The sequence below is a fragment of the Anabrus simplex genome, chromosome 6 (assembly GCF_040414725.1).
Source record: "Anabrus simplex isolate iqAnaSimp1 chromosome 6, ASM4041472v1, whole genome shotgun sequence".
NCBI classification, from domain to species: Eukaryota; Metazoa; Arthropoda; class Insecta; order Orthoptera; family Tettigoniidae; genus Anabrus; species Anabrus simplex.
Window position 1 is genome coordinate 132084313 of NC_090270.1, and position 72089 is coordinate 132156401.

General features: G+C 39.2%; 1 protein-coding gene across 1 annotated transcript; it reads right to left on the bottom strand.

Annotated features, from left to right (window-relative positions):
- Positions 1 to 1458: 1458 nt before the first annotated feature.
- LOC136876191 (uncharacterized) lies at positions 1459 to 40636 on the bottom strand. The gene is made up of 3 exons (XM_067149932.2): positions 40368 to 40636; positions 39992 to 40136; positions 1459 to 1909 (listed from the first exon to the last, which is right to left on the bottom strand). Exons 1-3 carry the CDS (start codon positions 40394 to 40396, stop codon positions 1616 to 1618), a joined length of 468 nt encoding a protein of 155 aa, XP_067006033.1. The 5' UTR covers positions 40397 to 40636; the 3' UTR covers positions 1459 to 1615.
- Positions 40637 to 72089: the final 31453 nt, after the last annotated feature.

Below are 72089 nucleotides of genomic sequence, written 5' to 3' on the forward strand. Positions count from 1 at the left end.
GTACCTCTCAACTGTGACCGTAGTGCATCACGGCAGATAGTCATCCAGTAGAACACCATTACAGTCCCAAAAGACAGTAGTCATAACTTGGGCCACAGAGACTGAGGTCTTGACCTTTTTTGGTGCACGTTCCCCATGTTTCTTCCATGCTTTGGTTTTGTTTCGTTTCTGGAGTTGAATGATGCACCCAACTTTCATCTCCAGTGACAATGCAGGAAAACAGTTGTTCTCCCTTTCTTTGAAGCATTTGCAGGAAAACTCAGGCTGTCTTGATCTGTGGTTGCTTGTGAGCATCAGTAAGCAAACGTGGGATCCATCCTGCACAGACTTTTCGATATTGCAAGATATCTGACAAGATCGTCGCAATAGAGGAGCGTCCAATTTCCATACCAGAAGGCAGTCTATTCATTATCTCATCATTGCTGACGTGCTGATCTTCGTCCAGCACATTCCAAACTGCAACAGTGAATGCATTGCCTGTAGGGGTAAAGAGCCTGCTGCTGCGCTCGTCATCATGCACATTTTGCCATCCTTCCAGGAACCATGAATGCCAGTGGCAAACCATTTGGATGCTCATAAACGCACACTAAATACGGATGAATATTGATAGCCGTTTCATTTTTTGCCATGAAAAAGTGAATAACAGAACAGAGTTCACAAGCAGACACGCTTTCAAGTGGTAGCTCCATGGCAGCTGGCGCCGGACTTTCGAACGTGGAGCAAGCACATGCTGTTCACATGTGGCTTGCAGAGAAAAAAGTTAGGAAACTTATTTATTGGATGACCTTCTTATTAATAATTCTCACTCAGTCACTACACTAAACTCAACACGAAGAAAGAGTAAAGACTGATGAGAGTGGTTTGACAACCTCTCCACACCAAGCAAGGATTACACAGAACTCATTAATTCAGCAGGCTGCAGGGTGAGATTGAAGGCTGGCTTCCAGCTCGCTTCCAAGAACGGAGGCTGTCATGTTTTGTCCCCAAGTATACCCGGGTGACAGCCCTACACGGAGTGGCTCGCCTCTATTGGGGGGGGGAAGGAAGGTTGTGCCTGAAATGAGCTGTAGCACATTGAGACAAGGACACAAATTTACATTACATGAGAATAAAAGGAATTTACAAGCACCCTCTCCCCACAATTTACTCCTATTTTGTGTTTTGCCAAGGTGTATACAGTACATCTTTGAATAATTTCAATACCAATTATTTATGTTCAGAAAATATTTACACATTTTATAAGCAAATACTGGCATTAAAATACTAGCTTCAAAATTTTTAACTTGCAATGTTATTTGATGAATATTACACAGCCCAGTTAACCTTACTTTGAATTGTTTTTAAAAAGAGCCAAAGAACAAACAAAAGCAAATTTGGAAAATAATATACTTTATAAGGGAACATAAGATACCAACAGTGGAAGATGGTTTGAAAGGACAGTTGTTCATAAATGCAACATTTAATTGCCAGTACATGAGTTTTGTTACACAGCAACAATAATGTACACATAATCAAACAAGTGAAGCGAGTTTAAATTAGCAAGTTGTAATAAAATATGAGATTTACATTATCAATGAATAATTACATAAAGTATTCACAATAAATACATTTAAAATCAAAACAATTCTTGCCCACTCCGCTGCATTCGCTCCATGTAAAGAGCAAAAAGCAGCTTGTTGCTTTCATAATAATAGGGGTTATCGGAAGCATTGAGATCAGGAGAGTAGTGGGCTAAAACCTGAGAGGTCATCCATGTGTGAGAATGATTCACTATATTACAATTTGTTCCTCGGTGATGTAACTGTTCATCATTTCTCTCACTGTCTGTACAAAATCCTAGATGTAATGTTTCAGAGGTGTGTAAAGATGATCCAGCGTCATCAACAGGAATGCCTTCAAAAGGAATATCCTAAAAACAGAAGAATTTTTAAAAATAAATATCCAAAATATTTCTTTATGGAAAGGAATTTGGAAATGGAAATGCAAATGCTCTTCTGAATAGATGTAATATAGCAGTGAAAAGGAATTAGTACAGTTTTAAACTAATGGATATCTTCTTCACAACTTAATAAGTAAATAAATAAATAAATAAATAAATAAATAAATAAATAAATTTGGCGTAGGGATGTGGCGACCCCATCGCCCAGTGGGAAACCACTGCAATCAGCTACCCGAGTATTGGCGGGAAAACCATAACGTTTGTGGGGTAGGTAGGAAATGCCTACTCCCAGTCCTGAACAACTAGGATGAACTTGTAGCGTTTCATTTATCACCAATTCATACTTCAATAATCACCTTTCCAGATCACATCTGGAATTGTAAAGCCTGACTTCGGTCAGAAATGTTTCGATCGAAAGATCAGACAATCGATGATGATGAGTCTACTAATGAATAAATCCACCGGTATGGACAAACAACAACAAGGATCTGCACAAAGACATCACTCAGAATCGGTGGGGTGTCAAGTAGAAGACCTAAGCAAGTCGGAGTGCCTGGAAGCCCAACAGACAATCGACAGACAGCTGACAAACCCAACAATGTAAGAAGAGACTTAAGTTCAACAAATCAGGAAAATTTTCATATTTTGCAACATTAAACATTAATTCACTAAGTAAGGTGGGCAAGTTGAAACATTTAATTGATGTGATGGAACAACATAAAATTTTAATGATGGCTTTACAAGAACTTAGGAACACAGACCAGGACCCAATTGAATCAGGAGGTTATCGTCTCTACAAAGGACCTCCAGGACAAAAAGTAATGAAGAATGTCCTCCAATTTGGTGTAGGTTTTCTTGTTCATAGTAGCATAATAGACTCAATTGAAGATTTTTCTTCAAACTCTTCGAGGATGGCACTTCTAACAGTTAAAGTAGGGAATAAAACTTATACTTTAATAAATGTCCATGCACCAACAAATGACAAAAACAATAAAGATAGAGAAGGAGTTGAAAACTTTTGGGAAGAACTTGATTACATATTATCGAAGATCCCTGATGAGCATATAAAAATCTTACTTGGAGATTTCAATGCTAAAATAGGCAGAGAAAAGAAGCATCGCACAGTTGTAGGAAAATGGCCAGCTCATAAATTAACGAACAAAAATGGCCAAAGATTAATTGAACTTTGTGCAGATCATGGACTCATTTTGGAAATCACCAGATTCTTGAGGCGACCACATAAACTTATGACATGGAAATGCCCTAATGTAAAATTGGGAGAGTTTCAGATTGATCATGTTGTTATGGATAAAGATTATCATAAAGAAATTTATAATGTCAGAGTCCTTCGTGGGGTAGACATTGTCTCGGATCATTATATCTCAAAAAGGAAACACAAACGCAATCATCTCAAAGCAAGGAGAAATTATGATCCCAGTTACTTAATAAATAATAAAATATATAGAGAGATCTAAACACCTTTAAATGACAAATTAGAGACAATGATCAACAAACTTAAAACCATAGCTGAAGAAATCGCTCCAATTAAAAGGAGAAAGAAACATGCGTGGTGGAACGGGGAATGTGATAAAGCAATTCAAGCAAGGCACAAGGCATGGTTAAACGATCAACAGAGAAAAACAGAAAAATCTCAAGAAGAATTAATTAATGCCAGAAGACAAACAGCTAAAGAAATGAGGAAAATTAAAAGAAATTATCAAAAGGAAATGCTTAGCACTATACAGGAAACATTCAATCAGCATAAAACAAGAGACTATTACAAAACATTCAAGCAATATCAATCCAAGTTTACCCCTCCCACACTTATGTTAAGAAATAAAAATGGAAAAATGGCACACAATAATCAAGATAATGCTAACATCCTTGCAGAATACTTTAAAGAGTTACTTAATTGTGAGTATCCTGTGGAACATTTAGAATTTGACCCTAACCCAAAAAATAAAACTCCATTACAAAAGATTATACCACCAGTTTACAATGAAGTGAAAACAGCAATTAATGCACTTAAAAACTACAAAGCAGCAGGAGAGAATCAAATAGTAGCAGAAATATGGAAGAATGTTAATGATCAGACTATTCAAAACCTACATAAGTACATCCTTGATATTTGGAACACGGGGAAGCTAAGCTTCCCAAGGAATGGAATACAGTGATAATCCACCCGCTGCATAAGAAAGGTAATTGCTCCGATCCAAATAATTATCAGGGGATATCCTTACTTGATATTACATACAAGATTTTATCGAAGATTATATACACAAGAATCCAAGAACAACTCGACCAGGTAGAAGCTGTCCAGATCAAATCATTAGTTTAAAATGGATAATGAAGCACCAAAGAGTTCAAAGTAAGGGTCTAGTCATCACGTTTGTAGATTTAAAAAAAGCATATGACAGTATTCATCGTGACTCATTATTAAAAATCCTTAAAGAATTTGGATTACACCAAAAACTTGTTAACCTCATTAGTATGACTTTTAAAAATACGAAGGCAAAAGTTAAATTTAGAGGTGAATTATCAGAATCATTCACTATAAGAACTGGACTTCGACAAGGAGACGGACTTTCAGCCAACCAACTTCAAGATCGGTAGAAGTATTAAACTCAAGTGCCTTGATTTAGCGGACGATTTAGCATTACTTACAAATACAATAGAAGAGGCTAAATTTAAAAAAAAAAAAAGGATTACAAATTTCATTTGAAAAAACAGAAATGATGCCAACTTTTAAAGTTGATTTGCCAGTTATTCAACTGAACAGTAATAAAGAGATTAAAATTGTTCAGAAATTCAAATATCTTGGGGAAATAATAACATGGAACACAAATGAAAAAGAAGCAATAGAACACAGAACAACAAAATTTAAACAAGCACAAAGACTTACCTGGCCAACCTATAAAAAAAATCTCTTTCGATAAATGCTAAGCTGAAACACTATAATTCCATAGTTAAACCAGAGGCAACGTATGCTAGTGAAACTTTATTCAAATTAAATGTAAAATCTACAACAGACAAATTAAAGAAAACTGATAGAAGAATTCTTAGAACAATTATTAATAAAAAACACCAAGTTGATGGTCAGTGGAGATTGTTACCTATCAACATTGTCTATCATGAATGTGAATCAATAATATCTACAATGCGTAAACGGAGAATTTCCTTTTTCTATCACATATCAAGATTACCATACACCAGGATAATGAAACAACTATTTGATTACTTTTTGAAAAATAAAATCAATAATAATTGGTTCAAAGAAGTTCAGGATGATTTGGAAGAATTGGGTTTAACTCAGCAACAAATCAAAGACAGAAAAGAGAAGAGGATTTTGAAGAACAAAAGCATAAGTCTCAAACTATAAACAGTTGAACGGAAACAATATACTATATACTATATCGGACACACAAAGGGCTTCCAGGTCGGAGAGGATGAGAAAGTTCGGGGAGAAGAAAAAGAAGAAATTAACTCAAATGTATTGGTTTAAGTGCTCCAATGTGGGCGTAAAATATGTAAATAATAAATAAATAAATAAATAAATAAATAAATAAATAAATAAATAAATAAATAATGGCATATAGACTCCACAGAAGCCTGGTGAAGATTTCTTGAGAAAAACTCTGCAAAGAAAACAATACGTTATTACTGATGAAGTAAGGGCAGCCAGGTCGGAAAGAATGAAAGCTAAATTCCCAGTTAATTCTTTGAAGACTTGGATGTATATGGTTTGATTTAAGTGCACCTATGTGGGCATAAAATATGTAAATAAATACAATTACCATGTTAATTTACTTTTAATATCTTTCATAACTTCCATCATGTATGCAACAAACTCTAGTAAGAACAGTCATTAGCAGTCCTGAATGTGTTGCTCTTTAATAAAAGTAATAATACTATCGATTTGATGTCCTACTAACTACTTTTATAGTTTATCGTGATACCAAGGTGCCAGAATTTTGTCCTACAGGATTTCTTCTACATGTTGGTAAATCTAGTGACACAAGGCAGGCATGATTGCAGAAGTGCCATGGAGCAGGACACTACAGAGTACATAAGAGCATCAAACACTCAATTACATAATATGGCAGTTACAGCAGTTACCACCAGACTGAGCTGAGATCAATCCAGCCAACTTTCATATCATCTGACCCATCATTCAGTCAATTTTTCCTTTTTTTCTTTCTGTATCATAGGAAGATTTTAATTATGACAGAAAACTTCAGAATAGCTAAATTTAATAGCTATCTTGCCTTTCCAACATCATAAATTTTAGCTACAGACAATTTACTTGCACCTTTTGGAAGTCTATTTAAAATTTCCATCTTTATTTTCATAGTTAGATGTATGTTTTCCTGACATAAAGGACACTGTAGAATAATTGCATTTCACTATGGCTAACATGGTGCAGCCCTTGTGAAGTAGACCTTCCAATAAGGGTAGATGGCACCGGCCATATAGAGGAAGTGTTGTGCGTGAGTTGCAGGACTGTTGGGGTCAGCACAAATACCCAGTCCCAGAGCGAAGAAATTAACCCAGCCAGAAATCGAACTCAGGATTCTGAGAACCAAAGATCAAGATGCTGACAGCTCAGCCATGGAGCATAAAAAAGTCAGGTGACATTTAAGAAGTAGCACTCACTTTTGAAGTGAAATATAATAACCTTATGCCTCTGTTTTTAAAGACCGAGGTCCCACGCTATGAACAAAGAGATTAATTTCAGACCACAGTTAGTAGCCATAAACAAGATCCCAGCCAAGAATTTTTCGAACTATGCAGAACTCCTGTACATGGTGTAGCTGACCTTTGTTGGTGCGAATATTTCCTTTACTATTTGCTTATTTTTCCTTCCCACTTCCTCTCACTGTACTCACTTACTTTGATAGTGCTGAGCTTGAGTGCAGGCACAACTGTACTACTGAATCAAGACAATGATGGTGTTTAATACTATTTTATGAACATCATTGGTCTCAAATGAATTAAATGTTACACTGATATTCCTGTCTTTCTTGATGTGATGAACAATTCCAAAAAAGACAACAGTGAATTCACCAGAAGTTAATATATGTCCCAGGCTCTGAAACTGCTGTGTGGCTCAGCAAAGTTTATATCTTTTAAAACACCAAACAGGAGCATTAGTCACTGTGATGCTTTATAGCGAGTGGGGGCAGATGTAAGGAGAACATTGAATTGTGCTCCCCATGTAGTTAACTATGACTTTACGAATTCCTCAAAACATATCTTCTGCTTAGTGTCCTGACAATGGTTTGTATAAGCTAGGGAACAGTGTATAACGGAAATGAATATTTTAAACATGTATGTAGAAACTAATCATACACATAAAATCTGTACTCCTCCGTCTTGTTCTCTCGCACTCTCCCCACCACTTCAAAAAATTGATCTGAGCACCTTTGCATACTGCAGCATTTGGCCGGTCCTACTGTGGACAAATTCTCAAAGATGCCCACATTACTTCTTTTTCTCAGTGCCATGGCAAGTCTCTCAACTTCAGCAATCACTTTGTTGAATGATGCATGGTTTCTTGCAATAAGGAAATATATACAGTAGATAGAGAGAGAGTGAATGTGTGTATGTGTGGTGGAGGGGGTTTATTTTCCTGATACAGGGTTGGAGATGAGACGAGATGAAATTATATGGCATGTTTTCACAGCCGAATCCCCTTGCTAATGCCAACCCTCAGTCGAGGCGTTAATGAAGATTAAATGAATGATGGTAAATGGAATTGGGTAAGGTGGTGGAAGGAAACAGCTGTCTCTTGTGAACAGGAACTGCCCCTGCATTTGCCTGGAAGTGAAAATGGGAAACCACAGAAAATCATTCTCAGGACAGTCAACAGTGGGATGCGAACCCTCTCATCTCCCGAATGCAGAGCTTGGCTCCATAACCGTAGCGCATTAACATGTACGGTCACTTAGCTAGGTCCTTGAGTGTCTGTGGATTTTTTCCCAAGTTACTTTACGTGAAATATACACAGATAGGTCTTATGGCGACGATGAGATAGGAAAGGGCTAGGAGTGGGAAGAAAGCAGTCGTGGCCTTAATTACAGCACAGCCCAAGCATTTTCCAGATGTGAAAATGGGAAACCATGGGAAAATCTTCAGGACTGCTGAAAATGGGGTTCAAAACCCACTATCTCCCGAATGCAAGCTCACAACTGCACGCCCCTAACTGCACGGCCAACTCGCTCAGTGTATATGTTTTAAATAGGTTTTCCACACCATTGCTTCACTGCTGTTTCTGGTTCATATGAAGCTGTTGACTCATTCAATCTATCAGTCATAAGACTTTTTTATTGTTAGTGGTTCAACATCACTCTAACACATCAAAGGTTATAAGGATGGGAAGGTAGTGGTCGTGGCCTTATTTACAGAAAAACCATCTTCAGGACTGCATGATCCAAACCGCAGTCAACTTGCTCGTTGAAACAAAAGATTGCTTTAGGATTTGTAATTATACACACACTAAAGTCTATGAAGTATATTTTGTTTAAATGTTAAATTTCTGTCCCATATTCAAGTGTGAAAATAGAGTAAAAGTATACAAAATTATGAGGCAAAGCCTGTACTATCATCACATGCATCATCAACTGGCTTCTGTATTCTACATCACGACTGGCAACTCCCAGCTGGCAAAAAATTGTGAATCGGTAGGACTGCACAGAACAGGAGTGAGAGCAAGAGGAGTGAAGCTGGCCGAAGTAAACCATTTGCCTGTGTATTTTTTGGAACATCCTTCCATTCATACAATTTTCTTGCTTAAGAGGGTTTTTACATGTTTGGCATCAGTCCGTTAACCAAAATGCATAACACACAGTAGCAACCGTAGCTTCTTAATGAAATCAACAATGCTCTATGGATATGGTTCAATATGACCCCCAATATTATTTATGTATTTGTAACAGCATGTCACAGTATGCTAGACTAAGTAGCTCAGATATTAAGAGCAATGGCTGGCCTTCTGACCTCAAGTTGGCAGGTTCAATCGCAGCTTAGTCCAGTGGTATTTGAAGGCACTCAAATATGCCAGCCTCATGTCCATAGAGCTACTGGCAAGCAAAAGAACTCCTGCGGGACAAAAATTTGGCACATCGGCATTCCCCAAACTGGAGAAGTAGTTAATGGGACATCTATATATATAAAATAAGAGTTTTGTCTGTACATTGCTCAGAATTTGAAAAGAATGGTATTTCTGTATCGGTCATGTCCACAGTAACAAGAAAATGCATTTTTTACTTTTCTGTAATTTCTGTCTGTCTGTATGTATGTACACGCATCACGAGAAAACGGCTGAAGAGAATTTAATGAAAATCGGAATGTAAAGTCGGGTGATGAACCGCTACAATCTAGGCTATAAATTATTTTAATCACGCTGAGTGAAATGGTAGTTTAGGGAAAGGCCTGAAATTTTATTCTCAAATATTTATGTTATTAGTGGCCGTGTCTTAATGAAAATCGCTAGACAAAGATGGCAAATAATTCGCTACAATACAGGCTATACTCGCTGAAAAAAATGGTAGTTTAGGGGAAGGCCTAGAATTTAATTGTCAAATATTTATTTTATTAGTGGTCGTATCTTCACGAAAATTGGTATGCAAAGTCGGGGAATAGGTCGCTATAATCTAGGCTATCAATAATGTTATTCGCACTGAGTGAAATGGTAGTTTTGGGGAAGGCCTTAAATGTAATCTATATATATAATAAGTGTTTTGCCTGTGCATAGCTCAGAATTTGAAATGAATGATATTTCTGTATCTGTCATGTCCACAGTAACAAGGAAATTCATTTTTTATTTTCCGTAATGTCTGTCTGTCTGTCTGTCTGTACACGCATCAATAGAAAACGGCTGAAGAGAATTTAATGAAAATCGGTATGTAATGTCGGGTGATGAACCACTGCAATCTAGGCTACAAATTATTTTATTCACGTTGAATGAAATGGTAGTTTAGGGGAAGGCCTGAAATGTAATTCTCAAATAAGTTATTTATGTTATTAGTGGTCGTATCGATAAATACTACATAACTAACATAACTTTAGTTATGTCGTAAGTTAGTAGTAGTTTTGTAGGAAGTTATTAAATTTCCGATCACTTATGTCTTATACTTCGTTACCGTACCGCATATAATCAGAGATATTCATGAATTTCGATTTTTGTTACCAAGTCCATATCAGCGCCGAGTCACGAGAAAATGGGTAAACAGAATTTAGTGAAAATCGGTATGTAAAGTCTGAGAATAAGGAACTACAGTCTACGATATAAATAATTTTGTAAGACATCCTAATATCACAGAGTCGAAAGAAAACTAATGTGAAGGCCTGCAATATAGAAAGCTCATAAACTTTATCAACAATAACATTACATTGACCATTGTTTGTTGTGATGTGCTTTTTGTCTTCTGTTTCCTTTCATCCCCGAAACACACAGCGACGCGCCCCTAATCGCACGGGCAGCTCGCCTGGTCGTACCGACTGTAACAGCCTGCCTGTATATTGGCGGGAAGTAGCTGGGGAGTAAGATAACTTTCTTCTTTAGCATGCCATTCCTCTGGTTCATACATTTTCTGATATATCTGGTACGTAACACACTGGTTCATCATAGTATTCGAGCTATTCAATCCCTACTCTGAGGCACTGATTGGAATGAGTAGCCTGCATATTTAACGGAATAATGACAGAGGAGTGTTCACGGCAGTCTGCAACCTGGTTATTCCAGCTCTGGAACTTTGGACTCTTAGATCGGCACCGTAGTACTGTTCGTTGAAGGTGAGAAAGTGTGCGGTTTTTCATTTGATCGAGTATTTTATATGATAACATTGCTTTCAATCACTACATCCCTACTGACGTTTTTGTAATGACCTATGTTGAATTCAGTTAGGAAAACCACCAAGTCAGTCTTTCTGAGAATCCCGTAGCGAAGCACGGGTACATCAGCTAGTATAACCAATAAGAAAAGAGACACACCTTGGTGGAACGACAAAGTCAAAACAGCCATTACAGGGAGAAACCAGGCAAAATGGATGCTAGATAAAGAAAAGCAAAAACTATCCAAGACAAAGTAAGCCAAGAAGTTAATAAACTACAGGAACTTTTATAGAACAAAGAAACTAATAGTTAAGAGGGTAGTAAGAGAAGAGAAAGAAAAAGCATGTAGCCTAATGGGTTTGTGGATAAATTGGAATTAGACAACAGAGGAAACTAGCTGATGTACCCGTGCTTCGCTATGGAATTCTACACTGTATACAGAATTCTAGGTTAGGTAGTGTACACGTTGTGAGCAAGGTTATGTTAAATTTCATAGCTCTTAACATTACCCTAGAAATGCGATGGGGAAGTCACCAAACATCTTTTTTCATATGAAGGCTGGGTTAGGGAATTTTCATTGTAATGGTAGGCCCGCTTGCCTACCATCAGTCGCAGTCAGGTTGGGAAGTTTTCATTATAATGGCAGACACTCACTCTCCACCTGCCTTTTCACTTCCTCAAAAAGACTGTCTTAGTGGTTTTCCCAACGGAAATGAACAAAGGTCATTACAATGACGTCAGTAGGAATGGCGTGGTTAAAAGCAATGCATTCATATGAAATACTCGATCAAATGAAAAACCACACATTTTCTCACTTTTAATGAACAGTACTATGGTACTATTGGTATTTTCTGTATTGCGTACTATGGTATAAGGAATGTAGGTAGAATGTTTTTATTTGTTCCAGTTCCCGAGCTGGAATGACCAAGTCGCAGACAGCCGTGGTCCGTGAACACTCTCCCCCTCCCTCGTTCACCACCACACGTTTGCCCTCTCCCCACACCTGCCCATCTGCTTAGCTGTTGAATGGGACTGGCACTATACTTTGCTTCTTTTCGTACTATAATTATTGAAATCTGTTAAATAACATTCCTTTCACACATAACGATAATAAATAACCTAAACTAATATTCCTATATTTTATTCAAACTTTATACTTTCATTCTTGTTAATTCCGGCGAGTTGTCACTTTCATGGGTACAACGAATGTGACACCATTGGGCGTGATCAAACGAGGGATGGGGTACCTCGTCCGACCTACGCTTAAATAATTATTTACTTCTACAAAAGTCTTAAAGTTGTCGGTAGTGTCTTTTAGAGTGGACATACATATGAAATTAATTAAATGAAATCACTCACCATTAAATAAATCACCCACCTTTAAACAACGTTAAATCTATATTTATTTAAAGAAATTACGTCCCCAGGTAGAGGATCTCAATGAATATAATGAGATTTGGTACCTCAGGATACCAACACCTGATTACAGGTCCAGACCTTCTATTTATGCCCCACCACTTTGTGTATGCTATCAGTTGTGTCATAACAAAATCTCGGACAACAATTATAAACTCCGAGTTTGAAACTACTGGTATTTTCTACATTGCGTACTATGGTATAAGGAATATAGGTAGAATGTTTTTATTTGTGCTTGTACTGAATGATTTATTTATGTTTTGCAGTGACAGACACAGCACATTTCAATTGCAGCAATGGTTGCTGAATATAAATCAATTTAATGCACTTTGATATGAGTATGACATGGAATGTAGTAAACTTTGACGTAATAAGAAAAGCCTTGAAAAATAAAAACGATGTGCATGTATATATGCAGTTGATATACAGTAATCACAGGCAGACCTGTAGTCTTACTTTACCGGTACTTTAGCGTTTTTGTTGACGAAGGTCATGTATTCAACAAGTACTGATATTAAACTATCACACTACAGTCTTCTGGGTACAATGGCAGTTACATACATAACAATTAAAATGGCTATTGTACGAACTGGTAAAACAACAGGAATGAAAATATACAATTTGAATAAAATATGAAAATATTAGTTTAGGTTATTCATTATCATTATGAATGAAAAGGAATGTTATTTAAGGGATTTCAATAATAATTATAGTACGCAAAGAAGCAAAGTATAGCGCTGGTCGTGTTCAACAGCTAAGCAGGCAGGCAGGCGCGGAGAGAAGGGAAACATGCCGGCAAACCAATAGGAGGGGGAGGAGGAGGAGGTGCAGAGGTGTGGCAGGAGTCAGGCAATGTGCTGGCTTAACATTGGCCAGCAGGTATTCATCGCTGTTCACGCAGAACTTGAAATGTCTCAACTTTTAAGCCACTTAGCTAAAGCCCTAATGAATGTCGGCACCCAAAATTGATGCTGACATCATAAATACGTGTACCTCAATGTGTTTCCCAGGTTTCATCGCGATTGGAGACTTAACCATTGCCAATGTTCCCTCATCAGTGTGACTAAAAATTATTTATGGCCTAGATTGTAGCAACTTATTCCTCGACCTTACATACCGATTTTTATTCAATTCTCTTCAGCCATTTTCTCGTGATGCATGTACATACAGACAGACGGAAATTACGGAAAAGTAAATTGTGCATTACCTTGTTTTTTTTTTTTTGCTAGTGGCTTTATGTCGCACCGACACAGATAGGCAGGGGTCGAAAAGTACCGGGCGCCCAGTCGCCATGGCGCCTGAAAATGTTTACCTGGCGCCCGAATTTTCAAATTCGGTTTTGAAAATTTATTTTTAGAAATCCAAGTTCCCTTACATGTACTTTCCCATTACTTTACAAAGTAACAAATCGTGTGGTGTTTCACGTTTTTTTCTGTAGCTTCTAATATGTGCAATAAACATTTTCTGTGCTTTTGGCAGAGTCTTGAATTCTGCAATTGCTCTTCGTACCTTGGAACTGGACGTTTCAGTTCTGCGCGGGAGCTGCCTAGCGGTCATGGAAGATATCGGTGTAACCCGTCAAACAAGTATCCTTTCATGCGGACATATCGTAACACATCGAGTTCTATTACAGATGATCAGCTATCGGTAGCCGAATACAAAGATCAGACCAGAGTTGTGGAGAAATGCAGAGAACTACTACGTTAAATAATTACCGCCATCCTTCCCGTGACTAGCCGTTCCTCAACTATTGCCGCCAAAGCAGTGCTGATAAATTCCCGTGGAATTCATTCTTTGCATTTAGAACATACGGAATGACGTGTTTATCAATTCTTATATTTTCACCGGGCAATATTTATACTTTTAATTTAATTACAGCATTTTGGTATTGAACAGTTTGCACTTTATAAATACGGTTGTTTTTATTCCCGTGCGTTTATGGAAAATTAGCAACGTGGCATCAGACATCGAAGCCCGCGAACTCGGAAGCCATTTAACGCTGGTGTATTTTACGTTTCTGTACTATACTTGAGAAAATCGGCAAAATGAAACGAACAAAACCTCATAAATTGACTGATGCGAGTAACAAACAGTGTACTCTTTCAGATTTCTTCGTAAGTAGGGCCCGTAAATGTAACACAAAGTGATATAGAAGCGAGTGAATGAGAGAAAACACTTGATGGAAGGCCGACTGTAGGAGTTCAGGACGACAATGACCAGCGTGAAATTTATGGTGTTCAAGCCAATGATAGGTCAAACATAAAAAATACGTCGAAATTTCATATTTCAGGCAAACGGAAATTTCAGCACTTTCAGCGAAGTGTGTAAAGAAAATGAATGCTAATATGTCAGAGCATATGAATGCATTGTTCATGGCATCTTATCATATTGCAAAAAATAACAGACCCTACACTGATTTTGAAGGTTTGGTTACATTGTTAAGCAAGCTGAATGTTACTGATTCAGAGAAATATGTGAATGATACACAATGCAGAGAATCGTAGCTTGAATGACTACCGTGGCTGTGCTATGAAGAAGGAATTGCGAAGTGTAAATTATGCAGTAACTTTCCTAGTATTGCCGACAAACATTCTAAAGGTGTATCCGGATTTTCAGGACCATTTAAACTGGAAACGTTTAAAAACGAAAACTCCTATCCTCACTCGAAGTATCAGGAGGCTGAAAAAATGGCGTAACAACCCCAAAGGGCCTTGGTCTACCAAGCGATCGCTTCTCAGCCCGGAGGCTTGCAGATTATGAGGCGTCGTGCGGTTAGCACGACGAATCCTCTCACCGTTATCCGGGGCTTCCTTGACCGGGGCCGCCATCTCACCGTCAGATAGCTTCTCAATTGTAATCATGTTGGCTGAGTGGACCTCGAACCAGCCCTCAGATCCAGGTCAAAATCCGTAACCTAGCCGGGAATCGAATCCGCGGCCTCTGGGTAAGAGGCAGGCACGCTACCACGACATCGCGGGACTGGCAGGAGGCTGAAAGTTTAATGAAAAATCCCGAATGTGCACTTTTAGCGAGGTGCGTCAAGAAAATGAATGCTAATATGTTACAGCATATGAATGCATTGTTCATGGCATCTTATCATACTGCAAAAAAAAAAACCGGACCCTACACTGATTTTGAAGGTTTGTTTGCATTGTTAAGCAAGTTGAATGTTACTGGTGGGAAATCAAACAGGCATATGTAGTGTAATTTTAAAAGACGCTGACCTTGAAGGTGACTGGTGGTTATTTGGGTTAGTATCTCTTAAAATATAAATTTCCATTCTTATATGAACTGAGACTATACTACTTAAGGCCACATTTCAAAAATAATACGTAGCTTGATCCTAGTCTAACCTGTGGTGTTCATAATGTATATTTGTGAAAAATGTGCTGGCTCCTGATAAAAAGGGGCTGGCTGCTGAATTATTTCTATTTTCTTCTACCCCTGCAGATAGGTCTTATGGCAACGATGGGATAGGAAAGGGCTAGGAGTGGGAAGGAAGCGGCCGTGGTCTTAAGTAAAGTACAGCCCCAGCATTTGCCTGGAGTGAAAACAGGAAACCATGGAAAACCATCTTCAGGGCCGACAGTGGGATTCGAACCCACTATTTCCCGGATGCAAGCTCACAGCTGCGCACTCCTAACCGCACGGCCAACTCGCCCGGTGATTTCCTTGTTACTGTGGACATGACCGATATTGAAATACCATTCTTTTTAAATTCTGAGCAGTATACAGACAAAACTCTATTTTTATATATATAGATAAATTATTGTAAAGGGTAGTCAAGAACAGAAGGTGTGAGCAAGAGGATATAAAGGCAATAGAAGAGGACACAGAACCTTAGCGCGAGAAGGAGATGAAATCAGGGGTGAATTTAAGACCTTCTTCGATAAGCTCTTAAATGGAATAGCAAGCACTACATCAGACAGTGAGGAATCCTGTAGTAGCAATGAGGAAAATTGAAGCATAGAACCACCAATTACATGGCTGGAGATAGAAAAGTCCTTGAAAAGTATGAGGAAAGGAAAAGTAGTTGGAGTGGATGAATTATGTGCAGATACGGTGCGAGCAGCAGGAACTCCAGTAGTCCAGTGATTAGACTCCTTAACACAGTATAGCAGGAAAACACTTTACCAGAAGACTGGAAGAAGAATATAATACCTCTTTTCAAGAAGGGAAGAAGACAGAAATCAACTACTGTGAAATTACTCTGCTCTCTCACGGACTTTTGGAAAAAAAATCATTGAGAGTAGGTTAAGAGGAATTGTAGAATCTTTATTGGAAGAGGAACAATGTGGTTTTATGCCCGGAATAACAACTACAGACCTTATCTTTGCTGTCAGGATGTTAATGGAAAAGCACTGAGAAAAAGGGAAACTATAGTGTATTTAAAAATAACACAGTGAGTGCGCTAGTAACAACAGCGTAACAACACAGAGATGTATACTCTCTGGAGAGAACAGCTGTTCTTCTCATTGGAACATTCTTTGTAGTGAATAGTTATGCAATGCTGTGACAAATGCATTTTCCTAATAAAGTAATGTTAAGTACTGGATAAGTATATTTAGTAGCGTGTTCAGAACATAACAGTTGGCGACGAGGTGAAAGTATAAATAAGTATTGCTAATATCCTGCACAGTACTATCAATCGACCACCGAAAATATTTACCGCTGTTTTGACACAATTAGGTTACACTCAGAAGAATGGATTCAGAACAATTTGCTAAACTATTAGATGCTTTCAACCGACAACAACAAACCCTGCTTACTCAGTTTATAACAACATTCCAAAGAGAATCAGGAAGAGAAATCTCGCATTCAGGTAACTGTTCAAGCATACAAGCATTTGAAAATTTTGATTCTCGGAAGGAAAAATTTGCATGCTATATGGAGAGGTTTGAGAATTACGTAGCAATGAAAAATATCACAGATGATGAAAAGAAAGCACAGCTACTATGCGTCTCTATAGGTTCTGTGCATTACAATAGTCTATCTGCATTTCTAGGCCCAGAAAAATCGATCAGAACTCAGTCATTTACAGATCTGGTTAAACTGTTCAGCCAAATGCTTGTTCCCAAGAAAAGTGCCATTATTTCTCAGCATTATTTTTTAAATGTCTATCAGAAAGAGGGACAGTCTATCGCCGATTTTGTCGCAACTCTTCAACGTAATTTAGCTGAGTGCGAATTCACAGCCAAATGCCAATGTCAACGTACAGTTTCAATTTCGGATGTATTTCTAAGAGCCCAGTTCATAAGAGGTTTACGAGACAATTGGTTACGCGAACAGCTACTTCAATCTAATCTAACCACTTTTGATGAAATCCTAGCTAAGGCAACATTATTGGAAACGTCTAGAATAGAAAGTAGGGAATTTACCAGACAAGCCTTTTCATCGGCATCTGAATTCGACAACAGCGATACATATAAGGTTTCTGCTGGCTCAGATCACCGATCTCGACGGGATCACAGTTTTCGTTATCGTTCACCGAGCCCCAGTTATAGCAAGAGTAACCATTCGTTGAGCCCTGACCATTCATGCAACACACGTTCACCGAATCACAGTATCCGATATGGACAACGTTCTCTCTCTAGTAGAAGAATCAGACCTGATTTCAGAAGATTAGGAATTGATAACCTCTGTTTCCGATGTGCTAAGCCGAATCATCGTGTGTCAGAATGCCGAGTTAGAAGGTATGATATTAGATGTGATTCTTGTGGAAGAGAAGGTCATCTCGCCAAGGTGTGTATCACCAGCCTAATGCGAAATTCAAAATCAAAAGCAGATAGTTCCAGCTCAACTAAGTCAATTTCAGTTATCCCATGTGATGCCCAGGATCATTCATACGGTGTGAGTAAAGCAGAACCTACTTTCTCTCCGTCACATGTAGAATTATTTGAAGTTACTCCCGACTCTGAAAAATATATGGTTACCGTATCACTAAACAATAAGACACAGTGTTTTGAAGTAGACTCTGGTGCATGTTTTACTTTGCTTCCTGAAGATGCATTTAATGAATTGGATCTAGGTTTACCCTTACAAAGATCTGTAATTGCCTTTCGTTCATATTCAGGCAATATTATCACACCTATGGGAAAGGTTACAGTCTCAGCTGTATATAAAGACAAGGAAATCCAAGATGATATATATATTGTCCCTAAGGGCTACTCGGCATTACTTGGAAGATTGTGGATTAGGAGACTTGGTATTGAATTAAAGGAAATAGATGCTAGCAAGGAAACTCCACACATGTCATATCCAGTTAACGCTATTTTTTCAGTTGATGACATAATTAATGAATTTCCTGATGTTTTTGAAGAGAGAATTGGACGTGTTCCAAAATTTGAAGTAAAGTTACAGTTACGTGAAGGAGCTAAACCAGTATTTACACGAGAACGGGATGTTCCCTATGCACTTCGTGAACGAGTTGAAAGGGAGCTGGACTCACTAGAAGCAGCTGGTGTCATATCTCCTGTATCATCAAGTGATTGGGGGTCACCGTTGGTCGTCATTCCCAAGCCAGATGGAGGAGTTAGATTATGTGTTGATTACAAATGTGGTGTAAATGAGAAACTTGTTGCTGCAAATTACCCCATAAGGCGAATTGATAATGTGTTGAACAGCCTACGTGATTCCAAATATTTTTGTAAACTGGACTTGTTCAAAGCATTTCTACACTTGGTAGTTGATGATGAAAGTGCTACAATCCAGACTATATCTACACATCGTGGAACATATAGAATGAATCGTCTAAGTTTCGGAATTAAAACAGCGCCATCCGAATTTAACCGAATCATTTCACAAATCCTCAGGGGACTTCCAAAAACAGAAGCCTATTTTGACGACTTAATCGTACATGGATCAACTCTGGAGGAGTGCACACACAATTTGCGGTTATGTCTGAAGAGATTATCTGATTTTGATCTGCATATCAACCGAGCTAAGTGTTCTTTCTTTGAAGAGAGAATTGAATATTTGGGCCATGTTATCCAGCATAATACCATTAGTAAGTCCCCAGAAAAAGTTAGAGCTGTTAATGACATGCCTCATCCTACAAGCGTTGATGAACTACGCAGATTTTTGGGACTAATCACCTACTACTCCAGGTTTATACCAGATTTCTCCACCATGTCATATCCATTACGGCTCCTGCTCCGCAAAGGCCAACGTTACATATGGACTTCGGAATGTGAAACCGCATTCCTCAAGTTAAAAGCAGAGTTGTGTAGCGATAGGGTCTTAACGCCCTATGATCCAAAATTACCAATAGTTCTGACGTCAGATGCAAGTCCAACAGGTGTTGCCGCTGTCCTTAGCCATCTAATTGATGGAGAAGAAAGGCCGATTGCGTATGCATCAAGATCACTGACTGTATCAGAACAGAACTATAGCCAACTAGACAGGGAGGCTTTGGCAATAATGTTTGCTGTCAACCACTTTTACGCCTATGTTTTTGGCAGGCACTTTACACTAGTGACAGACAATGAACCGCTAACTCGTATTTTTCAGCAAAACAAAGCTCTACCACAGATGACATCTGCTCGTCTACTACGATATGCTTCGTTCTTGTCGGGATTCGATTACACAGTTCAATTTAAGAAGGGTGCAGAGAACCAAAATGTTGACTGTTTATCGCGGGCTTCCCTACAGCAAGTCCATTCTTCAACAGATATCTCCATTGGGGATGAAGTTAACCAGTTATTTACGCACCTAATTTTTCAAATTTCAAGCGAACGAATCACATTTCGCACCATCCAGGACGAAACACGTAAAGATCATGAACTGAGTAAACTTGTTTTTGATTTACAGAATGAACGGATGGTTTCAGAATATACTCTGAATGATGGTGTGCTGTTTAGACAAGATAGAGTTGTTATCCCTTCCAGACTAAGAGATCAGGTTTTAAATGAACTTCACGAAACTCATTTGGGCATCATGAAGATGAAACAGCTTGCCCGTCGCTACGTCTATTGGCCTGGAATTGATCGAGACATTGAACGCCTAGTAAAAGGATGTCAAACATGTGCATTGACAAGAGCAAATCCACCAAAATCACCAGTGCATCCATGGGACGAACCAAAAGAGAACTGGGAAAGAGTGCATATTGATTATGCAGGACCTTTTGAGAACTGCAACTTTCTGATTTGTGTGGACGCCAAATCGAAATGGGCAGAAGTGCAAATTTTACGAGATTCCCCAACAAGTACCTCCACAATCATGTTGTTAAACCGTATATTTGCTTCTCATGGATTTCCAGCAAGCATTGTCTCAGATAATGCAGCCATTTTTCAAAGCAATGAATTTCGCACCTATTGTTCAACAAATGGAATTTTTCAAAAATTCATTGCACCTGGTCACCCAGCCACTAACGGCTTAGCAGAACGACATGTTCAAATATTGAAGAATCGTCTCCGTACTGCCTCTGATGATAATGTTCCAATATACGAGAAAATACAAAAGATTCTGTTTCGATACCGTGCTACACCCCTTGCATGTGGAAAGTCACCAGCAGAGCTATACCTGAACCGAAAAATGAGGATTCGCCTTGATGCTTTCTTCCCTACCCGACCTCAACCTTCATTATCGGTAGCCAAACCAGGACGATCGTTTCATGTGGGGGAGAGAGTCCAGGTGCGCTTCTTTTGCAATAACAAGTACACTTGGAAATTTGGAAAGGTTGTAAAGAAGTATGGTCAGCGACACTACCTAGTTATTTTGGACGAATCAGGAAGGACACTGAAACGCCATATTGACCAAATGCGTGGGACACTCATTCAACCTAAATCAGTTACATTTGAACCAGCCCAGTCATACGACGTACCTAGAGCTCCAGAATGCCATGTCTCGGTTAATTCTGATTTAACAGTATCACCACGCCAAGATCCAGCTGTTCCAGTAGAAAATCCATCAACCCCAGATACGACAGAGACACTACGACAGAATACCGATGTTCCAACAAATGAACGTGTCCGTAGATCATCAAGACATACTCGACTGCCTGTGCGGTTCCGTGATTTTGTTTTGTGAACCAACTCAGCTCAACTGTTCTGTGAGAAGTGAAGTACCTTTTTCAAAATTCTATAGATTATCTGGTTTTCCCTTTTTTAAATTCGTCTATATTCCTTATCTGATAAGTTCACAGCTTCAAAGTGTTTATTTAAAATTCAGTGTATAACACATTTCTAAGTGGGGGAGACTATAGTGTATTTAAAAATAACACAGTGAGTGCGCTAGTAACAACAGCGTAACAACACAGAGATGTATACTCTCTGGAGAGAACAGCTGTTTTTCTCATTGGAACATTCTTTGTAGTGAATAGTTATGCAATGCTGTGACAAATGCATTTTCCTAATAAAGTAATGTTAAGTACTGGATAAGTATATTTAGTAGCGTGTTCAGAACATAACAGAAACCACTTTATCTACTATTCCTAGACATTGAAAAGGCTTATGACAGCATACCAAGGGAGCATATCTGGGAATGCCTAAAAGTGCTGGGGGTTCACGACAGTCTTAGGATACATCTGAACGTAGTTTAAACTTATTGTAGTGTACTGTACAGTAGTATACAAGTAATATCTTTTTAGAATTTAGTATGCTTATTTTATTATTGTAAAATATTTGTGTAGTACTGGTACAGTAGAGGTATCCATAGAAACTCTCTTACTAAAATTCTGTTGTTGTAATTAGGATAGACTTAATTGCGGTATTGTAGTGTAGTCGTATATTAATTACCTTATTGTAGTGTGATCTTTAGGTACTATCCCAGACAATATATCCCTCCGTTAATTTTTTTTCACAAAAGTTATTTTATTTTTCCTTTTATTGTGATTTCTTTTTCCATAAAGAATGGCTAAGGAGTGCAAGTGTAGGGACTGTGGGTGTGGAGAGGTATTGGGGGTTGGGGGGTATGAGGGAGGAGTTGGAGAGTTTGAAGGAGATAATTAGGATTCTCACAGAAGCAGGAAGGAAGACAGGCCTCCCTCAAACAATGTACAGGTTACAGTAGGTGTACAAGAGGGAGAGGAAGGAAAAGGGGAGTTGTAGAAGACAGGTGGTCTAATGTTCTAAGGGGAAGGAGATTGCAGGCTAAGGGCTCTGTGCGAAATCGGTACGAGCCACTCCAGGTAGAGCAACAAAGGGAAGATGAGGAGAAGGGAACTGTTGCTGAGATGTGTGGAAGTAGGAGGAAGGGAAAAGGTAGGAAAGGGAAATGTAGAGTAGAGGATAGAAAAAGACAGGTGGAACAGGGTCATGGGAAGGAGAAAAGGGAGGAGGAAGTAGCTTCTGCAGCTATCAGGAAAGATAGGGCTGACCAGGAGCGGAGGGGATCAAATGAGGTGGTTAGGGTTGAGGCTCTGGTCATGGGGGATTCAATTGTTAGATATGTGGGGAAAGTGTGTGGAGGAAAGGGAACCAGGGTAGAGTGTTATCCAGGAATTAGGTTGAGGCAGATGTTGAGGAAAGTAGAAGAGACGGAGGAGGGGAAGGAGAAGGTGGTAGTGTTTCACGTTGGTACCAACAACGTAAGGCAAGCTGATATAAGTACCAACATAGTTGGGGATGTGTGGGATCTGGTTAATGCAGCATGGGTGAAGTTTAAGGAAGCGGAGATTGTTATCAGTGGAATTCTGTGTAGGAGGGAGGAGGGTGATTGGGGTTTTAAATGAGACTATGGAGTGGCTACGTGGGACACTTGGAGTGAAATTTCTAGATCCTAATGGGTGGGTAGGAGATAGGGATCTGTGCTCAGCTGGCCTTCACTTAAACCGCAGTGGCACGTATAAGTTAGGAAATTTGTTTGGAAGGGTAACAAGGAGGTACATTCAGGGAAACGGGGTTGTCTAGGGAGCGGTGATAAGGGTACAGAGATCTGGAAGTCAAGTAGGAATGACATAAAAATGTTAGTGTTAAGTAATTTAATAGATATATATTTACCAGATATTGTAATAGGAGTTGAATCATGGCTGAGAAATGATAATGGATGCAGAAATTTTCTCATGGAACTGGAGAGTGTATCGTAGAGATAGGATAGGAATGGTGGGAGGGGGAATATTCATTCTGGTGAATGAAGAATTTGTAAGCTACGAAAAAGTTAAAGATGAGAAACGTGAAAATCTTGGTGTAAGGCTCATTTCTAAAGATAATAGGCAACTTGATGTCTTTGGAGTGTACAGACCGGGAAAGGGTAGCGCTGACACGGATTCAGAATTATTTGATAACATAATCAGCTATGTAGGAAACGACATGGAAAGGAATGTGATTGTAGCGGGGGATCTGAATTTACCAAATGTCAATTGGGAAGGAAATGCAAACGACAGGAAGCATGACCAACAAATGGCAAATAAGCTAATATGGGAAGGACAGCTGATTCAGAAAGTGATGGAACCAACTAGAGGGAAAAATATCCTGGATGTGGTGCTGGTAAAACCAGATGAGCTCTATAGATAAACCGAAGTAATAAATGGCATTAGTGATCATGAAGCTGTTTTTGTCGTAGTTAAAAATAAATGTGTTAGGAAGGAAGGTGCAGATTGGAAAGAAATAAGAGTTAGAAATGACTGTGGAAGTAAGGAGAAATTGAAGGAATTTACTAGGAAATTGAATCTAGCAAAGAAGGCAGCTAAGGATAACATGATGGCAAGCATAATTGGCAGTCATACAAATTTTAGTGATAAGTGGAAGGGTATGTTTAGGTATTTTAAGGCAAAAACAGGTTCCAAGAAGGACATTCCAGGAATAATTAATGAACATGGGGAGTGTTATGCGAGGATCTTCAAAAGGCAGAAGTATTCAGTCAGCAGTATGTAAAGAATGCAAGGATAATGTCCAGATAGAGGAGGAGACTAATGCTAAAGAAGTATTAAAATTTACATATGATAACAATGACATTTACAATAAGATACAAAAGTTGAAAACTAGAAAAGCGGCTGGAATTGATAAGACTTCGGGGGATATACTAAAGACAATTATTTGATTACTGTTTGCTTGAAGGAGCTATACCAAATGAATGGCGAGTTGCTATAGTAGCCCCTGTGCATAAACGAAAGGGTGATAGACATAAAGCTGAAAATTACAGGCCAGTAAGTTTGACATGCGTTGCATGTAAGCTTTGGGAAGGTATTCTTTCTGATTATATTAGACATGTTTGTAAATTTTTTTTTTTTTGCTATGGGCTTTACGTCGCACCGACACAGATAGGTCTTATGGCGACGATGGGATAGGAAAGGCCTAGGAGTTGGAAGGAAGCGGCCATGGCCTTAATTAAGGTACAGCCCCAGCATTTGCCTGGTGTGAAAATGGGAAACCACGGAAAACCATTTTCAGGGCTGCCGATAGTGGGATTCGAACCTACTGTCTCCCGGATGCAAGCTCACAGCGTTTGTAAAATTAATAACTGGTTCGATAGAAGGCAGTTCGGTTTTAGGAAAGGTTATTCCACTGAAGCTCAACTTGTAGGATTCCAGCAAGATATAGCAGATATCTTGGATTTAGGAGGTCGAATGGACTGTATCGCGATTGACCTGTCCAAAGCATTTGACAGGGTGGATCATGGAGACTACTGGCAAAAATGAGTGCAAATGGACTAGACAAAAGAGTGACTGAATGGGTTGCTATATTTCTAGAAAATAGATCTCAGAGAGTTAGAGTAGGTGAAGCTTTGTCTGACCCTGTAATAGTTGAGAGGGGAATTCCTCAGGGCAGTATTATTGGACCTTTATGTTTTCTTACACATATATGTATAAATGATATGAGTAAAGAAGTGGAATCAGAGGTAAGGCTTTTTGCAGATGACGTTATTCTGCATAGAGTAATAAATAAGTTACAAGATTGTGAGCAACTGCAAAATGACCTCTATAATGTTGTGAGATGGACAGCAGGCAATGGTTTGTTGATAAAGAGGGTTATAAGTCAGGTTGTGAGTTTTACAAATAGGAAAAGTCCTCTCAGTTTTAATTACTGCGTTGATGGGGTGAAAGTTCCTTTTGGGGATCATTGTAAGTATCTAGGTGTTAATATAAGGAAAGATCTTCATTGGGGTAATCACATAAATGGGATTGTAAATAAAGGGTACAGATCTCTGCACATGGTTATGAGGGTGTTTAGGGGTTGTAGTAAGGATGTAAAGGAGAAGCCATTTAAGTCTCTGGTAAGACCCCAACTAGAGTATGGTTCCAGTGTATGGGACCCTCACCAGGATTACCTGATTCAAGAACTGGAAAAAATCCAAAGTAAAGCAGCTCGATTTGTTCTGGGTGATTTCCGACAAAAGAGTAGCGTTACAAAAAATGTTGCAAAGTTTGGGCTGGGAAGAATTGGAAGAAAGAAGACAAGCTGCTCGACTAAGTGGTATGTTACATGCTATAAACCTCATTTTTGGTCTGTATTGAAAATTTACAGTTCAAAAGTAATGAAGGTGTTCATTAATCCACCTATTCAATACCTTATTTCCACTTATAGTGGTTACATAAACACAATAACACTTATTTGGGACATGTTTTGCCCTCAATTTAGGGCATCTTCAGCCAAAAATAATAATCGAAAGTATTGAATAGGTGGATTAATGACCACCTTCATTATTTTTTTAAGTGGTATGTTCCGACCTGTCAGCGGAGAGATAGCATGGAATGACATTAGTAGACGAATAAGTTTGAATGGCGTCTTTAAAAGTAGGAAAGATAACAATATGAAGATAAAGTTGGAATTCAAGAGGACAAATTGGGGCAAATATTCATTTATAGGAAGGGGAGTTAGGGATTGGAATAACTTACCATGGGAGATGTTCAATAAATTTCCAATTCCTTTGAAATCATTTAAGAAAAGGTTAGGAAAACAACAGATGGGGAATCTGCCATTTCTAATTTCTTTGAAATCATTTAAGAAAAGGTTAGGAAAACAAAAGATAGGGAATCTGCCACCTGGGCAACTGCCCTAAATGGAGATCAGTATTGATTGATTGATTGATTGATTGATTGATTGATTATTGCATAAAGTGAAGATGCTGTATGATAAAACCACAAGAAGCAAGACTGAAGTGGTTTGGCCATGTAAAAAGGATGAGTGCAAGCAAGACTACAAGAAGGGAATATGAAAGAGAAGTAAAAGAAAACAAGGACAGTGGGCAGACCCAAAGAAAAATGGACCAATCTAGTAAAGAAAGATGTTGAAGAGAGAGGACAAGATTGGGAGAAAGTTACGAGAGAACAATGGATTATGGACAAAGATATGGAGGAGGGGAGGCTCGTACACCACACTTGGGCAACTGGAGATAGTCAACAATTATTATTATTATTATTATTCAGTATTTTTTTAAGAACATTTTCAAACTGGTGCAAAATAATACCCCTTAATAATTAAGGTCTCTGTTTCAAGGCAAGAAGTTTATCTTTTGACATTCCTCACAATGAAAGGATATCGTTTATTCTAGTTACCTTGGGATGATATGGCCTGGAAATCTGGGCACCCAATTGATTGCTTCATACCTTCTTCTCAACTTTTCAAAATAATCATAATCCATAATGCGGTGGCGCACCATCTTGTTGACAGATAAAATTGTTTGTCATGGCTTGAAACCTAGGACTATTGCCTAATTCTGGCATTAATGCTTCTATTACCATTTGGCAGTACTACTCTGTAGTTAGAGCCCTGTCAAAAGTGTGCGGGTCTACCATCCCTGCACAGCATCTCCCCACCCAAACTGTAACACCAGGAGCATTGAAGTCCCCTTCAATTACAGCCTGGGGATTCTCTGAAGCCCATTAGATACAATTACATCTTAACTCTTCCATTCAACTTACATGTTCCCTCATCAATTCAAATTATTTTAAATAGGGAATCAATTAAATACTAATTTGCCTGATATTGTTCTTCATTGTAAGGAAAAAAATCTCATCGAAGGTTCAATGCAATATTTAACTCATTTGACAGCAATGACTACCATTAAATCACCATTAGGACTGGAGTTATACCATGCATATCTAAATGGCCCTAATTCTGCCTGCATTAAGAGACAATGCTATGGGAACAGGTGGGCACAGTAAGAGGTGGGGTGAAGTCAAAGACAATGGCACACCAAAGGAAGGGTGCAGTGGGGGCAGGCAAGAATGGTAGGGAACATACAAGAGCCAGTGGTGAACTACAGAACATTGTGAAGGAGATCTGCACGTGTGTGGAATTCCTGATCAGCTATGTTCTGGACAATGTTTCATTTACGTTCAAAACTGCCATCACCAACATTTGATCACAACCTTCAATAATCCTGATTATTATGCAAAGTTAATGAGCAAAATATTCTCGAAAGATACAGATGAGTTGACTGTGCCTAAAACTATACTGTTCCCCTCCCAAAAAAGATTCTACAATTCCTCTTAATCCACTCTCAATCATTTTTTCCAAAAGTCCATGAGAGAGCAGAGTAATTCCACAGTAGTTGATGCATTTCCATCTACTCCCCTTTTTCAACAACCATGCATAAAAATTGGGGAAATTCATCCAGATAGAATAATGTAATCAAGGCAGCATGAAGTCCTCCAAAAGTGTTTCTAAAAAGTCTTCAAACAAGAGATGGATAGGGAATATTATGTCAAGGATGGGAATTATGCCAATGACTAACAGAACAGACCCAAGATAATTGTGTAAGGATTAAGGAAATTACCATAAATCTCAGCAATGCAGAAAACGAAGTAAATAGTAATTCTGTACATTCTCGAGAACACATACAAAATGAAGGCTTCCTGGAGATTTAGATATATCAAAATTAATTGGAAGGAGAGTGAAAATGGAAATAAATTCAAGGTTGGAAGAGTGGTAAATAGAGAACAGTGTCATAAAGAAGCAGAAGTGGATGAAATTGGGCTAGAAATGATGCAGCAACAATGAGGGGGGAAAAAATGTCTAACTAGTATAATTAGCATCAGATATTCAAAAAGATGGGCCAAATCCATATCAACTGCCGGCCCCAATAAATTAGAAAACCAGAAAGAAGAAGATGAGTCGAGTTCCTATGAATTACTGGTATATAAAAGCAGTAAATGCACCAAAATACAAAGAGAACACTATTGCTGAATTAGGGGCTGCCTGGCCAAGGCGGTAAAGGTGTGCTCGGTTCACCTGAAAGGACGTGGGTTCGATTCCTGTCAAAAGTTGAAAAATTTAAGAAACAAGATTTCCACTTCTGGAGGTGCATATGGTCCTGAGATTCACTCAGCCTACACAAAAAAATGAGTATGAGGTCAATTCCTGGGGCCAAAGGCAGTCGGGCATAAAGCAAACCACTCTACCCCATTAAGTGCCGAGGTTACGGATAGTGGAAGCTTTTATCTTCCACCCCTCCAAGAGTCTTCATGGCCTGTATGGAGATGACTTTGCTTTTACCATTGCTGAACTAGAGAGGTATTCCATTCCAGGAGAAGAATTTACTTTTGTTTTTGCATGACTGGTAGAGAATTGGATAACAACTATGCTTTTAGACTGCAAAGGTAGGCAAGACCAATGTATGACCCAGGTATCTGAAAAATCTTGTGAACGTTTTCTGTGTGTATGGTTGCATATCTAGAGAACTCTGTAACAAAAATGCCCTGGGAAAAGGAAGTTGAGCCACGTTGACACATATACACACAATTTTATTTTTCTCTGTTAAGTCATCAGCCCAAAGGTTGATTGGATTCTCATATAATAGCACCAGAGGTTATGCTGTTGTAGGGAAACTGCAAAAACTGACAGCGGCCCCTAAATGAAGCATACTAGGTAAGATGAGATTGTTCGCCACTGCTTTCCTGATTGGGTCAGAAAGTGTTATTGCAGCACAACTGATCCTATGATTAGCACGTTTCGTAATATTCAGGTGCACTAGTTGTGCTCCATTACTCAGTACCACCCATACCAGAGCAGCTTCTGTATGGTCACAGCCATAGATGAGACTGGGACTTCAGCCGCGGCTACATTTTACTCTGGCTTGTGCCAAGGGACAAATGACAAAAAATACTATATCCATCATGAAACAGCAACAGGCATATTATTATTATTATTATTATTATTATTATTATTATCATCATCATCTACATATTAAAAGAGTTTATTAAAAACAGCTTTGGCAAATCCGTCCGTTCATTCTACTGGACCAATTTTATTCATTTGTGTTTCATTCTCTCCAGAAATACCTGCTGGTGAATCATGAGACATTGATAGGTCTCCAAGTTCAGCCAACTTTGAGTAATCATAAAATCAAATCATTAAATGACCACTCCAATAATTGCAGGTGAATGCTTAACCTAATCCTCACTACATTCTGTACTTAGCAGGTTGCTAAGCGACTAACACTTTCATTAATATTCTGATATATAATTTTCATCCTTAGTAATGCCACTGTGTGCAGCCATGTTTGATTACTGCCTGTGAAGCAGAGAGCATACACTTCCTCTGATCATGGAAGAATATTATTCCCTGCTAGATACACTGTGATTCTCTAACCTTTCCCAGCTTCCAAATATATTCAACAGATGGCAGAGCATTCTTAATAACTTACATGTTGCTAAGAGAAAAGTCTACATACAAACAGACCCCATCATGACATACGCCTTAGACATTATCTGGGAACACCTATTGGAGGATAACCTACTTACACTAGAAAGAGTGGAGGCCATGTATCTTAAAGTTCTCTGCTTGGCAAAAAAAACCCCACTCCTTCGAGACTAACCTATGGACTCACAAAACAACCGTTCTATATAAAAGAACTGCAATTAAAATACCACTGCCTTCTACAACACAATACCAAGGTGTACATCAAGAACTGAAGGATAAAAGCGTGAATATATGGATACATTTTTACCCAGCAAACGACATGACGACATCAGAATAGATAATGATGATCACAAACTGTGGCATACCATAACATGCTTCTTATTTATTCATGAATTGATGGTTATGAATTTCATGTTTTTGGTCCGTATTGAACAATATATAAGTAATAATAATAATAACTTAAATGTGGAAACATTTAAGTTATTATTATTATTACTTATTCATGAAACCGATGAAAAGGGCAAGCAAAACAATATGACTACGACAGGCATATCAAGAAGAATCATCTGACCTATTTATAACAAATACTGCGGAGCAGCAGGGGTCCTTTAGTTATTATTATTACTACTACTATTCACTAATTGGCCATCTGGGGACCACAGTAAGTTTTATTATACATTCTGGCATTAATTCAATTTATGTTTGATCCAGTAGGTTTTCATTATATCGCTGTGTCGAGCATGGCGTTCATTCGACCATTTTGCACCAGATGTCCATATCCCATCTGTAGGGGTGAAGTACAGTGGGGACTTCGAGGGCCCTGGGAATGCTACGGTAGCTGTGAAGGGTCTTCAAGAACTCTGAAAAGTGGTGGCAAAAAGGGCTCCGGGTAAGATGCAACAGGTCGTTAAGTAGGTTACGTAACAAAATGGTAATTTAAGAAAAAGGCAATGTAAATTTAAATTTTATAGCAGTTGTATAGTATTATTTGAAGTGATTCCACATACTGCACATGAGTTGATTATAGGTGTAAATACAGAAGATATTATAAGTATTGTAAATAATATAAATTTATTAAGTTTGAGCTGTGTGTTTAATAGAAAAATTGTTAGTGTAAATTGTATAATACAGGGTGTTTCAAAAAGAATATACGTATTACAAAGTATTATTTTTTCTAAACTATCGATCGCTGCGCCTCGGCTCGGCTATTGGAGAAACAAATACATAGTCTAGTTTATATTAATAGCCGCTAGATGTCAGTTGTCTTCTCTTTTGCTTGGTAATCGTCATATGTTTAAAACGGCTACTCCGCAGCAGAAATCATTTTGTGTTCTCGAGTTTGCGAAGTGCAATTCCGTGATTACAGTGCAAAGACGTTTCAGGTTGAGGTACCCAATTGATTCTCCGAATGGGTGGAACATTCGCAGATGATACAGACAGTTTGTAGATGTGTGTATATAAAGGAAAGAGTCCTGGCTGCCCTTGTGTTCCTGAAGAAAATACTGCACGAACTGAAACTGCTTTCCAACGTAGCCCTTCAAAATCAACTCCTCGTGCCAGTCGGGAGTTACAACTGCCTACAACAACAATTCGGCGTGTTTTGAGACAACGTCGGTTGGTTATGAAGCCGTACAAGTTACAGCTGTTACAACCTCTGCGTCCTGATAAACGCAAATGTGTGGCATTTTGTAATGAGATTCTTGATGCTATTGACAATGATAACACTTTCATACAATGCATTGTGTTCAGTGATGAAGCAACTTTCCATATTAGTGGTCAGGTGAACAAACACAATTTTCGAATTTGGGGCCTACAGAACCCACATGCAGTCATTGAACATGTATGAGATTGGCCCAAAAGTCAATGTGTTTTGTATGATATCCCGATCATCTGTTTACGGCCCATTCTTCTTTGATGGAAACATGGTTAACGGTCAGCAGTATCTCGCTATGTTACAAAACTGGTTGTTTCCGAGGATGCACAAAGACAACTTCATTTTTCACTGGAGTCGCCAAGTGCGTGAATATCTGAACGAAACTCTACCGAACCGTTGGATTGGTCGTCAAGGAGCTGGCGACTTAGCATGTCTCAGCTGGGTTCCACGGTCACCGGATTTGACACCCTGTGACTTCTTTCTGTGGGGTTTCGTTAAAGACAACGTTAATGTACCACCACTCCCACAGAACCTGGAAGAGTTGAAGAACCGGATCCGTACTGCCATAACATTAGTGACAAAGGACATGCTTGCCCAAGTATGGAAGGAATTTGGGTATTGATGTGATATTGCCCGTGTCGCTGATGGAGGACATATTGAACATCTGTAATCTGAACTTGAGAGGTTCATAAATATGTGTGTAAAGTTTCATATTCGTATGTCTTACAGCTTAATAAATATATGCATTCGAAATACGTATATTCTTTTTGAAACACCCTGTACTGTATTTTAAGAAAATGTCTTCTTTCCTTTTAATTTAAAATTTAGTGCTTAATAATAATGTATTACTTGTGCATCATTTGCCACTGAGGTAGACACCTCATTTGCAAATAAAGTGATTTTGATTTGATCTCTGAAAGTCTCAAAAGTCATAATGCTTGTTCTGAGGTCTCAAGTGCGTGTCTTCTGGTCATAGGCCCATTTCTTTGAGGTCTGATGCTAACGTACCAAGGAATTGTTATATTTGGTTTTGAGTCAAAATTGTTAAAAATGCATTTTGTCCAATAATGGACAATGGATAATTATTATTATGTCCGCTTCTGTGGTATAGTGGTTAGAGTGATCAGCTGCCATCCCCAGAGGCCTGGGTTTGATTCCTGGCTCTGCCACGAAATTTGAAAAATGATACGAGGGCTGGAACGGGGTCCACTCAGCCTTGGGGAGTCAAATGAGTAAAGGGGTGTTCGATTCTCAGCCATCCTCAAAGTGTTTTTCTGTGGTTTCCCACTTCTCCTCCAGGCAAATGCCGGGATGGTACCTAACTTAAGGCCACGGCCGCTTCCTTCCCTATCCATTTCAAACTTCCCATCCTCCAACAAGGCCCCTGTTCAGCATAGCTGGTAAGGCTGCCTGGGTGAGGTACTGGTCTTCCTGTTGTATCCCCTAACCCAAAGTCTCATGCTCCAGGACACTGCCCTTGAGGTGGTAGAGGAGGGATCCCTCGCTGAGTCCAAAGGAAAAAACCAACCCTGGAGGGTAAACAGATTAAGAAAGAAAGAAATTCTTATGATTATTGTTATTAGAGGCTTGATAAACGCTAACGGAAAGGTGATTCACACAGACAGAATGCTAACAATTGGCCTGCAGAGATTTTATGATAAAATAAATTCTTGATTCAAAGAAGTTATGGTAATCAGAGAAGTTGTAATTTTTTTTAACTTTCATAATTCATATGGATGATTTACTGAAATAGAAGGGTATTTATTTAGGTGGGTATCTTAGAAATGTTGACGACATGGTTATAATGGGAGACTGTATCATAATCTTGCAGTCAATGTTCAATCTGAAGAGAGATGCAGGAAGCAAAGAATGAAAGTCAGCATTTACTACATTACAACTTCAGAAGAGAAAAACATGAGAAGTTAGAATGCTCAGTAGAAACTACTAAAGTAGTAAGCACGGGCCATTTCAAATACAGAGGATTTTCAACCAAAAATCATCTAGACATTAAATTAAGGTGTAGGCAAGCAAACCAATTGAGTTTTGTAATATGCGATTTTCAGTATTTTGTATGAAAGCAGTGGGTTTACAGCCCAAATTATCCATAAATTGTTACCTGGGCCCAATTTCCAATATAGGGTTGAAAGTTGAGTGGACATCAGATAATTTTCAGCAGAAGAAAATGGACATGAAAACTGAAATGAAAATATATGAAGGTGTGCATATGAATCAGCTTCCATGGTGAGGCTATGAGAGGCAAATCTTAAATGGTAGCTTATCTCAGAAGTAAACAAGACTTGCCTATAGAGGGAGAAAGAATCAGTACGGAATCTTGGATATGATGTTTGGAATCTGAATAAAATAGTTTCAGTGTAAGATATATGGAAGCAAAAAGGTCATCGTAAGAGCTGCGAATACAATATTTATGGAGGAATTAGAGTTCATTCACAAAGGCTTGAAGACTAAAAGCTGTAAGGCAAAACAGTCCATGATGAAAACATTTAGGCTATATTTCTTAAAACACTAATACTCAAGGTCAATAAATACATTGATAAGAAAAAGATAAAGCATGCAACACTTCACATTTTGCAAAAAAAGTTATTTACTTAAATCAATACCTAACTTGTGTGTGTGTTTACGATTGTCATTTTAATCACAACTAATGAGATATACAGAGCAATTTTTCCTGGCAGAAATGAGAGTTTACAGCAAATGATTTACAGGGATAACATTTTTTTTTTGTTTGTGTAAAATTCACCCTTGTTTGTATCAAAATTTAACATTGTTTAAGGATAGGTCATTTCCTTTCGCTCAAATGTTATGGTTATAACTGCACTGTATTATTTGCACCATTGTGCACACTTTCAGAAACGTGTGTTGCCAAATCTGATATGAATCACAGCTTTTTTTTTTTTGCTAGTTGTTTTACGTCGCACCGACTCAGATAGGTCTTATGGCGACGATGGGATAGGGAAGGGCTAGGAGTGGGAAGGAAGTGGCCGTGGCCTTAATTAAGGTACAGCCCCAGCATTCGCCTGGTGTGAAAATGGGAAACCACGGAAAACCATCTTCAGGGCTGCCGACAGTGGGGTTCGAACCTACTATCTCCCGAATACTGGATACTGGCCGCACTTAAGCGACTGCAGCTATCGAGCTCGGTGAATCACAGCTTCAAGCCTTTGAGGCATACTCCTCATTAGTGCTGCCATGTCCTCTTGAGGAATGAGATCTCATTCTTCTTGATGGACTTCCCACAGCTCCTGCATAGTCTCTGAGCACTTTTCTTCCAAAAATGTCCCATAGATGTTCAAGTGGGTTGAGATCCAGACTGAGTGCATGCCACTGCATCAACTGGATCCCTACTTTGTTGAGATACTAAAAGACACATCTTGCCACACGAGGGTGCACACTGTTCTGCATTAGGAGAAAATCTTCACCAATGAATGGTGCAAAAGAACACATTATTCCAGGATTTCATCAATGTAGGAATGGGCCGTAAGTGACCCACCTTCCACAAAGACGAACTCTGTTCGGCTGGCAGCCAAGGAGATGCCTGCCCAAACCATTACAGGAATGCCACTGCAAGCTACACGTGAAGAAAATCTCCTCCACACCCTTTCTTGTCCATCTGGGGATCTGACGCTAAACAGAGATTCAACCATGAAGAGAACTATTTCCCCATTGTTCATCAACCCAGTCCCAATGATCTCTTGTGAAACATAAGCGACTCTGTCAATGTTGACGCATTAGATCTGGGCCAGTAGTAGGTCTTCTGGAGTAGAGTTCAGCATCACATAACCTATTCCTCACTGTCTACTCTCCGACATTCACATCTTGTACCTGTTCAAGCCGACTTGTTGCTTGAACCGCAGTATTGTGCCAGTCATGCAAAATTAGAAGGTGCAAGAATTGGTTATCCTTTGCAGAAGTTGACTTTCTCCTACCAGATCCTGGCCTGTGAGAGTATGAACCCAGTTCCCAATACCTCTGCATGGTAAATGAAATTGTTGATGGACGACAGTGTTAACAACTCAGCCACATAATGCAAGCTGCATCCATCCTCTACCAACACTACTGCCCAAGTGTCATCCTCTGAGCTCAACGGCATCTTCTGTCCCATAAGTGCTCTTTAACATCTAGTAGAAGGTCCGAGAATTCCCTTCCTCACACATGGAAGAAACAATTAGGGTATGGAAACAAAGACATGCATTCTTGTGATAGAATTAATTTTCAGCTGCATAACACCACACTTTGGGATGATGTATGCCTATTGTCGAGTTAGGAGAGCATGTAAAATGTTAAAATTCATATATCTCAGTTTCTCAAATATCTTGAGCTGATGCATTTTTTTTTTTTTTTTTCTCATCAGTGTAACATGTTACATAATATCTTCTTGGAGGTTGATGACCTCAATTTTAAGGCTCCTTAATCTGGCTCTTCAATAATCTATATATATAAAATGAGAGTTTTGTCTGTACATTGCTCAGAATTTGGAAATAATGGTATTTCTGTATTGGACATGTCCACAGTAACAAGAAAATGCACTTTTTACTTTTCCGTAATTTCTGTCTGTCTGTATTTAGACGCATCACGAGAAAAAAGGCTCAAGAAAATCGGTATGTAAAGTCGGGGGATGAGCCACTACAATCTAGGCTATAAATCATTTTATTCACGCTGAGTGAAATGGTAGTTTAGGGGAAGGCCTAAAATTCAATTCTCAAATATTTCTATTATTAGTGGTCCTATCGATAAATACTACATAACTAAAGTTATATAGAATTAAATTTCCGATAATTTGTGTCTTATACATTGTTATCCTACCGGCTATGATAGCACAGATATTCATGAATTTCAATTTTTGTTGCTAAGTCCACATCAACGCCGAACCGCGAGAAAATAGGTGAAAATAATTTAATTAAAATCGGTATATAGAGTCGGGGAAGAAGAAACTATAGTCTAAGCTATAAACAGTTTTACTGACCCTGGATGAAATGGTAGTTTAGGGGTAGGCGCCTAAAACGGAATTTTTAAATATCTATGTTATTGGTCATATAGAAAAGTACTACATAACAAAAGGTATAGAGAATACAATTTCTGATAATTTATGTTTTATTAATTTTGTATTTCAGAACCGAAAGAAAACTAAATGTGAAGGCCCACAATATGTAAAGCGCATAACATTAATCAACAATGACATGTTTGTTATGATGTTCTTTGCCTCTTATGGTGCCCTCAACTCCGATAGACGGGATTACTGTTGCGTACTGAGTATAACAGCCTGACTGAATATTGGCGGGAAATACCTGGGGAGTTAGAAAACATTTTTCATCAGCATGCCATCTCTCTGGTTCATACATTGTCTGATACTGCTGGTATGTAACACACTGGTTCATCATAGTATTCCAGCTATTCGATCCCTACTCTGACACGCTCGATCCCTACACTGACACGCTCTGTTTTGAATGAGCAGTGTGCACGTTTGGCAGAGGCTCACTTAGTAATAGTAGTATGACTGGTTTAGAATTACAATTTAGGCCTATTCCAAATTGTAGCACTACAGTTCACTAAATAGGCCTAACTCAAATTCAACCCTGAAGAGAGCCGTTTCTTAAGAAAAGCGTCTTCCTCTTTACTTTTATTAAATTCTACATTCATTTTATTCCACATTAGCAGTTAAGAGGGGTTTTCTACACTGGCTTGGAGGAAAAATTTGCCTCCAAGTCAGATAGATTTTTCCGCTGTCAGTGTAGTGAAATGAGATTTTCTGACTCATCAGGTACTCCTAGGAAACAGATTAATAAAAGGGCATAGATTTTCCTTGGGACTCTCCACTATTCAATCCCCCCCTCGCCGAAAATTGTCGAAGACTGTTCACGGATCATGACTGTCAGCGACTTGGTCATTCCAGCTCTGGAACATTGGACTGTTAGATCGGCAGTGTAGTACTGTTCGTTAAAAGTGAGAAAATGCACGATTTTTCATTTGATTGAGCATTTCATATTGCTTTTAATTGTGCTATTCCTACTGACGTCATTTTAATGACCTATGTTTATTCCACTTGGGAAAACCACTAAGACAGTCTTTCGGAGGATGTAAAAAAGCAGGTGGAGAGTGTCTGCCATTATAATGAGAACTCCCCAACCCAATCTTCATACGAGAAAAGACGTTTGGTGACTTCCCCATCGCGTTTCTAGGATAACGTTAAAAGCTATGCAATATAATACAATCTTGCTCACAAGGTGTACACTACCTAACCTAGAATTCTGTATACAATGTAGAATTCCGTAGCGAAGCATGGGTACATCAGCTAGTAGTCACCTACACTCTCCCTCAGAGGATCAGCAATAGTGCGTTGGCTTTTGTATTCCAAGATAGTGGGTTCAAACCTGGCAGAGGTAGGTGGATCTTCTCCTCCTCCTTGCCTTTTCCCAATTACCTGGAGTAGGCTCTCTGCATGGATGTAGCCCATTTTTACAGACGGATGCCTTTCTTGACACCAACCCTCTGTGGAGGGGTGAAGTAGTTGGAATTCTGAAGTGTGCAAAAAGAAAGTTCATTCAATACTACATCTCATACAATGTCTGCAAGTTAAAGATCCCTAGTGACACTGTTGACGTTTTCCCAACAAAAGTAATTAAAACTCGGCCATACATCACCATACAAAGTCCTGGTTTCTCTACCATCTGGCAGAGTAAAATGGAATGTAGAAATTGACACGCAGTTAGATCAAATGGCATCAAGTAAAAATTGTCTGGAAAATGGTAGCTGAGGTCTTACATTGATGATTATTATTATAATTTTTATAATTATTATCATGTAAACTTCAATTTATATGATGCTGGCAGTACAAAAAAACGATTAGGGCCACAAGAAAAACTACAGTAGGGTCCTGGTATGATTTTTAATTATCCTCGCACTATTGTGTCCAATGATTTTCAGGAGGTTATTGCTAACAAGGTCTTCATTAGAAGTGAATATTACCTACTAATTTTTGGAGAAGCTATCATTTACAAGAAGAAATATTAATTAGGTCTACTCAGGATACATTATGGGGCTTTTTGAAAGTACTAAAAATGGAATTTCTAGGGCACAAATTAAAGAAAGATTGAATTGGATTACAGAACTAAAGAATATGTATTGAAAGCACATTATCATCTTAACAAACCAAGAAGAGTACCGAAGTATTTCAGTCTGTTAAAGCACTGACCAGTGTGACATTTCCTTATGGACTTATGATGATTATTGTTTTAAGGAAAAATAATTCCTCAAAGACTCTGGAGACAAGTGGGTTTAGATCTGACCATCGATTATCCTCAAAATGGTGCAACACTAATTCCCTACAATAGTTATATCAAGCCACTGCTGCTCTGCCTCTAATGCTATCCCCATCAATTATGAATACGTGTACTGAAACAGTCACTACAATAACAGATTTTATCGGACAGAATACATAAAAGCAGGAACTACATGCAAACTGATGATTACAATATACTAAAATTCTGAATAGAAAAAACTAACTTTATTTTAGAGCAAATGAGATTACTTTTTGTGTGAAAAATTTATGTCAAAAGTACCTCCTGAAGGCTTTATTAGACTGATGTTCTGCCTAACATGACTCAACCACCTTACAAGGTATTTCTAGACTAACTTAATTCAGTAAATAATCTGATTTGTAAAATGAAACACCCTTCACCACATTTGGAGCTGAAACATCTTAGGATGTAGGTTCTAAAAATAACAATATAATTAGAAATCATATGTTTTGATAGTTTTTGAATTTCAAATCTTGAAGCATGACAGTTATTTAAATATTCAGGTTGTTGTTAACAGGATTGAAAGAGAAAATAGCAGTTGCAAGTAATGAATAATATTTTCATTGTAAATATTATGTGCTCATGAAAATAGACACAACCTAGAAATAGTTACACAGACCTTTTTGTTCTCATATATGGTACTTCGTGCAAAATGCAATTCTGCTTCATACAAACCCTAATTAACTACACAGACCTAAAATGCAACTTGGTAATGTGAAGCTACTTGCAGATATGATATAGTACAGTAGTTAAATGAGGTTTGCAGTCTTTAATGACTTAAACAACATACTTTCTCTTTCTATACTGAATCAACATACACAGCTAAAAACTTCTGAACTTAATTTTGATTTCTAAGGAATGAAGGTGACCCTATTCCCAGTACTACTTTGCACTTCATTGTAGTTAACTTGACAACAAATTTTAGCAACCAAATCTAAAGACCTACACTGGAAGAGGATAAATAATATGGTATCGTACCATAATAATGACATGTTTCATGAAACTGCTTGTTGGTTGGGAGAAATTAGATGTTTGCATGCAGGGGTGGGCATCATTAATATACTGTACTTTATTTCAAGGTTGTAGTTAACTTAACAACAAATTTTAGCAACCAAATCTAAAGACCTACACTGGAAGAGGATTAATAATATGGTTTTGTACCATAATGATGACATGCTTCATGAAACTGCTTGCTGGTTGGGAGAAATTAGATGTGTGCATGCAGGGGTGGGCATCATTAATATACTGTACTTTATTTCAAGGTTTATCACGCGTACAATAAAGCAACTTCCCTACATCCATAAAAAGTGGTCTTAACCTGTTCTAATGCAGAATGCTTAGGCAGCAGATGTCCTAAGCCAATGCAACAGTTTCCGTTATTTATGTGTAGATTGTTGATACGTTTGGAAAGTGGCATAAAATCACAGCATTCTTCTTCACAGTTGTTGCTACGAACACGCTTTCTAAAAGAAAAGAAAATATTATATCAGACCTTTAAGACGGACCTTTTTTTTTTTTTTTTTTTTACAATGTGTTTACAGTTTACGATATACATGAAACTGAACCCGAGTTCAACGTATGGAATCTAGAAATAAATTAGTGGTTTAAAGCATGATTAATGTAGACCTCAAGTTTAAAGGTAATATGACAATTCGATATCATAACCTTAAAGGTCTCATAAATTATAAGCTCACCTGCTACTAGGTAATGGTTGAGTCATCATATTGAATTTGAACTCGAATAATTTAAATGACGAATGAATACTCAAGTATGTATATCCTTCATCTATTACGGGAAACCTGTTCTATGTTACAGCTTTCATTGTCAGATGTCGGAAGCACGTCGTATAAATAAAGTGTGGATGAGACTGGTTCCATGCAGTTGGTAATAATCCTCAGCCACCAACTTATATCCTCTGGTTTCCGTCTTCTTTTTTTTTTTTAAGATGTTCTTTTTATTTAACTACATGTCTGTAGAGTGGTGCACCCTATTCACATAACAACGAACTCTTAACAGAAACCGAATCCTGAACGTAAAACCTGAACAGGTTTTTCAGTGTGTTTTTTTTTTTTTACTTGGTTTTTACCTATGTCTCCTTTTACAAAGAGTCAAAGATTTATCACAGGTAAATTGGATTTTCACTTTAATGGATCTTGTTTATGTGTCAACAATTTTTCGTGGTTCATTTCAGGATAATTAATAAATAATATTTATTTATTTCTCCAATATTTTAATTGAAAACTAGTTTTAAGAGAAATTTAATAACGTTTCGGGAGAACCGATAATATTTTACTCCAGTAAAATAAATCGTTGCATGTAACTACTTACGACGTAAATTACACCCGGAAGATTGGGTTTTGAACACAAATCTAGAGCTGGGAACGGTAGGAGCGGCGCGGAGCAGTTGTTTTCGCTCTTCCTCCGGAGACCTCCGGTAGTCCTCCGATTGAATTCACTGGCGGAAAATTCAAAATAAATTATAATTATAAATCCAAAATCCAGTAACCAAGAAGAGTCCTAATCTATGCATTACAAGGAAAGTGTGTATGCCTGTCATAGAGGGTGGAAAAGAAGACTTGAAAAGAGTACCACAGATGATAAATGAAGGAATGATTGACGCTGCACTGGATAGTGTTCTGAACCTCATAAAGAAAGCACAAATCAGGAAGACTCCGAGGATCGCCAAACCATGGTTCGACAAGGAGTGCTACACGGCCAGACAAGATACTCTGAACCTTTTACACAAGGCACGGAAAACAGGTGGGGAATCCACATATGCTGAGTATGCAGTGAAAAGGAAAACATATAAGGAACTACTCAAACAAAAGAAGGCGCACTACCTAGAAGAAAAGGCTAAATTGCAAGCTCAAGATGCTATGAAAGACCCTTACATTGCTCTCAAACAACGAGCTACGTGCCCTTCTCCAGAATTTCCAATAGCTACATGGGAGAAACATTTCTCGGAGATCCTTAATCAGCAAAATCTCGACATAGCCCTCCCACTTCGAGAAAATCTACATTGTACAACAAGACCTATTGATCAGGAGGAAGTCAAAACTGCTATCCAGTCCATGAAAAATAAGAAGGCAGTTGGCCCAGATGGAGTTTTCAATGAAAATCTGAAAGATACCTGTGACATTCTGCTTCATACATGGACCACTCTGTTCAACGCGTGTTTGACGACAGGGAAAATACCCGAAGGTTGGAGACAGTCGCATATCAAAATGCTCTTCAAAGGCAAAGGAGACAGGGATGACCCTGATTCGTATAGAGGCATTGCCCTCGAAAACAACATTTATAAGACCTATGTCAAGATCCTAGAGAACAGACTAATTGCAGAAACAGGAGCTATGATCCCCGAACTCCAATTTGGTTTCATGAAAGGAAGAGGGACATTACATGCAGTCAAGAATCTCTTGGACAATATACGTGAATCAATGAGGTGGTCAAAGGGGAAATTTTATGTAATCTTTGTAGACTTTAAAAAGGCTTTTGACCTCTTAAACAGAGAAATACTCCTTAGAAAACTAGCGAATATGATTGGAGCAGACAACCCACTAACCATAGCCATAAACAACATCCTTGCTTACAACAGGGTCACGATACAAGATGGCAAAGCGTCCTCAGCAGCCATTATACAAAGCAACGGGGTACTTCAAGGGGACCCCCTTAGTCCGATACTATTTAACATAGCCTTAGCAGATATCTCAAATATCATCCACAAAACATCGGTTGTGATGTACCAGTATGCAGATGACATAGCAATAGGATCGAACAACAGAGATGACCTACAAGCTGTAATGGATAAACTCGATAAGTATGCCGACATGAATAGTCTCATAATCAACAGAAATAAAACAGTGCAAATGGTTTTCCGGAAAGGAGGGAGAATAGCAGCAAATGACAAGATAACAAGCAGTGAAACAGCCCTGGAAGTTGTGAATTCATTCAAATACTTGGGAATTACGCTCCAGCCCTCTTCTACTTCTTTCAGAATTCATATAAGAGAAAGGTCATTGGCAGCCATAAGAAATATGTATGATTTGAAGGAACCCACTAAACTGTCTCTAAATACAGCCATGACGCTGTTCTATGCAAAGGTTCTACCTGCCCTGACATACGGTTTGGAGCTAATTTGGGAACATCTAACTCTATCTGACCTTAGAGTTATTGAGAATGTCAAGGCTAGATTCTTGAAAAGAATTTTGGGTATTTCCAAAATGTCACAGTCAAGACTTGCTTATGAGCTAGCCAGAGAAACCTTCCTTATGGAAGACATAAGAATGAGACTACAATTACCCTCCACACGACAAGAACAGGAACTACTTCATATTAGACTAAGAAAACGAGCGGAAATTGACTTGGAATTCTACGGGACGGACGCAATGATTAATCGAAGCTGGACTGGGCCGAACAACGAACTGAGGAGTGCTCTGAATAGACTGGCCATACATGGTTTCCATCACAAACTGTGCGTACGACCGGGTTTTCATGACCCATCTGTGCAGTGCGTGTGCGTGTTATGTAACAAACGATGTGAACGATACCATTTTAGTGTATGCAGCAAAAGAACAGCTTCCTTATTGGATTACTCTAAAATGTAATGCACATTTGTGCGCTATTTCTTCTTATTTATAAAATTCAAATGCTTTAATGTGGGCAATGTTGTAACGGTGATCTTGGGTGGAATTACTATTTAGGTTTCAGTAGGGCCTACTAATTCCACAGATGCATCCGATTCATGTGTTCTTTTTACGTTTGTCATTCAAATGCTGCTGCAGTCGTTTCAAGATTGCCGCATTATTTGTTACGCTATGAATAACAGATTTTGATCTGTTGAAATTCAGTTTGCAATAGGTGCAGGTGTATAGAATAATGTAGATTGAATATTGCCATACATTATGCCCTTGCAAATGCATTTACAATATTATTAATAGTAAAAGTAATAATTATATCTCATTGCATTTGAACATGTATTACCGGTATATACGATGCTCTTACATGAATTATACTCGTAGCTCATTTATTATTGAAGAGAAAGAAGGGATTGGAATTTTTTATATGCTGTACTGGGATGAGTAGTTCAGACGGTAGAGCGCTGGCCTTCTGAGCTCCAGTTTGCGGATTCAATTCCGACTTTGATCGGTGGTACTTGAAGGTGCTCAAATACGACAGCCTCATATCGGGAGGTTAAAAAACTCCTGTGGGACAAAATGCCGGCACCTCGACGTCGCAGGAAACCACAGAAGTGGTTAGTGAGACGTACAATAGAATAATAATAATAATAATAATAATAATAATAATAATAATGACAATAACAATAATAATCTTTATTTCCGTTTACCCTCCAGGGTTGGTTTTACCTTCGGACTCATTGATTGATCCCATCTCTACCGCCTTAAGGGCAGTGTCCTGGAGTGCAAGACTTTGGGTCGGGGATACTTTTTTTTTTTTTTTTTTTTACAATTTGTTTGACGTCGCACCGACACAGATAGGTCTTATTGCGACGCTAGGATACGAAAGGCCTGGAAGTGGGAAGGAAGCGGCCATGGCCTTAATTAAGGTGCCCAGCATTTGCCTGGTGTGAAAATGGGAAAACCACCTTAAAGGCTGCCAACAGTGGAGCTCGAACCCACTATCTTCCGGATGCAAGCTCACAGCTGTGCGCCCCTAACCGCACGGCCAACTCGCCCGTTGGTCCGGGATACAGCTGGGAAGGAGGACCAGTACCTCGCCCAGGCGACCTCACTTGCTATGCTGAACAGGGGCCTTGTGGGGGGATGGGATGATGAGAAGGGATAGACAAGGAAGAGGGAAGGAGGCGGCCATGGCTTTACATTAGGTACCATCCCAGCATTTACCTGGAGGAGAATGGGGAAACCATGGAAAATCACTTCGGGAATGACTGAGCGGGAATCGAAACCCTCCTCTACTCAGTTGACCTCTAGAGGCTGAGTGGACCCCCTTCCAGCCCTCATACCACTTTTCAAATTTCGTGGCAGAGCTGGGAATCGAACCCAGGCCTTCGGGGCTGGCAGCTAATCACACTAACCACTACACCACAGAGGTGGACAACAACAACAACAACAGTAATAATAATAATAATAATAATAATAATAATAATGAATAATTATTTTAGTATATTATTATTATTCAACAATAACGATAAATGTAAATGAAAATATCATATATTTGCCTTCTTCATACTTATAAAGCAGTATTTACTACATCGCTACCACATCCGTTGCGCTTCACTCTTGGAACTGCAAGGGAGCACACATTCAGTACTGTTCTTGCGTCCTCCGCTCGCCCACCGAAAACACTGATTGGTTTGTAAGCAACAGCTTACTACCGGATAATACCGGATGGAGCGCTGCACTCGCACTACCGATTACAATCATAGAAGCAGCTGCTCCATTCCCAGCTCTACACATTGGCGAATGCACAGATGGTGGTAGCGTACGTAGCACTTATCCTCTTTGGTACGTAGGGGAGCATGGGGTAGATCAGGCGATATGGTTACTTTTGGCTGAGAAAAATATTACTTTTGCTTCTTAGGTCTCTCGTCCACTGGAAGTGGAAACCTGTGAACTGCAAGTTCGGCCGAATGTCTGCAAAGTTTATTCGTACGAAATCAGTTATACGTTCTTTGGTTGAGAATTCGGCCGAGTTAATCAGGATAATATAATGGCACTTCCTGATTATTTGTGTGATATTTATGCATTGAATGCACCTCTGCTAGTGAGAAGAACTCGGAAATAGAGACAGGAGTGGGTAAATGATATTTGATTCAAAAGACAAATGTTTGATGAATTTTTCACATTCATGGGCTAATAGAGAAAAGGACAAGATACAGTAGGTTACTTTGGTTATTTCTGCATGAAATGTGAAGCATTTCGATACGTATTAAACAAAATACAACTTCATTTGAAAAAATACAGTAACATTCAAGAAACTATTTCACCTGAAATCTTCTGACTGTAACTTTGCGGTAAGCAATGTTCATTTAAAGTGGGTAATCGAGGGAATTTCTTCACCTCTTCTACTTACTTCATCCTAAATTTTAACATTTCTTTCATCTTTCCTAACTAGGGAAAGAAAATCTCTTATCCTGGTGAAAATTCAAATTCAAAGAGAGGTAATAACAGAAATTACTCTCTGTCATCACGATGACTTATCATATCACTGCGATAAAGTTTATCTTGAGTGGACAATGACCACTCGGCATTATGTGTGAAGTTTCATTGTCACGTCACAGAAATGTAACATTTTCTTTGATTCAAATACTGGGGCAATAATAAGTAAACTCGTATCCTCAATCCTGAGGTGGTGGAGCTCTTTTGAAACACACTCCCAATGGAGGTGAGCTGCATGTAGGCTACCATGTCAACCACATACCAGCCGTTCTGCCATTCATAAATTTCTAGCGGTACTGGGAATCAAAACCGGACCTCCGAGGACAGTAGCTAATAGTGCTAACTGTTACTCTACGGAGGCTGACAGTGGGGAAAATGATTTAAGCATACTGTTCAGAAAAAAGTTTATTTTCATTGTTATTAGGAATTAAAATCAACACATTACAATTACTAGTGATAATAATGACTAAAATATATAGCAGCACTGTCAGAACTAAAATATTATTCAGATGCAGTTGAAATATTAGACATAGACATCACTTTATGGCTGAACTCCACCTTTGTGAATTTCATACCTTCTGGTGCTGTCCTACAGCCCATAATGTAAGAGGTAGTATTCAACTTTAATTTGTAAACAACCTTTAAATGTAAAACTGAAGTAACTAGATGGGGAAACACACATATTTCTGGAATTCATGATGCAAATGGCCCTTAAAACTTGTTTTATAAGCATTCTTCAGACATAAGTATGAATCAAGACATGAATAGATAAGTTAAGTGAATTATATTTACGAAGCTCAAGTATTCCCCTCACCATGGTCATCAATTCTCCACTCCTGCAAGCCAGGTGCAAGTGTTTGCAGGTATCTTCCAGTGTGTCTTGTCCATCCGAAGCTGAAGTTATACATTTTGCTGCCAATTTACATCACGTTTTCCAAGGTCGTTGAAAATTTGCTTTTCCCAACCATCACAAGTCTCCCTTTGGGCAGCTTACCAACAACATTCCTTTCTAGGGGTCGTAATTGGAGCCATCTTTCTCATATGTCCATTCCATCTGCTTAATTCTAATGTTTCCAACAAATGCTTCTCCAATTCAAGTTGTTGATGGATATTTTCATTCCTTATTTTGTCTCTACTTGTCTTTTTGAGAGAATAATGAAGGAACTTCTTATCAATGACTTGTAGACGACTTTTTGCAGGTCTAGTCAACGTTGCTGCTTTCATTCCATATGTTAGAATTGGTACAAGATATGTTTTGTACTGTGTGAGCTTGGAAGCTTGGGGGGGGGGGAAGGAATCATCTCAAAGTGATTGACGAACGGTGTGGTAGAATTTTCATGCAGCTTGTATCCTATTCCCTATTTTTTTGGTTTATGGTATTGTCAGAAGAAACAAAGCTCCTCCTTAAGTATTTGAAGTTATTAAAAATATCTACTTCATTTTGCACTCACAGGTTACTACTCCTGGATTTCAACTCATCACTAAACCAACGGTTTTAGTTTGGCTGATGATCATCCCCATTTTTTCAAATTCTTCTTGCCAAAGATTCAGTTCAGCATGAACTACTGCTTCTGTCTCACCTCATAGTATAACACCATCGGCAAATATAAGTGCATTTGTTGTCTGATCCTTCCTTGTCACTGCTTTTATAACCTCATCCATTATAGTAATGAAGAGATGTGGTGATAGACAATTTACTTGTTGGACTCAAGCTGTTGGTTTCAAAACAAATTGACCTTCCTCCTTGAATTTGCACACAGCTCTTTGTCTCTTGATATTGTTGTTTTACTCAAGCTATAATCTCATCTGACACTTCTTTAGGTTTTGGATATTTCCATATGTGCTTATGTGGTATGTAATCATATGCCTTCTCAATATGCCTGGCTGATTGGCTCAGACGGTTGAGGCGCTGGCATTCTGACCTCAACCTGGCAGGTTCGATCCTGACTCAGTCCGGTGGTATTCGAATGTGCTCACATATGTCAGCCTCGTGACGGTAGATTTACTGGCATGTAAAAGAACTCCTGTGGGACTAAATTCTGGCACCTCAGCATCTACGAAAACTGTTAAAGTAGTTAGTGGGGCGTAAAACCAATAACATTATTATTATTATTATTATTATTATTATTATTATTATTATTATTATTATTATTATTATTATTATTATTATTATTATTATTCCTTCTCACTATCCAAGAATACAACTATAACCATTCTATTCCTATCCCAGTATTTTTCAAAAAACTATTCTTGTCAAAAAGGAATGAGATCTAGAGTTGATCTGTTCAATCTAAATCCATGGTGTTCTTCCTCAAGTTTAGGTTCAACAAATTTTCTGATTTTTTCTCTCCATGATGGACTCATATATTTCCTGATTATTTGTGTGATCTTTATGCATTGAATGCACCTCTGCTAGTGAGAAGAACTCATAAATAGAGACAGGAGTGGATAAATGAGATAGAGGATTACACCTCTATAGTTGATATACTTCCTGCGGTCACCTTTCTTAAATAGTGGAGTGATCACTCCTTGCCTCGCCATCTAACTCCATAACTACTTCTGCATATTCCACATGCAATAAATAGACCCTCGTTTGTCCCATAAATACTTCATATCTTGTATCAAGAATATCAGCTGTTCAGCATCCATGGCAGTTCAACCTTTCAATACAATTAAAATAAGAAATGAGAGTTTACATTCCTGTTTTATTTAAATTGGTACCGGTTTCAACCAGTATTCTTGGTCATCATCAGCCAATCACAGGTAAGTGTAAAACAATGCACAGATAAATAAAATGTGAAGGTAAAATAATTCTGTTAGTTGCTGTTAGTGAAGCACTAAAATCTTTAGGGATCACTGTGCATTGAAGTTTAGTCAAACACAAATAAGAAGCACAGGTAAAAAATGTGAAGTTAAGGTGCAGTTAACAAAGCACTATATCGCACTATGGAGCAATGTTAGTTGAGTTTTCAGTGCTAAGAAGAAGTCTAAAATCAAATACGTATTCTACAGTTTCAGTTCCAGATACACAGCTCTTCTTTCGAGAAATCCAAACCAATCTGGGTATTTTACAGTTTGCAGATATTCGTGTGTTCATTGATGAACAGTGCTGGTTCTACTGGATGCAGTCCAGCTTGACTCCAGTGGTTTGGATTTTTCAGCCGTTTTCGTGCGTGTTCGTATGGATTCCTTACCACACCTTTACAAGCAACTGTTATTGTTTAAATTCTACACAATATTGTCTCCTTTACTAAAAATACTGTAAATAGTTGTAAATGATTCTAGACCTGTGTATAAACTGACCCAAGAACCTGTAAATCTTGTTATTTGTAATTATATTTACAGAAATGGAAAGTGTTACACCATGAAGTACCACTCTGATATTTATCAAACTCTGTGGAGGTGTTCATCACATAACAGATATTAAATGATTAATGATCAGAAGACAGTAGTCATGGTTTTTAGAAGGGGAGGAAGACAAGCGGCATCAGATATAATAAGCTACGAAGGTTCACCTTTAAGAATTGTCAATACATTCAAGTATCTTGGAATGACTTTTCAGACAACTGGGACCACATTTACAACTCACATAAAGCAAAGGACCCTGGCTGCAATAATAGCAATAAACAACATAGATCACCTTAGTCAACTGTCAATCAAAACGGCCTTGAAACTCTTCTGCCTTAAAGGTACTCCAACTGTCACTTACGGCATTGAAACAATTTGGACCTTCCTGAAAAAGAAAGATCTAAAAGAGAAAGGGTGAAATCAACTTTCCTTAAAAGAGCCCTATGCGTATCTAAATACACACCCTCTAGACCTGTGTATGAACTGACCCAAGAACCTTTCTTCATAGAGGACTTGCGACATACAATGACTCTACAATCAACAAAGGCATATCAAGAGCTCTTACATGAATTGAAATTAAAGAAGACAAAAATTTGGAGTGATTTTTATATAACGGATGCAATGACAACAGTCAATTGGTGTCAGAGTTGCTTCGACCTCAGACATTCAGTGACCCGTGCAGCTGTCTATGGCTTCCATCATAAGGCATGTGTTGTACCTAGATTTCACGATCCGAACCATGACTGTGTATGTCAATGGTGTGAGAAGTTCTGTGGTTGTTACCATGCACTGGAGTGCCCAAAGAGACCGTGTTCTCTGACAAAACTTTGTAGTGATTAAGTTTATACCCCTGCACAGTGTGTGCATTTCTGTATAAACTTTCAGTCCATATGGAGCTGTCCCAATATCATCATCATCATCATCATCATCATCATCATCATCATCATCATCATCATCATCATCATCATCAGTATGAGGTATGACCCCCACAGGCACGAATACACTCATGTATTCAGTGTAGCAGGAAAGCAAACAGTCTCCGAATGTCATCTTGAGGGATTTCTTGCCATGCCTGAAACACACAGTTAATGAAAATTGCTGGCTGGAAGCTGGTATGACTGTATACATCTTCCCATCACATCCGAGACATGCTCTGTGGGTGACAAATCAGGGGCTGGATAGGCCAGTCAAGGATCCTCACATTCCTGAAGGTCTTTTCTGTGTGTACTGCAGTGTGGGCTCTTGCATCATCGTGCTGGAATATGCCATTTAGTACTCTCATCATAAAAGATATGACAACAGGGTTTATCATTCTTGCCACATACTGGTGAGCATTTAGTCTCCCTTCAACAAGTACCAAATCCATCCTGTTAATTAAAATTGGTACTGGTTTCGACCAGTATTCTTGGTCATCATCAGCCGATCACAAGTAAGTCTACCCAGATTCCAGGAGTCGGAGAGTTATGCGCTTCGATAATCGCTGCTTTCTGTAACCTTTCACCAGGTCATCTATGGACATATTCACGTCGATCTAACCACCACAAACAGAAACAAGACTCATCGCTGAACACCACAGAATGGCTCTCAATGTCCCAGTTGACTCTGGCTCTACACGAGTCTGTATTGTCTGTGATATGGTATCAGCGGTAAGCAATGCATGGCAACTCAAGATTTCAATCCAGCTTCCAGAAATCTGTTCCTAACGGTTTGTGGAGACACTCTGCCTGTGAACTTTGCCCGGATTTCAGCTGTTGGCATCTGTCTGTTCGTCAGAGCTAGCCAACGAATCCTACGATCTGCTTGTGGTGAAGTTCTTCTGGAAGGACCCACACCTGCTCTTCATGCCACACTGTTGTCCTGAGTCCATCTTGTCACTACTCATTCTACAAGTATTGCACTAGAGCCAACTGTCTGTGCAGTCCATCGGTATGATGCTCCCATATCCCTCATGCCAGTGATTCGATCTTTCACAAAATCCAAAAGATGGCGATAGGCGATAAGCTGCCTGTGCACGTCTTCTAGGCATATTGTGTTGCGATCTGTACCTGAAAAGAGACAGTAATGTTAGACACACCCAACAACCATCACTTCCACACACCAGCTGCTATGTTTAGGAATGGCCTTTTCCTGACTAACAATTAGGTTGTATGGGGATGAAATTCTAATCAACATATTTCACAGGCATGGAAAGATTAGGGTATCAGTTTTGTGGCATTCGGTCAAGGTGTTCATTGTGTAACACTTTCCATTTCTGCTAGTGTAATACCATAGTGGTATAATCATTCCCTTGCATCTTATTCTTGATACAGACTATGAAATTTTAAATCTGTATTGAGGTTGAACTTTTTACAAAATTGTACAAAACTATTTTAATCCTCCTAGTCAATACTATAAATTTTACGTCCAATTAAGACGAAACTTACTTTCTTTCAGAAATGAAACATGTCATTCCAGTTTAAGACAAAACTTATGTGTAAGGTTGTGGGTTCAGATCCCATTGGTGTCTGGTTGGCCATTTTTGTTCTGTACTTGACATCTCTTGAACACGTACTAAATGTATGTCTGTCTGTTAGGTCATCAGCCCAGAGGCTGGTTGGATCCTCAGATAGCACCACCAAAGGTTATGCGGTTATAAGGAAACCCCAAAAACCAATGGCAGCACCAAAATGAGGCGTACTACGCAAGATGAGGAGTGAGGTAGTTTGCCATTGCTTTCCTCACTGGATCAGAAAGTACTATTGCAGCACGACTGACCCTATGAGCAGCACCTTTCATAACAGTCAGATGCACTAGTCTTGCTTGAATGTCATTACTCAGCTCTACCCATACCCCAGCAACTTCCATATTGTCACAGCCATGGATGTTGACTGGGACTTCGGTGGAAGCTACACCTTACTCTGTCCTGTGTAACACGACCTTACAGGTTGAAAGTCAGTTTCGATTACAATGCGGTCGTGAAAATTCAATATTCATTGACTTGGCCCTCAACGCGCAACTTAAACGCACTCAACAGTGTGATGGTAGTAGTACCAGACCTGTAGCTTAGATCCATTCCGACAGAACAAAGATGGCCTAAGCCACCATAGCTCAATTGGTAGAGCAACCGACGCAAAATTGGGAGGTTGTGGGTTCGGATCCCACTGATGTCTGCTTGGCCATTTTTGTTCTGTACTTAACATCTCTTGAACATGTACTAAATGTACGTAACACGACCTAATAGGTTGAAAGTCTGTTTCGATTATAATTTTTGTGTTACCGTATTTATTAAATTGTTCACATTCTTTTGAATTGGCTTCGTAGTTGATTTCTTGTAAATTACTTATGCAATATGTTAAAGTGGTGGACATTTCTTTCAGTTTTGACTCAGTTAATTTATAACTATTAGGTTAATCAATTCATAAGTTATTTAAAAAATAAAAAGTAATGAAGTTTATGTGATTTGAGAGAATCTGATGACTTTCTTTCAGAAATAAAACATGTCATTCTAGTTTAATTAAGTTGTTTCTTTTTCAGGTGTAATCTGTTGTTACACCTTATGTTTTTCAGGTATAGTATTTTCTAAATGTTATTTATTCATAAATTTAATAGTTATTAAAAAATACTTATACAATAGTTTATATTTTATATTTACTGTGGTTTCTATGTAACAAGTGTTTCTTCCTATTGTTTAATTTGATCATGTGCTAAAGGTATGAATCCCATCCTTGGCTATGTCCAGAGTCTGGAAGTAACTGAGTAAAAGTAATCAAATTACTTGTAACAAATATTTTCTTAGTTATTGTTACTATTCAAAAGTAATTTTTAATCATTAATTACTTCTTGAAATCAAATTGAATCGTTACATTTTAGTAATCGATATACAGAGTCTCTCATATAAACTCAGACCGAATGCATGGTGTTTGTACACTGCGCTACAGCAGGTGCCTCAGCCGAACTTACGTCATGCGCAGCCGCCCTGCTTTAAGTGTGTATGCAATCTTATATGAAATCTTACCTTATAAAAGATGGTGACCGGGCGAGTTGGCCATGCAGTTAGGGGCGCACGGCTGTGAGCTTGCATCCGGGAGATAGTGGGTTCGAATCCCACTGTCGGCAGCCTTGAAGATGGTTTCCTCTGGTTTACCATTTTCACACCTGGCAAATGCTGGGGCTGTACCTTAATTAAGGCCACAGCCGCTTCCTTCCAACTCCTAGGCCTTTCCTATCCCATCGTCTCCATAAGACCTATCTGTGTCGGTGCGACATAAAGCCACTAGCAAAAAAAAAAAAGATGGTGGAAGTGTCATCCTTCCTGGGTTATGGTAACCACATTCTGGCTGACGTGAGTGAGTTCTGCCATTGTAATATTTTTGATTTCATTGGTAATGTTCATTAGTTCATTAGTAATGATAGGCAAATGTCTTAATGTTAAAAAGAAACTCAAAATGAAGTAATTTATTTTTCCTTGCAAACTTTTGTATCATTTCTGATGCACACGAGGAAAAAATAATTTCAGTGACTTTCTTAAGAGTGGCATTAATAAAGTTAACTTTTTTATATAGTTTACTGTGTACACTTAATCAAGTCTAAAGACTTCCAGAAGGAAAAATCCATCCAAACAGGATCCAGGAATTAAAAAAAAGAAAGAAAGAAAGAAAGAAAGAAAGAAAGAAAGAAAGAAAGAAAAAATAAAGAAATGATACTACTGAAAATGGCTAGTATCTTTTCCTGTTAATTTAAAAATTAAAATTTCTGCCATATTTAGAAGTTTGAAGTAATATTCAATATCACACATCCCAGAGATTGATGAAACAGTGTAAGTAGAAATACAGTTGGCAGTAGTGATTTGATACGACATTTCTTCACTATTGGCTCTTCAAATACTGTGGGTGATTTAAAATATTAAAATGTTACAAAACAAACAATCTTCATTCAATTTAAAGGGGAATAGGTTTCAAACTGAGTTCTGGCTTTCCAAATAGGTTTCAGGCTCCACTCCAGTGCATTCCGGCACCACTGCATTCCTGCTCTGCGTGCTCTGTGATTCTGGAAGATTCTTCAGATAGGACTGACTGTGCTCAGTGGTGGTATGCATCGTTTTCTTTAATGGTGTTCGATTTGTGGAAGAATTGGTTTGCTTCAAGGCTTTGAATGCAGTCATATGGAAGACATATATCAGACACTATATGTCATTATGTTCAAGAATGATACGAAATTTGAAAATCTGTTATCGGTGGCAAAACAGCAAAGAGAGGCTCTTGCTTGTGTGTGCTTTATATACACTCCAGTTCTTTCAATATTGATATCATCCACCTCTATTATGTAATGGTTTATGCTGTTAGCTGCCACCCTTGGAGGTCTGGGTTCAATTCCTAGTCCTATCAGAAATTTAAGATTGGCAAGCTGGTATTTATCTTTAAGTTAATACCATAACCTCAGCTGCTGGTATGTGGTTGGAAAGATACACACATGAAATTCTAGAAAATAACGAACATTCCAGGTATTTCCTTAATCTTGCATTAGAAAATGAGAACACTCCACATTCCATTTCTGGACTTAGAGCAGCCATTCAAGCAGACCCCACATGAACTGATATGGTATGCGCTTCATTCCCATGGTGTTCCTGAGGTATATGTTTGCTGTTTGCAGTCCTTTATAACAACACCCCTTATGTGTCTGCTGCACTACTGATGTCACTCAGCCATTTAGTATTCAAGTGGGTGTTCATCAAGTTTAGTTTTATCACCGTTACTGTTCAATCTCTGCATGGACTACATGACTGCAGATATACAGACTCCTCAGCTATGGTCTCTGTTTTATAATGATGAAGATGATGATGATGATGATTACATGCTAGCTGCAGCAGATTTGAACAACTTGTCAAGCGTGGAAAGAATGGTTGAACACATTCAGACTGCAACTTAACCTCTCTAAGACTGAATACCTGGAAAAAGGCACCCAGACAGATGGCACAATCTCACCAATGGAATTTCTCTTGCAAAATCCTGCAAAAAATTCTTGGCTCATGTCTGAAAGCAGATGGTTGCACGCTGCAAGATACTTGAACTTAAGTAAACACTGCCTGGCTTAAATGCTGGCAGATCACAAGCATCCCCTGTGAAAGGAAGGTGTGTCTGTGTCTGAAGTCAAAATATACCTCGTGGTTGTCCATCCAGTAGCCACTATATTGGGTGGAGTGTTTGGCCCTGAACTACAAGATATGAACATATGCTTCTTACCATGGAAATGAAGATGCTAAGGTGATCATTGGGAGTCACGCAGCTCAATCACATCAGAAATGAAGTCATTCAGACTTCCTTCAAAGTTGCTCCAATACAGGAGAAGATGCGAGATACAAGGCTTTGCTGGTATGGGTATATGGCCTGAGTTAATCCAACATACATTGCACAGCAAGTTCTCGCACTTAAACCTGATGACGGAGAGCCAGAGGACGTCCAAGAAAATGCTGACTGGACTGTGAGGAAATGCCAAGAAGAAGAGCAATGTTTTTCTAGTATACTCTGTTCATCAGGGCAGCCCCAGTACTTGGGAGTCATTTAAATGAATAAAGTATGTGTATATGTTACGAAAATCGTTATTTCAGAAACTAAATTGATGTCTGTAGAAGGAAGTGAACGTCAGGTACTGTACAAAAACAAGATTGGAGCAATGAAATCATGGCAAGTGTTTGTTTATTCTCTCAGGTTGATAATAAATTGAGTTCAGTTTTTCAGCCAGACATTTTACACAATTAAGCTGGGTGAGTTTGGGACCCTCTACGAAGATGCAAATGTACCGGAAATATTGTCCTGCAGAAGTGCCTGTAAATCTACTGACACAAGACTGGAGAATCTGAGCATCCTCAAGTATCACCGAGCTGAATCAGGGTTGAACTCAAGGAAACACTAACATTGTAGGACTATGAATCCCAGTTGCACTGACTGCTACAATAATTGTGATAAAACAGTGTGTGTTGGCCATGCAGTTAGGATCGCTTAGCTCTGAGCTTGCATTTGGGAGATGATGGGTTCGAATCCCACCATTGGCAGCCCTGAAGAGGGTTTTCCGTGATTTCCCATATTCGCACCTGGCAAATGCTGGAGTTGTACCTTAATTAAGGCCACAGGTGATACTTTCCCATCCTTGCATCACCAAAAATCCTCGTTATGTTAGTGCAATGTTAAACCACTAGGAAAATCTGTGGCTTGGTTCTAAAAGGGCCAATGTCAAAAAACCTGTTTTTGAGCTATGATCATTTGAAGTTTTGCTTATAGTTTTCCAATTATTTTTTTCAACAACTAACTTTAAACTATATACTTTCCTTGTGGAAGTCACCTTATTAAACGCTAATTTTTTCTATCGTAGTCTTTAAAAATTGCCAGGTCTCTAATCTTTATTGGTAATCTAACATTATTGGCAAGGGCTTATTTATTTAAATGTTAACTGTTCGTTTAGTACTTAAGAGAGACATTGGCCCTTTTAACATGTTGCGAGCCAGGATAAAACGCGTTTGTATCAGTTAATATCTCAATTTCGACAATAAATGACACTGGCCCTTTTAGAACCAAGCCACAGAAATAATTGTGACAAGGCTGCCAAGTTCGGCAAATGTCGCACCCTCAGTCTGCCTTATTCTCTTTGGAGCTAATATATTCCCTGTTAGTTGGGCTGTCATAGACACTCCAGTCTCGTTACAGTTCCAAATTCGTTCAGGTGGGATTAGCCTAAAGTAATGATCATCGAAGAACTAGTCGCCTTACTTAAACTTAAGGGTTCTTGTGGATAGGTCAGGGTGACGATTCATGAATCCCCTCATCCATTCTGCTTCAGCTATTTCTTGTTTATCTCATCAAAATCATTTCATTTTTATTGTTATCTAGTAATCAATCCAAGGGCTGGTCTGTTATCATGAAATAGTACCTTTTTTTTTACAGACGTGGGCAGGCCTTTTCATTTCTTTATAAGATCTTCACGGCCTGTGACGTAGCCACAACGTCACTGTGGTTGAATAACGTACGCTGCACTCATCGCCTGCCAGTCCGCCCACTTACAATGCTGGGCGCCCGCGGGACGGAATGCACAGCGTGAGCACCTCTGTTGTATAAGGTACTGTACTGTAAAGATGGGCGAAGTGACACTGCTGACTGTTTCGAAATGTTCAATACGGCACGGTGAATTGCTTTGAAGCAGTGCGTCGATGCACAGCACACTTCCGTCTCGGACTGAAAGACAAACAGTATCTGCACAGTGTCTCACGATGGCATGGTGAAGCAGTGTATCAATGAGGAAATGTTCAAAATACAATATGATAAATAGAAGATGTACGGTATAATAGTACTAATATATGGTAATAAGCGTTTGCTTCTTCACTAAGCCATGAACCTGCTACGCAGGCGTAGTAGGGGGAGAGGTGATACTCCCACGTGGTGCGTCCCAGGTGGCAGATAGGGGGGTCCTAACCAGCTCGTCGGCGGACTTGAGGGAAATAAAATACCTCTCGCGGACCAAACACACTATCCCCTGTGGGTGAGGGAGGCAGATGAATAATACACCCACGGTATCCCCTGCCTGTCGTGAGAGGCGACTAAAAGGGTTGACCAGGGGATGATTGTATTAGAACTATGAAACTACTTGTGATTAGTACCACCACGCAGAGAACACCAAGGGTCGCTTTTACTTGCGCGTACTACCACTATATTAGGTACGAAATAGGTTTGTGATTAGTAGCACACAGGAGCACCGTGCGGTCGGCTTTTGCAGTACCTGTGATTAGTACCACCGTATGAGCAGGACCATGGGTTGATAGCTACCATGGTTCTGCCTTGTCTACGATTAGTATCCACTATATGAGGAACACTACAGGATAGGGGAAGGTCCCTGTGGTTAGTACTCTTATGTGATGAACACCATAGGGTTGCGTTGCCTATAAATGGCGCCGCAATGTGAGAAAAACCGTAGGTCTGTATTATATGTTGAATTTCACAACCTGTGAGTGGTACCATAATGTGTGGAATACCGCGAGTCTCTGCTACTTTTGATTAGTACCGCAACATGACAAACACCATGGTTCTACTTTCCTAGCAATAAGTACCGTTATGAGGGGCCGATAACTTGGATTTTGGACCCCCTTTAGACTGCAAGCATCCTCGATTCAGTATTATGCTCTAGCAGCAGTGCCTTGGTCAGTAATCCTATTGTTTTTCCGTCAGTTTCTATGAATGTAAGGTATTGCGGGTGGCATCCACTGATTGTTTTAAATTCATATCCTTCCATTCATTCTTCGTCCTCATGTTTTGAATTCTGGTCAGTGGAGAATTTTGGGCTTTTAATTTGTCATTCCATTTCGTCTCATTTCGTACCATTAGGGGCCGATGACCTCGATGTTAGGCCCCTTTAAACAACAAGCATCCTCATCATCATCATCTTCACTAAGCGCTTAGAATGATACTAAAAGGGATCAGTTTTACAGTTAAAAGTGCACTAAAGCAGTAACTAATATGAATAATTATAAAATGAGTAATGAAATCCAACAAGAGTCGGAAAATCGGAATTTGACGTACATTAACAAACAACCTAAACTAGTTACGGAAGCATAGTAAGATAGTTATTGAACTAATTTGAATGATTATAAAATGAGAAATTAAATCTAAGAAGAGTCCAAGGTTGGTATTATAATGTAAACCAACAACTTGACCTAATTCAATTTAAAACTATACTTCAAGTGGAAGTTTTAAAACATAATTATCGAAAATGTTGCATTTGATGAACAGGGGTGTCTTTCTGTTATAGTATGACCCTGCTTTGGAAACACTGTTCTTTTTCTGTGTAAATCTAAGACCTAATATAGCGGAGTACATTGTTCTTTTAGTAACTTGAATTGCGGTTCAGAATATGAAGCGTCTATTAATGTGTGTTGGCTCATCTTCAGGGCAATGTCACGCGGAATGTTTCTATTAAGGCGAGAGGATTAAAAAAAAAAAAGCACCATCACTGTTTTGAAGCATCGATGTAGCTGACATGTACGGATCGACTGCTGTTTCTGTTCACGCGACACGACGTGTTAATGTGCCGAGGCATCTAGACGGCTGATTGCGCCGGCTCAGTGTTTCGAAGCATATAACACACTAGCCAACTCTATTGTATTACAGGCACACGGCTGAATCTGATATTGTTACTTCTTACTTACCCCACTCTCCTAGTTTTAATCTTTCCTTTCTGATGTTCCTTGGTCTATTCTTATTCTTTGCCAGCTCAGACGGTATTGGTTTGCGACGTCTTCTGGAATTCATTTTCTACTCTCTCATGGTCCTTCTCTCTTTTTTCTTCAGTACCTTTCTTCTTCGAAGGGTCCCATTCCTTCCTCTTTCTCCAATCAATCAATCAATCAATCAATCAATCAATCAATCAATCAATCAATCAATCAATCAATCAATCAATCAATCAATCAATCAATCAATCAATCAATCAATCAATCAATCAATCAATCAATCAATCAATCAATCAATCACAACTGATCTGCATTTGGGGCAGTCGCCCAGGTGGCAGATTCCCCATCTGTTGTTTACCTAATCTTTTCGTAATAATTGCAAATTGGCAAATTATTCCAATACCTAATTCCTTTTCCTATAAAATAATATTGGGCCCAATATGTCCTCTTGAATTCCAACTTTATCTTCATATTGCGAACTTTCCTACTTTTAAAAACACCACTCAGACGTATTCGTCTACTGATGTTACTCCACGCCATCTCTCCACTGACAACTCGGAACATACCACGTAGTCGAACAGCTCGTCTCCTACCTCCCAAGTCTTCCTAGCCCAAACTTTGCAACATTTTCGTAACGCTACTCTTTTGTCATGCCTTTGCTGGCAGGACCTAGTGTTTACAGTGGGCCAGTGTAATTTTGTTACTTTCATTGATCTGTCTCTGTCTTATCCTTGGCTTTGAGAATATGAAAGTGATTGAGGTATGAGCGATGCTAGTAATGCCATTCCGTCTGCAGCCAGTCCCTGCTATGAATGGTGTGATAATGTTGCTCATAGGGTCGGTTGGTGCATGCATTTCAGTGGGCTTGGCAGACTGATATGTAATAGCAACTTCTGGCTCGGCGAGGAAAGCAACGGTAAACTACCTCACTCCTCATTTCCCTAGTACACCTCTTCAGTGATGCCTAGGCCATCTATGGCAGCTGATGGCAGAGCTGTTGAGGATCCAACCAGCCTTAGGGCTGAAGACTGAACACTCTTTTGTCGGAAATCACCCAGGACAAATCGAGCCGCTTTATTTATTTATTTATTTATTTATTTATTTATTTATTTATTTATTTATTTATTTATTTATTTATTTATTTATTTATTTGGATTTTTTCCAGTTCTCGAATAAAGTAATCCTGGTGTTCTATAACTGGAACCATACTGTAGTTGGAGTCTTACCACAGACTTATATGCCCTCTCTTTTAAATCCTTACTCCAACCCTTATAACCATGTGCAGAGATCTGTACCCTTTATTTACAAGCCCGTTTATATCATTACCCCATTGAAGATCTTTCCTTATATTAATACCTAGGTACTTAACAGCAATCCCCATAAGGAACTTTCACCCTTGATACGGTATATAAGAAAACATAAGGGTCCAGTAATACTGCCTTGAGGAATTGCCCTCTGTAATGATTGCAGGATCACATAATGCTTAGCCTACTCTAATTCTCTGAGTTCTGTTTTCTAGAAATACGGTCGCCCATTCAGTCACTCTTTTGTCTAGTCCAATTGCACTCATTTTTGCCTGTAGTCTTCCATGATTTACCCTATCAAACGTCTTATAGGCTATAGGGCAATCGCGAAAATAGTCCATTTGACCTCCTGAATCTAAGATATCTGCTATATCTTGCTGGAATCCTACAAGTTGAACTTCAGTGGAATAACCTTTCCTAAACCCGAACTGCCTTCTATTGAACCAGTCATTAATTTTCGCAAACATGTCTAATATAATCAGAAAGAATGTTTTCCCAAAGTTTATATGCAGCACATGTCAAACCGACTGGCCTGTAATTTTCGGCCTTGTGTTTATCGCCCTATGCTTTATACATAGGGAGTACCTAGTATAGCAACTCTTCATTCATTTGGTATAACTCTTTCATGCAAACAGTAATCATATAAATACTTCAGCTATGATACTATATCCCAATTAGTGTATCCCCAGAAATCTTACCAATTCCAGCTGCTTCTTCTAGTTTTCAACTTTTGTATCTTATTGTAAATGTCATCGATTTTTTTCTTTTTTACTTTACAAGTTGCTTTACGTCGCACCGACACAGATAGGTCTTATGGTGACGATTGGATAGGAAAGAGTTAGGAGTGGGAAGGAAGCAGCTGTGGCCATAAGTAAGGCACAGTCCCAGCATTTGCCTGGTATGAAAATGGGAAACCACGGAAAACCATCTTCAGGGCTGCCCACAGTGTGGTTCGAATCCACTATTTCCGGAATACTGGATACTGGCCGTACTTATTCGACTGCAGCTATCCACCTCGGTTAAGTAAAGTTCAGTACTTCGTTAATATATATTTTTTTAAATGCTATTTGTTCGGGGCGTCGACGTAGGAAGATCTTTTTCCCCTACTTGCACCATATGAGAGGAACCTGCGTGTATTTTGTAGTGATGTGCTTGAGCCCGGCTCGAGCTGCTCGAACAGATGACGTCAGAGTTCGAACAAGTTCGAGCTTTGCTCGAGCGTTTTTGCGCGCCGCAACCTAGCGCCTTGCTGTTACTAACACCCAGAAAACTTGAGAAGGATGTGTAAGAGTATTATGCTGGACAGTACCGGTTCGTCCTCTGTTTACTGTTACTTCCGTGTCTTTTGTACATAATATAATTTTGACCCATACCTATATATTGGAGACAGTCAAAATTTGTGTTTGTGCGATGATTCGTTACAAATGCCTCCATCTGAAGCTTAGTTACAGCTGATTTTAAACACGCCAAAATGATTTTAATACAACCATTGTACCAGTCCAAAGCTTGGTTAAAGTGTGATGCTAATCAGCATTTTAAAACATATAATTTACTGTTGACCAAATTATTGTATGTACAGTACTTGAGTTTGGAGGTTTTAACCCCCTGTGGGTGCGGGACACAGACGAAGAATATATCCACGGTATCCCCTGCCTGTCATAAGAAGTGACTAAATGGGTTTCCGGGGCCTCACAACTTGGAAGCGTGGGTTGGCAGGTTCGAACTTGTCAAGTTGGGGCCAGAAGGCCAGCGCCTCAACCGTGTGAGACACTGAGTCCGGCATTTCTAATTCTTTCCCATCCCATTTTCTCCGAAAAGTAGGTTAAAGTGACGTTAGACTGCCATAAATTAATTAATTTTAATTAATTAACGATGGATTAACTTTAGTTTTTTTAATGAAGGACTGGTGCGTTATAAAACAGTGTCCTTTACCTTGGCCTACCTTTAATTATTCCACGATAAATAGATTGGAAACTTATTTCTTGAATTGTATATACAAATTCACTTTGTGTTGTATTAGAGTTTAAATATAAAATATACGAGCTTGTATATCTGCGGGAATGTTGATATCGTGGTAGCCACGGGACCTTTTTGTAATGGTGGTGATTACTGTTTTTGTAATAAAGTAGAACGGTGCCACCATCCTTCCTTAAAAATAACCAGAAAAATTGTCGAATAGATCAGACTCTCTTTTAGGGAAAAGCCACGAAGGACGTGAAAATGTAAGACTGCCTGAGCTTGGCAAACATCGTACCATGGGGGTCTGAAGAGAACAAGAGTTGACCAAGAGATACCGGATAGGAAATAGAATAGTACATATTTATTTATCATCTACAGAATTGTATGTTACCAAAAACATGACATGACTTATTCTTCTCCTTCAGACACCCAGGTGACGATTTCATGTTTCCTTCCATATACTTTCTGTACATATAACCATTTTCCTTATTAGTAACTGTCAAATCCATTACAGCTCACAACAGTAAATAATTACACCAGGAAGTTTAGATATAGAATTGTGTTTGTGTCTGAAGGTATCAATCTCTAAATAATGCCCGCGAGAGAAAAAAGTTGATCTGCAAGGAGCGAGCAGGAGATCAAGCAGGTTAACGGGGGTTAAGCTAATGAGGCCCACCCCCTGCTACAATGACCGCAAATGTCCTGTGACAACTGGGGAATTTCTGTGAGTGGGCACAAGTTTATCTCATTAACCGCAAATGTCCGTGATTATGTGATGACCGCAAATGTCCAGACACCGAAACAGGTTCCAAGAAGAACATTCCAGGAATCATCAGTGAACAAGGGGAGTGTGGTGTATGTGAGGACCTATAGACGGTAGATGTATTCAGTCAGCAGTATTGTTGGTTACAAGGATAATGTCCAGATAGAGGAGGTGACTAATATTAACGAGTCCGGCCCCGCTGTGTAGGAGGCAACGCGTCCGCCTGTCACCCGGCGGCTCCGGGTTCGATTCCCGGCCTGGGTGTTTGTGTCGTCTTTAACGTTCCTTTCCTTTACACTTCCGCCATTTACAAAATACTAGGTTCAAATTGGTCCGAGGAGAGGAAAATGAGTCATAGTGAGCAGATGAAGGATGTTTGAAGGAAGAAGAAGAATAAGAAGAAGAAGGAACAACAAAGGATGAAGCATTGAAATTGTCACGTGGTCCCTAGAAGACCCTAACGGAGAAAATAATAATAACAGTGGCGTATGCCAGGATCAAGACCTGGGCTACTGCTAGACTCAGGTTACCCCTTTTCAGTGGTTGGTTTAGTGAACGTCAAGCTTTCAGCGTTTTGAGCTGCAGCCAATTAACGGAGAAGCCTGCTGTTTAGGCAAGCTGCTTCACAAGCTACTGCCCTGGCCTCTGCTATTAATACCAGTATCGGCGATTGGGAGATAAAAGTGGAGGGGGGCGGGGGGAGCGGCAAAAAATTATAGAAATCAAAAATGACCAGAGGCCTGGGGAATATAGTGGGGGATAGACAACAAAATTGAAAGAAAATAGCTAAAAAAAATGAAAAGTTTTTAATGCTCTCTGAGCAAATTTCGACATAGAAGTAAAGGTTAACAGTCTCCAAACTTAACTGCGGTAATAACAGGGTTTCTCTGGGGGGGGGGGGGGAATTTTGATTTAACACTATACAATACCGTAACATTTTCACCAAAGGAAGAATTACACATGTGCGCAACTACGATTTTTTGTCATTAGATACTAATCGTGCTTCTGCATTCTGCTGCGCTAGTCTCCACACTGTAGTCTCCACTACCTGCTGTGGCGCTGAAAAATCGGTTACCTGGATGGATGACATTTTGCGCGTATTTTCACTAAGTATTTTTTATTTAAAGAAATTAAGGGAAATAATTAGGTGATAGACAACAGGGTTTTATAATTTTTTAAAAAATAATTCCTAGTGTTATGTGGCTAACATGGATTAAAATTTAATTTTTCTCCACAAAGTGGTGGGGGGACTGCCCCCCGTTGCCCCCCCTCCAATCGTCGCTACTGTCTGTAACTGCCAATGCTCAATCCCTGATCAATGGAGATGGTAATCTAAGGTTTAGCAAATGAAAGTCCGGCTTTGTGGCTAAATGGACAGAATGCTTGCCTTTAGTCCGATGGCCACGGTTCAGTTTTCAGAATCAACCTCCTCATACTGTTAGTTCCCCTGGCTTGGGGACTGGGTGTTTATGACGTCTTCGTCATTCATTTTATCCTCATTAGGTCACCACCAACCCTATACAGATGCCATGCCCCATTATTATTATTATTATTATTATTATTATTATTATTATTATTATTATTATTATTATTATTATTATTATTATTGTTTTGTTTGTCCAACCCTTGTCCCGTTTCCCTACGGGGTCGGGTATGAGGTGAGATGAATTTGTCGTGGCGGTTTTTTACGACCGGATGCCCTTCCTGACGTCAACCTCATCAGAGGAGTTAATGAGAGATGAAATGAATGACGTGATATATGATAGTAGGGAGAGGGTGAAACCCGGTGCCGGCACATAGCCTACTCCTGTCGAATAGCACCAAGGGGTCTGCTCAAGGCTTAACGTCCCCATCCGACGGACGAATCACCATCAACAGCGTCATATGCCCTCACTCCATATGAGCACTGCGGAGAGGTTTGGAATTTAATCCAGGCTTTTGGCACGCAATCTAGTGATTAGAAATTGTATACCACCACCTCCCCTACCCTGCCGGCCAACATTCTGATGGTGAAAATTTTTTCGACCAACGGGACTCGAACCGGCTAACCTCGGTGTTAGACCGTTTTTAGACTTCAGCGCCTTAACGATCATGGCCACCAGGCGGGCTTATTATTATTATTATTATTAAATAAAAATGTTGAATTTTACAGCGGTCGTACCCGTTCTTCACTGGTTAATTAGCTTCCTCCGGAGATCAGTGGTTGTGTCCGACCCATGATCACGCGTTCTATTCCAACCAACAAAAGAGAACACTAAACCTGAAAGATCATTTCATTTTAGCAGATCTACCAATAAAAAAACTACATTGTTCCTAGTCTTACAACAGCAGCCCTGCAGTGTCTTCCTACAAGGGGACGAAATACCAGCAATCCGTTATCTACATAATTAAGTCAGAAGTGTGAGGTGAGGAAGTATATACGATGACTAACGCATGGTTGATAGTTGTTGACAGCAGTGGTGGTGTGACGGACTGAGTCCTAATTTCACATCTAACCTTCTGGACACCGCTCCTATCCGATATACAGCAGCAAGTCGCGTGTGACGGGTCGAGGGGAGAGGGGCGAGAGTCTGGGCTGCCATATCAATCTCCGATGCCTTGCTCTCAGAAATACGTGCGACGTTTTTTCTCTCTGCTTTCAAGTTTTCTAAATGGAACAATGTGTCGGGTGCTTACATTATAATGTGCTTTAGACTTCCACCATTCTCAATTGAGTTTTGGGCTGCACTGATAGCCTTGGTAGCCCTCAGTATACGCCACTGAATAATAATGATAATCAACTACAGTATTATCGTTTCAAGAATTTCTTTAATGGGCGCCTAGTGAAGGAGGTGGGGGTCAGTGAAAAGCGTGAGTCAGGTCATGTACTTAATTTTGCTCTGAAGCTTGGTACGGTCTTACGTGTCTGATAGGGAATCCCTCAGTCTGTATGCGTCATCCATCGGAGAAAGGGGCTCGGCGGTGAGTCATTTCGCTACGTATCGACACGTTTCTTGGGAAGAATCAACAAGGTTATCTATCTCTTCCATCCCAATATATTTCTGACAATTCTCTTATCATCGTCAGCATCAGTACTCTAAATTTATTAGATCTTCACTTAGAGTAAATATATTTATTTCATATGATGTGACCTGGAAGCAAGGATGTTTCATTTCCATATATTCTTTGACTTAAAATTGGTTTAATATTACAGGACACACTTTAAGCAGTTATAACACCAAAACAAAGGCACTAATGAAAAGAAAACTGCTCGGTTCGTGACCGAACATGTATCCGTTGTATAAGAGCGTTTAATAGCTCTGTCTTAATTGGCACGTGCGCTAAAATTAGATAGTTTCTCCACCTCCAGCCACGTCTACACTCCCGGCAAAGTTTTGTTTTAACTCTCGAGGCCACTTATTACAATATTAGATGCAGATAATTGCAAGGCATTGTAGCCTCCATGGTTCAGGTGGCAGGCGTCGGTCTCTTACCGCTGGGATCCGTGGTTCAAATCCCGGAAGCGGGACAGGTTTCTTTTCCGGCTACTCCGCTGTCATCTTTTATTCCAGCAACACTCTCCAATATCATTTCATCTGTAGGATGCATTGTCCTGTGGTGCATTTATTAGTAAAATACATTATGGAATTCAAATACACGAACAGCCTATACTTACAAGACAGAAGTACTGTATGATAAACTATTTCAAGTTCAGTAGTGTTCTCGTTGTAGCGTTGAAAGAACAGAGTACATGTACACCAAACCTTTGATTTTCTTCTAGCACTCTTATCTGCTTTTCTGTTCTCGTGTGTCAAGTTTCTGAGACACATACTTGCGTATTTTTGTATTTATTTGTTACAATTGGCTTTACGTCACACCGACACAGATAGGCCTTACGGCGACGATAGGATAGGAAAGGGCTGGGAGTTGGAAGGAAACAGCCTGGGAGAACACACATCCTAAATTCTTGAAATGATCTACCTATTCCAGCTTTGTATCTCCATTCTGACATTCACTTCTCTTGTGAAACCACGGAAAACCGTATTTAGGGCTGCCGACAGTGGGGTTCGAACGCACTATCTCCCGAATACAAGCTCACAGCTGCGTTCCCACTGCCAACTCGCTCGGTTTCTTGCGTATTTACATGGGCACGCAGACTAAATTATAGCTTTCTTCAATGCTGTGCATAGATTAGTCGTCTTAAGATGATACATACATACATACATACATACATACATACATACATCTTCATTATAGAAAAGTTAGGCCTTTCAGCGTTCAGTCTGAAAGCCTCTGTGAATTTACTAACCGCCGCTACAGCCCTCTATTTGTAACTAGTTCTATGGCCTCGTTTAATTCTATTACTTTAAATCGTAAGAAACTGAGTCTAACCATCGTCGTGTTGGTCTCCCTCTACTTCTACATAACAGAGTCCATTATTCTCCTACGTAATCTATCCTACTCCATTATCCTCACATGAACCCACCACCGAAGCCGGTTTATGCGTACAGCTTCATTCATCGAGTCCATTCCTAACACCCTTTATCCTCTCATTCCGAGTTCCCTCCTGTCATTGTTCCCATCTGTTTGTACAGTACCAGCAATTATTCTCTCTACGTTCACATCTGTTACTTCTAATTTATGAATAAAACAATTAAAACAAAGTTGGTCTGAACACAGATCAATGTAAAGACAGTTTCGTCCGGGAGCTGACTTTCTTTTTACAGAGTACTGTTGATCGCAACTGCGAGCTCATTGCATTAGCTTTGCTACACCTTGATTCAATCTTGGGAACACACACTCTAAATTCTTGAAATGATCTACGTCTTCCAGGTTTGTATCCCCAATATGACATTCAGTTCTCTTGGATCCCGTACCTACTGATATGTCCGACTCGTTGGCTGAATGATCAGCGTACTGGCCTTCGGTTCAGAGGATCCCAGGTTCGATTACTGGCCGGGTCGGGGATTTCAACCTTCATTGGTTAATTTCAGTGACTCGGGGACTGGGTGTTTGTGCGATCCCCAACATCCCTGCAACTCACAAACCACACTAACACGCAGTTACCTACACATGGCAGATGCCGCCCACCCTCATCGGGAGGTCTGCCTTACAAGAGCTGCATTCGGCTAGAAATAGCCACACGAAATTATTATTATTTATTATTATTTATTATTATAAACTCGTGTCCTCATCTTGAGGTGGTGCAGCTCTTTTCAGGCACACCCCCATTGGAGGTGAGCTGCATGTACCATTTCAACCACATACCAGCCCTCCTGCCATTCTTAAATTCCTGGCAGTACCGGGAATCGAACCCGGGCACCCGAGGACGGCAGCTAATAACACTAACCGTTACGCTACGGATTACCGGTATATCTATTGACATCAAATTAGTATTCGAAATTCTAATTTTCATACCATACTTATTGCACCTATTTTCAAGTTCCAAGATATTACACTGCAGATTTTCGGCACAATCTGCCATTAAGACCAAGCCGTCAGCATAGGCCAAAGTGCTTATTATATTTTCACCTAACTGTACTATCAATTCTCACTGTAATCTGATTGTCAACATAAATGCCTTTGATTGATTTCAATAATTCATCCTTAATTCCTTAGTCCCCCAGTACGGCAAACATCTTTTCCCTCGGTACTTAGTCATATGTCTCTTCTAGATGTACGAGACATAAACAAAACTGTTTATTCCTCTCGTAGCATTTTCATTTATCTGGTACATGCTGAAAATCTGATCCTGATAGCCCCTCTGTGGTCTAAAACCACACTGGTTTTCATCCAACTTACTCTCAACCACTGATCGTACCCTCACTTTTTAAATTCCAGTGAACACCTTGCCTGGTAGTTATTTAAAAGTTGTTTTATGTCGCACGGACACAAATAGTTTTGGGGCGACGATGGGACAGGAAAGGACAGGAAGTGGCCGTGGCCTTAATTAAGGTACAGCATTTGCCTAGTCTGAAAAAGGGAAACTACGGAAAACCATTTTCAGGGCTGCCGACAGTGGGGTTTGAACCAAGCCTCTCCCGAATGCAAGCTCACATCTGCGCGACCCTAACCGCGCGGCCAACTCACTCGGTGCCTGATATACTGATCAAGAAGGTACAATGATAGTTGTTGCAATCCTTTTTGTTCCCTTGCTTGTAGATAGGTGCAATTATTGCTTTTGTCCAATCAGAAGGTACCTTACCACTACTCCATCCTAATATTATTACCAATGAAGGCATTTCACACCTGCCTTACGCTATATTTCACCATTTCGTGTCTAATTTCATCTATTCGTGCTGCTTTATGAAAATGGAGTTTATTTGCCATCCTTTCCACTTCCTCAAACGTAATCTTACCAACAGCATTGTCCTCCTCCCCATGAGCTCAGTTGTTGGCGAAGTCCACAAGAAGATTTCCTTTTAGGATGAGAAGATTTTCAAAATATTCTTTCCACCTCTCCAGTGATTCCCAGGGATCTCTCTTGAGTTCACCTTGTTTACCCAAAACACTATTCATTTCCTTTTTCCCTCCCTTTCTAAGATTCTTTATTACTGTCCAGAAAGGTTTCCCTGCTGCTTGACCTAGCCTTTCAAGGTTATTATTATTACCAAAATCTGTTTCTTCCACCTACGTACAAATCCTTGTCTGCATCACTCCTTGCTGTTAGTTTTATTCGTAAGTAACTTTGCCAAAATAACTACGGGATGGCCAAGCTACGTTGCAAATAGTAAAGTGCGAAGGGATGAATAAACGGGCAAATAGTGTAAAAAGCGAATAGTTAACCATTGGGTGAGACTAAAAACGGGAGCAGGAAATGAAATTCTAGGTATACTGTAGTATATCGGTACCAAATTAAACATCTGGGTGGATGGGGTAAAAAGCTACTAGACGACATGGGAACGGGGTACTACTGGTAAAGAAATTTATCAAGGGATGACAGGAGATTGTGGAAGAAGGTAGTTGAAAGAGTGAAAGATAGAAAGACAAACAATTACGACAGAATACAATAGCAAGAGAAACACTAGTAAAACTTTGTAAAATAACTAAAAATCACAATAAGGACTCAAATGTTAATTTTAAAAAAAGGGAAATGAGAGGGATAATTTGCTGGTTGATGGGAGTATATAGTACAAAAATGCCTTAAGAGGATAAAATAGTAAAAATCAATGCATTTTATGCAGAAGTGTCACATCTGCTAAAAGACTGGAAAGAAACGTGAAAAATTAGAGAGAAATACATAGATGGAAAGAGAGAGAGAAGGAAAATTGAAAATTAATCTGAATTGCACACATTTGCTAAGCAATGAAATAGAGAATGGAAGAAACCAGGAAGAACAGCAAAATGACCGCATGGGATTTGTACTGTATTAGTAAATTATATTTTAATCATTTCTTGTGACATTTTGTTCATTGGAAAATGTTCGGTATTTTCTTACGAAACTTACTGCATGTAATTATGATGATTGCAATAAACGAATGCTCTCTCCCCAGTTGGTCATCAGTGACGGGGAGGGAAGAGCATTCTATTAATTCATTTATTTATTCATTCTTCCATATGTATGCTACTTTTCATATCGCAGAGCATTGTACATCGACTTTATCTTGAAGATGTGTAAATTCGTTTAGAACAAAAAAAAAAATGCCAAACCCGTACTAAGTATTTTATTTCGACAATATCCATCATTCGGTAACAATATCCTTGTGGCCATGAACCTTTAAAAAAAACTTGAAACGTCATTCAAATTAGGGTCCGGGGCCCCCAGCGAGAAATCTATTTGACGTTTTTCATGTAACGTAAAAAGTAGCACGTGTACGCGAATGGTTTATACTGGGTGGTCTTCCCGCCCCTTACTTTTTTGGAGGTATGCAACCCAACGGACTTATTTAGTACCTGATTCTATATCCTCTTGAATTCATGCTCGAGAATATAGTTAAAATCATTAGCGTTAATGTTATTTCAATGGCGTAAACTATGGTCACCGGACAAAAAATTAGTCACCTCTGGTGAAATCTTTACAAGAATAATTTAATACCGTGTACCGCCGCCTTTGGACTTGTTAACCACCTGGATTCGGTTAGGAAGTGAGTCCACACGGTTGTCCAGGTACGTCGTATCCTGATTAAGCCATTCGCTGAGGATATGATCGCGCAATTCCACCAAATTGCGGGAATGCTGATGTCGTCGTTTTGCCCTCTGTTCCAAGATGTCCCACAGATTTTCAATGGGTTCAAGTCAGGTGATTTTGCAGGCCAATCAAGATATAATAGGGTGGGGGAGTGTTCATAAAATCAGTCACATATGCATCCAGCCTGATGAACTTTGCTGTCGCCATCTTGAAAAATCGGGGTAACAATAGCATACCCATCATGCAGATGTTGAATGAAAGGCAACACCTCATCATGCGGAATTTTTAAATAAGCATGCTGGTTCATGTTAGTGGTCAACTCATGGAACGGGCCCAATCCATGATACGAAAAACACCCCCAAAACATTACAGACCCGACTCCGGCTTGAACCTGATCTTGCACACATCCAGTATGAAATGCTTCATTTGGTCTTCGGTGCACTTGATGGCGTGCGTCATTGGAATGGAATACAGGCAAAAGCTGATTCATCAGACAACATGACGTTCCGCCAGTCAGATACTGTCCACGTTCGATGATTTCTAGCCCATTGAAAACTCGCAGGGGCCGATGACCTTCGATGTTAGGCCCCTTTAAACAACAAGCATCATCAGA

Bases quoted from the DNA above. Each gene is read 5' to 3' on its own strand.
- LOC136876191 (XM_067149932.2), bottom strand. From the start codon at position 40,396: ATGATGACTCAACCATTACCTAGTAGCAG. The intron at 40,137-40,367 runs GTGAGCTTATAA...CTTTTCTTTTAG, and splicing joins CAACCATTACCTAGTAGCAG to AAAGCGTGTTCGTAGCAACA. The intron at 1,910-39,991 runs GTTAAGACCACT...TTCTGTTTTTAG, and splicing joins AGCATTCTGCATTAGAACAG to GATATTCCTTTTGAAGGCAT.